Source organism: Oryza brachyantha, chromosome 4 (assembly GCF_000231095.2).
Source record: "Oryza brachyantha chromosome 4, ObraRS2, whole genome shotgun sequence".
Taxonomy (NCBI): Eukaryota; Viridiplantae; Streptophyta; class Magnoliopsida; order Poales; family Poaceae; genus Oryza; species Oryza brachyantha.
This window is the reverse complement of record NC_023166.2, coordinates 15,472,073-15,540,667: the sequence shown is the minus strand read 5'-3', so window position 1 is coordinate 15,540,667 and position 68,595 is coordinate 15,472,073. Positions and strand designations below refer to the sequence as shown.

Genomic DNA, 68,595 nt, shown 5'->3' with positions numbered 1-68,595 from the left:
CTCCTGGCATTGTGACTAGACCAAGTTTATGTCCAACCATATTTATGTACCGAACACTGGGTTACAAAATGAATTCAATAGCAAGTATGACTTTTAGCACTGATGGAATTGCTATTTGATCATTTGGTTCCAGGGTAGGTGATGCACCAATACCAGGATCTTCTGCATATGCTGATGATGAAGTTGGTGCATGTGGAGCAACTGGTGATGGTGATATTATGATGCGCTTCCTTCCATGGTAATGGAAAAATAAAATAATATTACGGAGTACACATTTGGGCACCTCTAAAAGTTTCTTCCTTGAAAGAAGTGTGCTTGCCGTGAGCTTAGAAACTAGACTATAACTTCAGTGATCACTAGCAAATTATTTCATTTTTTTTTGTATGAGATATACCTAACCTTTTTTTGTTCTCTACGATATCAGTGGATTTTTTTGCATCCTAGGGTATGATGATATTATTGTTATTCAACTATCACAATCTTTTCCCATCCTGATCTAAAGATTGGCCCTTGCATCATGGATGTAGTCTGACGATAGTATTTTTATTGATAGACTGAGTTCTGATGGTCTCATGCTCCATTTAATCTTCTTATATAATTTTGGTGCAGTTACCAGGTCATAGAGAGCATGCGACAAGGGATGGAGCCTCGGAATGCTGCCATGGATGCTATCTTAAGAATTGCCCGCAAGTACCCGGATTTTGTTGGTGCTGTATTTGCAATCAACAAGAAAGGAGTGCATGCCGGGGCATGCCATGGATGGACATTCCAGTATTCTCTCAGGAATTCTAGCATGCAGGATGTGGAGGTCATCACTGTAGCACCTTAACGTGGGCTTATTATAAAAGAGATATGGCGCATCGCCAACACAGCATTTTTCGAATTGGGGATACCCCATTTCCATTCACCACCAAGTCATGTTTCTCATAATCCAGAATTTTCTTCATCCACTCCTAACGCAGCAAATGGTCCTTGTATACACAGATTGGATACTCAATTCATTCTTAAATCTTAATGACCTCGTCCGACTCTTGTTTAAGAGAAATTTGAATTACATGTGATCAACTTTTCTTGCAACAATCTGTTCAAGTAATACCATGCACTCGAGTCGCCTTCAAAGTAGGGAAGCCCGTCTATCTGGTATTGCAGGCTTGTAGTTTTCAAAATTCTCTAGAGTTTGTTGCCTCCTTTGTTGCTTTTGCTTGGTCCTCCTACCTCCTGTTTCTCTCGTTTATTTTCATTATCATCATGTCTGCTTAGTACTCTGTACTCCCAATGTCAAATGTTAAGGCTATGTTTAGTTCCTAAAATTTTTTTCTAAAAATATTATATCGAATCTTTGAATACCTAAATAAAGTGTTAAATATATATGAATATTAAAACTAATTACACTGTTACGAGGACTCGTTTATTTTCATTCTGATCGTGTCTGCCTAGTACTCTGTACTCCCAATGTCAAATGTTAAGGCCCTGTTTAGTTTTAAAATCTTTTTCTAAAAACATTCCATCGAATCTTTGAACACTTAAATAAAGCATTAAATATACATGAACATTAAAACTAATTACACAGTTATGAGAAAAATCGTGAGACGAATCTTTTGAGCCTAATTAGTATATGATTAATCATAAGTGCTACAGTACCAACATGTTCTAATGATAGATTAATTAGACTTAAAAGATTCGTCTCACGGTTTCCAGGCGAAATCTGAAATTTATTTTGTAATTAGACTACGTTTAATACTTTAAATGTGTAACCTTACGCGATAATGTGACCTCTCCTTCAAAAATTTTTGACATCTAAACACCCCCTTAGTCATACAAGAGAATGGATTGTAAAGTTAGGATATTCTTTTGATACATTAAATTATTGATGTTTCTAACAATCATCATATCGCTCTTATAATTCTTGCATATTCAAAGCCGACTATAAATTGCAAGCTTAGCAATCTAGCATATTGTCAGCGACTGAGAAAGCCAATTAATTCGGCAAGCTTTGGGTATTACTGAAGATCGTGCGCTCATGTCAGGTTGCAAGAGGATTCGTTGGGATTTTTTTTTTTGTGGTTAACACTCAACCACAAAAGCAAGAGAAGAGAACAGAGTACAATGTTCTTCGAGTAAACATTTTTTTTTGCTAGTTTAAAGAAGTTGAAAATAACTCGTCACGTCCACTCTTAGAAAAAAACACATTAAATAAAAAAACGAATTGTTGGATCGAAATAAGTTACATGGTGATTGTTTGAGCTTTTTACGAAAAAACCAGATGGTGTATTTGCAATCGAAAAATAATTTTTAAATAAAAAATTTATATATGTGTTCCTAGTGATCTAAAAGTCAATGTTGAAAATAAACTTCAGTGAAAAAACCCTTGAAACAACTTTAAATTTAAAGTTGAAATTTAAATTTTGGCTTATAATCATAAGCAGAAGCGAAAATGTATGGATATAAATTATGATGTTAAAAAATGATCAATAAAGTTTATATAAATTATAATTGCATTTATAAATATAAGCAAAAGATATATTTCAAATCTAATTATACTTTTAAATTCTAGCTTCACAATTTTTATAGATAAATTCACATGTTGTGATAAAGATACTTCTCGACAAGGAGAGCTACCCTGTTGGATAAGAATTTCCACGGAAATAAATAAATGCAAAAGGTACTCGTATGACTAGCCTACTACAGGATGCCATCGCACAATCATTGTGATGTGATAAGTCATGACAATGTCAATGGGCCTACGGAAATAATTATAGTAGACGCTACGGAAATAATTAGAGGAAACAGTAAATTAAGTGATTTTTTTTGTCAGAAAAGTTTAGATGCAAGCAACCCTCCTGCTACTTGCTTTGCGAGTTGCGAGGGAAGCAGCAACGCTGCAAAGAAAAGGCGCACTCTAGCAAGCAAATTAACCAGGCCTTGGCCTTGCGGAGGAGAGGCAAGAGAGCAAGGGAATCAAGCAGCCGCCGCTAGCCAGCATGCTGATACTCGAGCTGGGGATCTGGGTCATCCCAATGACGCTCGTCGTCGTGCCGTGCCGGCGGCTGGTCCTCCTGGTCGCCAAGCTGCAGCAGCTGGAGGAATGCATCACGACGCGGCGGGGGCAGCTGCTGTCGCCGGAGAGATGGAGCCGCGTAGCGATGCTGCACACCGTCAGCCTCATGGTGTGAAGGTGGCGCACGCGCGTGCTCCGACCAGCGGCGGCGGCGCGCGTGCCTTCTGTGCTGGAGGCGCGTTAAGGTGAAAATTCGCTAGTCCTTGCTTCCTAGGACAGCATTTCGTCTGTCTCCGCCGGTTTCTGCTTGTACTTTCTGATTCACAGTCGAAGTGTATGAGGTGTAAAACGTACCTCCTCGTCCGTTATAAAATAAGTTTATTTTTTAGTTTTCGATACAACATATGTCTCTTTGTTTTGTTTGGAATTTGTTGTGACTAATATTTTTATTACTGTTAAATAATAAAATACGAATGCTATTTTACACGTGACTAATTTTTTTAAGTTTTTCTAAAAATTTTTAAATAAAACGAATAGTTAAACGTTGTCAAAAATCGAAAAATGAAGTTTTTGTGAGAGAGGTAGTACTACGTAGTTAACTTTTGTCCCACACAAAAAACTCATCAGCACGCCTAGAGTGACGGAGCCCACGAATAAAATTTCAAGAGAAAGGAAGTTTTTATCTGTCTCAAATGATTATATCAAGGTGTCACTCAAAAAGTATATAAAGATGCGTTTAAATTTATTATTATCCATATAAATCTAGCAAATAATAAATAGTCTTACATTTTAAAACAGAGTTAGTACTCGCCTTTGTGATATGGGCCTTTTTACCTTCTTCACCAAGAGGCCTAAATAGTTCATGGCTTGGTTTTTCTGCCCAACCTCAATAATGTGTGTAGTTTTAATTAATTTGTAAGAAGAGATATGCCTGGTATAAATCCATTTTAGGTCCCTCAGCTATAGGGTCAAGTTTTATTCGTGTCTCCTAACCACAAAACTAGATATAGAATATATTTTAAAATAATAAATTGAGCTCTTTGTAGTATCTACAACAGTTTTGATTGATGGGTGCCTATCTGGCTAGGTGACTTGTTCTTAAACCACGTGGCCTTTCATGAATCATGACTCTAGAAAAAGTAAAAATACTAATAGAACCACATATGAGTGGGTGTCTAATTAGTAAAAGTTATAGTGGCACATACAAGTCTCATGAAAAAACTATGGAACTAGGGTCGCGTTCAAGAGGAGTTTGGATGGGGGTTAGTTATCTGGCGTGAAGAACGTAGTAATAGATTATTACATGATTAATTAATTATTAATTATAAAAAATATAAAATAGATTAATATGATTTTTAAAACAACTTTCCTATAGAAAATTTTCACAAAAAATACACCGTTTAGTAGTTCAGGAAACATACACACAGAAAACGAGAGAATCTAGAATAAGTTAACTCTGAGCAGCAGAACGCGGTCTAGATGTCATCCTCTGTCTTCTCCCCTCTTCTCTTCTCCTCTCTTCTCTCCCTCCCCCATCCTCTATCTCTTTTGCACATATCTCCCGACAAAAAGAGAGGCCAATGGCAAGGGATGAGGAACAAGGGTGCTATCAGAGGAGAGGTTGTTGTCATCAAGCTGTCAGCTTCACTAATATCATGGCGAGGCAAGACCTCATCTGGGACACAACCACCTCCCTTGATGACGTTGGCAAGGACTACACATCCTGATGGAGACAAGGTGGGCATTGTTAGCCTCTCAGATTTCCTTCCCACTTGGTCGATGAAGGAGCAATGGCGATGAGCGGAGATGAGAAGGGACACGACAGTACCTAGCTGTGGAGTTTGTGAAGCTGACGACCTAAATAAATCATTGTATTTAGAAGCGATCACCATCTTAGGTCATGTTATAATCTAGGAGCAACTAGACTCTAGCGAAGTGAGGAATAGATCTAGCTATTGGAGGTTATAGACGAGGTCGGCATGCGGTCTAGTTGGCGTCTATGATGACTTGTAATGTGGAATTAGCTCGTAGCACATGCTAGGGAGGGTGGGCGCTGAATCCACCACTCCCCTGGCGCTATGTTGTCCGACATGAGACTATGAGAGAGACCATGGTAAATAGAGCGAACCAATTGACATGTGGGGCCATTAATTTTGTTACTTTTGTCTAATTAGCACGTTGGTTTCTATTGAGGTTTTTTTTAATTATTTTGAGTCCCTAAAAGCTTTAGATAGACACTATATGGAACAAAGACTAAGTTAAAACGCTGTATAGGTGCAACGTAGGAGAAAGGCCGAGGTATATGATTTCACTAGTTTTAATAATTCGAGCATAGCTGACAGACGCAAACTGGAACCATTTTCCTTTGTCTTCTCCTTCGAGAAGGAGAGGCCCAATTTGTTGTTGGATTCGAAAGGCTTTCCGCGGAAGCTGGTCTCGCTAGACTACCGGGTCTCCGTGATAAGGCCGTGACTTGGGCCACTGCTGCCCTCCTCTCATCGATCTGGCATGGTCACTACAAGGCTCGAGTTGCGGCCTTGTTCGCTACGCTCGACAGATTTGGCCGATCCCACACAGCCCACGACACATACCTACAGCAGTCGGCATATGCCGGGGCGGAGCGCGCCCGACGCCGTGCCGGCGCCGCGTACCACCACCACTGCCGCGACACGCTCACGTCAACGAGCTTCCCAACAGTGGCCATGATGTCTCCCCTCCCCGGCCTCAGGTGAGAGGTAGGCACTGCTGCATGGCAGGCAGGCTTGGAACAGCATCATGCCAGTGAAACTTCGTCGCGCGCCAGCCGCCAGGAGGTGGCTCTAGCTCTGCACGCACAGGGCGATCCGAGCGCGTGACTGCGCGCGCGTGAGAGAGCCCCCCCGGAAACGCGCGGCCACCGAGCGAGCGCGCGTGGTCGACGGGGCCGGCACCGCGCACGGGGCGTCTACTCGGAGACGTTCGTCGGCAATGATCATCCACACCGTGCCTGCCATGATGAAGCGGTGGGCAGACGGATGATGGCGGGGCAGGGGGGGCGCTGATATAGGCACACATGTCCGGACGATATGGCTCGCCTCCCGTTCAGGATTATCGACTGATAGGACTCGGTTCTTTCACTTATGGCGAGACAGGTGCTGCTGCTATCTAGCTTATTGCCTGCGAGGTCATCATCCGGTTCCTTGCAAATCAAGCTACTCTGCCCAGCTCTCGGATGCAAATGTTTTTTTCGCCAGGGTATGAATGCCTCAGGTGATGATCATAAGATCTTCCCCTTCACCATCTACTCAGTCCAGACTTCGGTGTTATCCTTGAGTGCGAAATTTATGGCGCTGCGGAAGCCATGCATGATCGATCGAGCTGTAGCATTATTCACTCTTCGTGTAGTCACTAATCAGGCATGCATGACTGGTTATCCACCAGCTGGTTTATATGTGAATGGCTACAAGCTCACGATATGATTCTGACGTTGAAGGGGCGCATCATCTCGATCTGCTGCCGTTCCATCACCGCTATCTGCTTGCCAATAAGGGGTCAAGCCCATCTTGCAGTTTCAGTTCTCTTTCTCTGTCTGTCTCTCTCTCTCTCTTTTCTTTGAAAGATATAAAGCTTCTGTTTTATTTGCGCTTGTGCAGAGCATCGTACGGCAATCCTTGCGCTTACTACAGTTCCGTTCGTGCTTCTTCGCTTCTACGTCACTGAATCGAAGGCGTGGGCTGCAGTTACTCTCCGCCGCGCAGGCACCCGCATTTACCTTTGTCTCGTCACGCGGTGAAAGCGCCTGTCTGGGAGGAGTTAACTTTTCTGTCTCAGGCCTGGCAAATGAATTCCCTGCGCAGTGCAGGTTTGCCGTCCGGGCCCTAGCAGTCAACCTTGCTCCCATCACCATCAGAAATCAGACTGCATGTAACGTTCAATGCGCAGACCTTTCAAAGTCACAGAGAGGATTAACCAAAGGTCACACACCATATTCGTCGGTACAACCGAGCAACTACTTGTTCCGTCCCAAAATAATTATTATCCTAGTTGTTTAGCTGAACAGAAAAAAAAAACTACGGTACTTTCTACTAAATGATGTATGATTGGAAGTGAAAGAGTAAATGAGAGTTAAAATAAGAATAAATTTTAAAAAAATTGATCGATAAACGTGACAACTATTTAGAACAATTTTGAATTCTAAAAGGACAATTATCTTGGGACTAAGGTGCTTAGTAAGAGTACATCATTATCTTTTCGATATTAACATCAGAACCTGAATTTGACAGGATTGGACTGAAAGATTACAGAAAAATTAAAAGCAAGACGGAACCTTTCTTTTACCGGTGTATATGAAGACAGAAAAACCGTTCTCGCCGCTTGCCTACAAACCTAGTATGAGCTGACCGATAAGACTTGAGAAAACAAATTCAAAGACTACGGGATGCAACTGCAAGCAGCAAGGAATGAAGGAATTTTACCCTGTCCCTTTATGTCTGGAGACGGAGACAGATGGGAGCAGTTGGTCTAAGCAGAGATCAATCGGCTGCGTGGGTATGGAAAATCATGGATGATGCGGGCAAGAGAATTTTAAGGAGATCGATCGATGAGGACGACAATGATTGGCGGCGGTGGATGGTCGAGGACGACAGGACGACACGCGTGAGGGCGGATTGTTGGTAGTGGCGGTGTGGGGGGGGGGGGGGGGGGGGGGGGAGGTGGCCGCCGGTGGGCCCCCCCGCGAGTCAGCTTGCGCGGGCCCGGGCGTCACCTGTGTGTGTCTTTCCCGCTTTTTCCGCTTTGGATCAGCAGCGGCAGAAGCAACCGCGATATGGGATCGATCGATCGATCGGCGACGACGACGACGGGCGCTCCGCCCGCCCACGTGCCGGACCACGGGCGTGTCGGCCCCGGGCCACGTGACGAGATCCCGCCGGATTTTGCCCCCCATCTCATCTCCCCCGCGTCCGCGTCGGCCCCAGCCGCGTCCGTCCCATCGATCCCACGGTTCGATTCTTCCGTCGTTGGGCCTCTCTTCCGGTGGTCTTCTCCTCCCTTCCCGATCCCATGGCTAGCTGCTCCGTCCTCTGCTTCCTTTCACCGTGCGGCAGCGCGCGGCTCAGCTGTGCCGGCCGGGGACGCACACCCATGAGGGAGGCCATGATTGATGCAGCGTTTCGATCGGTGCGCGCGCTGCGTGCTTGAGGATCCACCACCCCCGGGCCGGCCCTCTTGTGTAGACGGATTGTCGGGCGAGAAAACGTACGGCTCCAATCAGAGGAACCGCTAGCTTAGCTTAGCTTTCCTTAATTCGCTTGTGAATTACGGCCTCGTGATGGCCTCGTCGATCCTTTCCTTTCTTAGGGCGAGATGTAATAAGGACTTGTTTACTTCTCAAAAAAAATTTTCAAAAATATCATATCGAATTTTTAACACTTAAATAAAGCATTAAATATAGATGAACTAAAAAAACTAATTGCACAATTACGAAAGAAATGTTGAGACGAATCTTTTGAGCCTAATTAGTCCATGATTAGCTATAAGTGCTACAGTAACCAATATGTGCTAATGACAGATTAATTAAGCTCAAAAGATTCGTCTCGTGGTTTCTAGACTAGTATTGAAATTCGTTTTTTCATTCGTGACCGGAAACCCCTTCCGACATTCGGTCAAATATTTGACGTAACACTTCTCCCATAGTTTTTCCCAATCTAAACATCTCATATCCTAAGTTGAGATTTTTGCATGCGAGCGTGTCAGCTTAGGACAAAACACTAGGGTACGTAGTACTGTTTCAGCTGGTCGAGGACGTCGACGCGGTCGACATGGTGTGCAGAGCTGTAGGTTAGCGCGGCCGCGCGAGCGGTACACACCATGACTCCATGACAGTATTTGGACCATTGTTCTTTGATGAAAACAGCCTTGTTAGGATTTTCACTATATCGCAAAGACCACTACTTAATTGGACACCATTTGGCGTGACTTTTATCCGGTGAAAAAAATACTACATGAAGTGTAAATATGGACAAGTAAATATTTGTTAAGATTCATTCATGGCTTTATATTATTGGGGGAAGGGAGTAATTAATTAAAACAACTCTAATGGTTTAGAGAACATTCTTTTCTTCATAGACTAAATATTACACCGAATTATTTTTTTTCAATACTTATTCTAAGAGTGCAATTGGACAAACACAATGCCCACATATCGTACTCACATCACCACGTGCACACACATATTTCTTTACATATGCTTGTGATATTATCAAAGGCATCAAACATCCTTGAGAATGAACACAGCCATACAAACTAAATGCACATGCTATTATACTTTTCTAGACACTAATACCCTTATTTTTTTCGTTTCTGTCTATGTTTATAAGCTAAAATTTAAATTTTTAAGCTAAAATTTATATATTTAACCTTAAAATTTGAGTTAATTTTAAGATTTTTTTTACCATAGTTTATTTTCTAGTATTTACTTTTATATCACTAAAAGTACATATATAAAAGTTTTATTCATAAACTATTTTTTATTTACAAATATCTTATTCATTATTTTTTCTAAAAAGCCAAACAATAATCCCGGGTATTAAATCTACACATAGCATCTAAGCTTTAGTGGACTAAGTCCACAACCACACCATGCACTTAGCCATTTGGCCATACATATGCTAGCTTCTAGTGCTCGTGAATACTTTAACTTTTCCCTTCTCCACACATAGTCACCCCTGTCTGGTTAATCTATGTCTACCAAGTCTCAAATGCCGTTTGTCGTGCCTTTTCTGCCATCATCTCCTATAGCCAGTGATGTCTTGCCATAAAAAATTTTTATTGCTGTAACAACCTCCTCCCAAATCATGAAAAGTAGTGGTCTGCATCGATCAATCCCCACCCTTCTGTTAAGACACACACTCCTTGACCCTAATTATCATTGTACCCAAGAACACAATGAAGAGAGCACACGTACAGAAAGGACGAGGTAACCGGGAAGGGAGAAAAACACAAGATGGACATAACCCTAAATCTTAGGGGAGGGGATGCCTTTTCACTATACTCTGCTAGCAGTAAAAACCATAGATAAGATGTTGGAATACAATTCATTAATATTGTTAAGATTAGCAAAAATAAGGCATTATAATTAATCAGAGATGTTAGGAGTACGACTATAGATGAATAATATATAAATCTTCCGGTATCTAATCTTGTAATCTATTATTGACTAACAAATCTTCACTTATTAATCTCTACCGGTGGAAAAATGGAGTTCCATTCACCCACCCCTCATGAGGGATTTGGCTTTTTAACACTCGTAAGCTTGAGGTTCAATTATTTGACATCATGGTCCACTGTCATTGACTCAGATGGTTCCACATGTCATACTCACGAGTGTTAAAATAAACAATTGGCCAACGAAGAAAGTGTCAAATCATCAAATTTATCCTCCTATCATGGGTGATACTTTGGCAGACCAAAGAATTTGATCTTGGTCTAATTCTTCACCCGAATTTCGATCATTAGAAAATCAAGACTGGTCAGTTCAGAGAAACAATGAAGTCCAAACAATTCAATTTTTCTTTTGGTCTCGGCCATGAACGAAAATAAACGTCAATTTTATAGATGCAAATAAATCATGGAAATTATTAAACAATTTCATAGCGCAATAATCACAAAAGAAAAATAATGAGCGAAGAAGAGTATAGAGGTTGCATGCCTAGGGGCAGTAGGGATCGATGTGAAAATTAGGTATACTATTACTGGGTCTAGTGGGATGGAGGTTGCATTTGAGCAGTAATTTGTTTTTTTGGTTAACCGAGGGAACTAACTGACATCGAACAAGATTCAACCTTTCACTACCTAAGACCACATTCGGTCATAGTCTCGTTATTTTTGGTTCAATCCTTTTCTGTCCACCCCTATCTCCCACCCCTATCTCATATCTTGTCATGTTCACGGGATACCTGCATAGAAACATAATTGTTTCACCATACAGAAAAATCACCCATAGGATAAACCAGAACCAATGTGAATTGGATTAGCTAATTCACCAACTCTTGCATGAAAACAACCCTCCACATTCTCACCAAACCCAATGGGATAACAATAAGATCGAGTAGAAACAATTATATTCTATAGATGTTAACGTATGATATTTCTACTGTACTTCTTATATTTTAACATGAGATATCCTATTACTTTACGTATCCACGAGGAATTAACTAATTAGATAAGACCATAAGGACATTCCCAACCCATAACACTAGATATAGTTTTCATAAACTCCCTATCATCAAGAAACTGAGAAACACCTGGAGGTGTTCTGGCTAGCTCCACAAGATGGTGGGCTAGACAGTCTGGGTTCGAAGCCTCACTTCTACCTATTTAATTGATATTAGGTCCTTCCCTAATATCCAAGTTTTTTTCCTATTATCAAGAAACTAGTACTGAACACTAGTATTCCAATGCAAACATCATTATTCCATACTTCAATTTAATACTACTTATCTCACATGATATCTTGGATGTTGTGTAGAAAACATGAGATATACAAGACATGTTTTCATTCTCTTTTTTCATTTATTTGCTTGCCACATCATCTTTCATCCTAGATGATAACTTATTTAATGCTATGGACACCATCCTAGTCATTGGGTTGAAAATACCCTAAGTGGTAGCTCCATAGTATAGATTCCCACGCAAATATTAACCAGCAGTAATCAATTCTATCCATGCCTTGTCTCCTAAAACCAATCGATCAAAACAAACACGTAATCACCTAGTGTAGTAACCAATCAAATCCAAGGATGCAATTAAGTGTGTAATAGCCCCCCAGCCGCTTTCAGCCCATGAGACTAGAGGTCGGTCGAAGAGAGTCCGTCCGTCCATATTGCCGTGTCACAAAGGTTGGGGATGGACGGCAGGCAATGATGGGATGATGATGGACGCGGAGATGAGCCGGGGGGCGTGGGGCCTCGGCCGGGGGGAGGATAGGTGCGCGCGTGCCGGCGCAAAGCGGGACACGATGATTTGGGCCTGGGGGGAGGAAAGGCCAGCCATGCCGTGCCGTGCCGTGCGTTCGCATGAATGGACACTTGAACTGGCCTTTCCCTGTGGCGCCTACCTAAGCTAAGCTGAGGCTGAGCCCCTCCCTGCTGCTCGCTGCCAATGCGAGCAGAGCACGCCCTCTGCAATCATGCCGTCCATCCCCAGGTCGGGCTGCAGCCTTGCCCCCGGCCCGGCGTTGGTTTTTTGCTGGTTGGTACCAACTCGAAAAGCCAATCATTTCTTCATGCACTGCTCCTACGTGCTGCGATCATTGCTTATTATCCCCAAAGCTAGCATGGCTCTCCCCTAATCTAGTACCACCACTCCTGCAGCTAGCATTTTCAATGTACTGGTACAGTCTCTCTCTCTCTCTCTCCGTTTCTCGTCTCATCTCTTGTGTTAGAATGTGGAAATGAATAAGAAAGCAATTTCTTAGCACACGGGTGTATATATACCCGTTGTTTTGTACATCATCTAAATAGTCATAAAAAATTATAAAAAAATTTAACAAGATAGTTTAGTATAAGTTATATCACTCCACCAACATGCAAATTTAAATTTAACTTCTATAAGTTGTAGCAAAAATAACAAAGCAATTATGAATATGCGTATACTTAGTTTTAGTTTTGTTTGTCTTTTTTGCTACAACTTGTAGTAGTTGATTTAAACTTGCATGTTCGTGGAGTGTTGAGCTATAGTACGTAGCTAGCTATAGCAACCTTAAAACATCCAAAGTTAGCAAGCTCTGTATAGGTATAGCTACTTGTTGACTGGAGGATGGACGGTAGTCGGCTGAGATTACTGAAACTGGTCGCGTCTTTTTTTTTTCTAATTTGTTCTGATTTAGCAACATTAGTTTTCGTGGAATGATCGCCGAAATGTACTAATTGTATCCAATCACTAGTTTATTTTGCAACCACGTACGTACGCTACGCACACTTGTTCACGGGCCATAAATCAAAACGCATGTTGGTTCGCTAGATACTCCATTCCATTCGGTGGACCAGATTATAAAACATTCGTCAAAGCGAAAATGCTCCCCCTTTTTTTTTCTCCCTAAAACAAATCCTAGTTTGAGTGGAGAATAGCTGAAGTTAGCTAAGATAGCAATTTTAAGCCTTTAAGGTGAAGGAGGTGGGGAAGTTATGATTGCACCAATTAAGGAGCCCGCCCCACAAGTTAATCATTGCTGTCCCAAGAACCGAGTGAGATCCAACATTCCTTCTCATCTCTCTTTAAAACCCTCGCTCTCCCCCACTTCTTTATCACTTCCAAGCTAGTCCCAACTCCAGCTGCAAGCTCTACGCAGTTGTGCGTAGAGATACAGAACTGAGTAGCAGTCAGAGAGAGGAGAGAAAGCACCAGGGACGCAGAGAGAGAGAGAGGCAGCAGGGAGCGATGATGGAGAGGGCCGAGGACCTGCGCCTGAGCCTCAGTCTCAGCTCGCCGCTTGCTCCTCGCACTCACCATGTCGCCGCCATGCTGTTCCACTCTCCTCCAGGTACGTTACGTTTTTGCCACTAGCGATATGATCTCTCACTTCAGTTGCTGCAGTGAGATTGAGATCGATTAGTTTGCGAGTTGGTTGCATGCTGACGATAACACTGTACGTACGGCGTTATGTCTGGATTAGAGAAGAGATTTCTGGAGATGCCGCTGCTCCCTGCTGCAAAGCGGAGCGAGGTCGCCGCGGCCGACGAGGAGCGCGCGGGCCTGCGCGGCGGCAGCGACGAGGAGGACGGCGGCTGCGGCATCGACGGGTCGCGCAAGAAGCTCCGGCTTTCCAAGGACCAGTCGGCCGTGCTCGAGGACAGCTTCCGGGAGCACCCCACCCTCAACCCCGTACGTAAACAGCCGGACTAATCTTTCTCCTTGCTCAGCTAGCTAGCTTAGCACTTTCCGGAGACCTACACACTTATAGCTCGCGTGCATTTTTTCTGTACTACTATTGTTTCATCTCTAAATCCCGCGTGCTACGCGCGTGCAGAGGCAGAAGGCAGCTTTGGCGCAGCAGCTCGGCTTGCGGCCTCGGCAGGTCGAGGTGTGGTTTCAGAACAGACGCGCAAGGTACGTACTAAGCACATGCAATACCGTACTGTATATCGTGGGGGTTAATGGAGTGTTTAATCGGTGTGGTATATATTTACTTGGTAGTTTAAGCATCGACAGGAGTCGCTCTAAATCGATCGATCGGGGTTCTGTTCTGAACCATTGTTCTTTTGCGCGCGGTTTGTGCTACTCAGGACGAAGCTGAAGCAGACGGAGGTGGACTGCGAGTTCCTGAAGCGCTGCTGCGAGACGCTCACGGAGGAGAACCGTCGGCTGCAGAAAGAGGTGCAGGAGCTGCGCGCGCTCAAGCTCGTCTCGCCGCACCTCTACATGAACATGTCCCCGCCCACCACGCTCACCATGTGCCCCTCCTGCGAGCGCGTCTCCAACGCCAACAACTCCAGCTCCGCCGCCCCCGACCGCCGCGGCGCGGGCGTCGTCACTGCCGCCGGCGGCAACGACACCGCCGCCGACGGGGGCATCCTCTGCCACCGCCCGATTGCCGTCCGGCCGCAGCAGTCATGACAACCTAGCTAGCTAGCTTTTACTCACTAGCTAGACTACTACACCATGTCACAGGCAGCAAAGCAGTGTGCACATTATATTCGCGCAAGCTGTGTGTTGCGCTCACCGATCGATCGATCGATCCGTTGTTATATTTTCCCTTTCTTGGAAGCAGCTAGAGCTAGCTAGCAGGGTGTTCATGCGTCAGGTGGAGTAGCTAGGCGGCTGGGATAGAACAGCAGGCCGGGCTCGATCGGCAGCTTCCGGCCGGGCCGGCTGGGAGCTGGGAGTAGCGAATATTTAGCTGGTCCTGGGGAAAGTTGGATATGGTGGGATACGGGTGTAGGGGAGGTGGGGCGCAGCGGGATGGCACGGTGGTTTGTTCTGTCCCGGCTGACGATGACGGCGATGATGATGAGAGGTCAGTTTGTTTGTTGGACAGTCGTGTCTCTTAAGCTTGATTCTAGCGATTAATTAACACGGATAGGCATGTGCATTTGGTCTCTAGCTCGCCTCTGCTCAGCTTAATTTAGGTGATTAGTGCCCTTTGGCCGGCCGGGAAAAGCTTGCATGCATGCATGAAAGTTTCCATATGTTTTGATGGATCCACTAATCAATCAACTGAAAGCAAGCAGTTCGGTTGTTCGATTGTGTGAACGGCTAATAAACACTGGCGATCGAGTAGCGAACCATCTGGATAATCGAATTGAATTGCCCTGTCACGGAACATGTACCATTCGATCGGAGGTGGTTATCCATACTGATTGAGTGCTACTTATACCACAATACCAGGTGTTTGTTCTTAGTTGCTCTCATGATCATGACGGCACAATATCATCGTACGCGCGTATAGATGCAGGGGTGCCTAGCTAAAAGATGAACCGAAATGCGGGTTTGCTTCAAAAAAAAAATGCGGGCCAATATAATCGCAAGTTTACGTAAGTCAAACTTGATCTAGTATAAATGTTCGCCACTTCGAGGGCCTATTCATTTCAGGAAAAAACAAATGATTGGATTTCTAAGAATTAAATTCATTTCAAAGTTATTCGTTCGTAGGAATGAAGTTTAGAAAAATTAAAGAAAGAAATTCTTTTTTAGAAGTTGTAAAGTGAAAACAAGAAAATTTTTCATCCACTCAAATCTCTTGTAAAAATTCCTCTGAATTAATATGGGCATGCATTACTACTCATTCACTTTTCCTATTGTGTGAGTTAAAATTCATTCAAACCGAATAGATCCTAAATATTATTTTCCTGTGTACAAGTCAAAATGTGTTACAAGTCACAAATTTACTTCTCGGGCTTTCAGGCTTTGTTCACAAAAACCGTGCTACCGTTATGACACCATAATGGTTTGGTTTGATGCATTTTATCTAAACGCATTTTTTTAAAAAAATTCTAAATAATACAAATAAATTCATATAAGTAGTACTTGATTTCTATTGTCATTTGGTGAACAAAGTTTGTGAAAATAATAATGTTTACTTCGTATTATGGGGCTCCATCAAACTTGGAAGAGAACTTGAAAAAACAAACATGGGTTGGGATGAGAACTAAAAAAAATATAGTAAAAGTTATGTCAACAAAGTCATGTGATGTTACATTATTTTTCTATAGCTATCTATAATTCTTCTGAATTTTGCATGATTTTCTAGGATTTTTAATTACTATGTTTTACAAACTTTTTTTTCGTATTTTCTCTTTTCATTTGCAACACTGCGGCTACCGCTCAAACTACGTGGAGTTAAAAAAAATAAGTCTGAATTTATTGTGGTTTTGAGTAACCATGGTAACGCTAGGGGTGACATCAACACCTGATACGGTTTTCATGAATCCTACTCAGGGCCGCCCAATACCTGGAGACTTGTCTACAGATGGATAGGGAAACTATTTTAAGCATTAAGTACACAAATGCCTTTGTTTATGCATGCACGGTAACCACGTTTGCCTAGGGGTTAGTAAAGATATAACCACCGGTATGGTTTGTTTTATAAAAAAATAAAATTGACATTTAAGAAAAAGATGAGAAGTCTAAAAATATATGAACAACCATTACCTAATTTCTATTACTATATGATGAATAAAGCTTGTGAAAATGATAGTGTGTACTCATGATCAAAGCTCCACCAATGCTAGAAAAAATTGAAAAACAAGATATGGTTTGGGATCGATATGACTTCCGTTTTGTTCAAGTGTTAAGAAATATAACAAAGCATATGCCAAAATTTTTATACGATTGTTTTTAGAAGCATCGATCCACAATTTTCCTAGTTTGTTTTAAAAAAGAATTTTTATTATGTTTTATATTTTTCTTTTTTCAGTTTCAACCTACAACGGTTACTATGGTTTAACGTGTAGTAATTATGTATTACCGACAGTAATACATTAAAACTATTTAGTTTTCTAATTTTTATAATTAATTGGTTTTGTAAAACTATCGTTGCAATAATAAGAAATGAAACATCTACTAACAAAGAATAAAGAAGTCTTGAGCCTTGGAGTTAATATCACGAGACATGTGAGTAGACAAGCACAACCATAACGTTGGTAGCCCTCAATTCATGCATAAGGGCATAGGAACAACTAAGCATATAAGTTGTACAATAAATTATCTTTTTGATTGTATATATATCATATTTATTACATCATTTTTATGTTTTGTATTTGTTGCATGCAACTAATGCATGAAATTGTTCTCTAAAAAGATTACAACTTAGAAACATGTGCTCAAGTAGTAGAAGAGCGAAGAGATAACCATCAAGTTTTCCTTGAGTTGATGATGTCATATAGAATGGTTAATTTGATATTGATGTATATAAACTACCATTATCTCGAGCAAGCACGATCTTATGTGCAACCCGAGAAAATATAACACATCCACACTACTGTAGGATCATGAAGGATATTTTCCACCTCAAAAGCTAGCCATTAAGGTGAGGGGCTCCCCCACTTATATCTTAGGTCTTTTGTCCTTCCATAACCAATGTGAGACTATTCAACAATCTTCCCTTTCACACATTGGTGTTTCTCAACCCTTCACCGCCACTTCACCGTATACGCCCCTCTCCAGGTCCATTAGGTATACGGGCCCCGCAGACACCCACGGTCCATCAGGCTTTTACACACTGTGTCAATTGGGCCTGAGATGTTAAACTAGTCAGGCTCTGATATCAATTGTAGGATCGTAAAGAGTCTTTCCCACCTCAAAAACTAGCTATTGAGGTAAGTGGTTCCCTCACTTATATCTTAGGTCATTTGCACTTCCATAACCAACGTATGACCATTCAACAATCACATCAGTATGAGATGATCAATTTGGAATGCTTTTTATTTTTCTTCTTACACGGTGATCAAACCCAGGAGGAGGGAGTAAACTCTAGCAGATGCAAAGGTAAATGAAAGAGCATCAGCCACATGTCTCGTTCTTGCTCCCTCCGTCTCAGGTTATAGTTCATTTTGACTTTGGTCAAAGTTAAACTATTTTAAGTTTGACTATGTTTATAAAAGATAGTAACATTTACAAACCAAGACACATATTATGAAAATATATTTAATTATAGATTTAATAAAACTAATTTGATGAATAGGCCAAGTCAATGACAAACCAGTACAATAAATTGGCAAACCAATGCCATGTATATAGCAAGTCAATGATCCGGAGACATGAACCCTAAGAACAACGTCATTGATTTGTTCATCTACGATCCAACAAACATGAAGATGGTATGTATTCAGAAACTCGCAAATGAAACAGCCACCGAGAGTCATAGAAAAAGCAAATGGCTCTGACTAAACCTAACTCCACAAACACTATAAAACGCAAATCTAAAAGTTCTAAATCTTGAATTTTGACAGCAACTTATAATTAAGCTATCAGGGGGCCCATCCTTCTACTCCTACCTGAAAGTCCTGAACACAGATCGATCGACAGGTATGCATGCAGATGCAGTTGGAGTGTCAGCTATAGTACTCCTAGATGATAGAGAGGGGTCGCGGTGGCCAAACCTATGGAGATCACGCGGCCGCGCACCATAACTTGGGGAGCAAAAGCTGGGGGCATTCCCGGCCGTGTTGCATGCAATGTCCTAGCATAAGCAGCATTTTAATCGGCCGTGCCGTGTGCTGCTACTCATTGGCTCACCACCGTCCCCGGCTTTTGCGAGATTGGCTAGCACAATGATTCCCATGGGAGAGCGTACTCACATGGTTGGTCGTACTGCTTGTTCTTGCTGGAGCCCAAAAAATCAACGAGTAATCAAGCTGAAAGGACTAAATAAAGAGCCCCTGTCGTGAATTCGAGATTAACAAAGGGGTGACTGTTAAACGAAAAATAATTTCTGAATAAAAATTTTATATACGTATTTTTAGTTATCTAAAATTCAAGGTAAAAAATAAATTTCGGTGAAAATACCTTAAAATCAACTCTAATTTTAAGGTTAGAAATTTAAATTTTAGTTATAAGTAAAAGTGAAATGACGATGGTTAAAGTGGTTTGTGGTGCTTAATTAGAGCATGTCACGTATGAGACCATCTGCAGTAAGTTGTAAACCACTAATTAACCTATTGTGTTTCCTCAGCTTTTTGTCAGTGCGCCCGGCTTCTAATTTGACCATACTGATGCTACCGTCAATACGATTAGACATGAAATACGCTTACGTTGCTGTACGCACGCTTTCTTATTGTGTTTCCTCAGCTTTTGTGCAGCTCGTCAGTTTCAGTAGAGGCCAGATGGCCCAAAACGGTCCAGCTTTCGGCCTATGGGCTGTAGCCCATGTCCTATTAGCACGGTTACAACGTTGGGCTTCTTTTTCGGATAACCTTCTTTTCGCCCTAATGCATAGAGGAATCGCCACTCTCCGGGTAAAGAAAAATGCAAGATTAACGAAGGTATATCATACTAGCATCTGCCAAGAACAGAATATTACTGTCCTCTTCACAAATCTAGCAGCAGATGGTTACTTCGATTTATGTTTTTTCCTCTTCCCTGCTGCAAAGAGGTTTAGTAGCCTGGAGAAGGGAAGAAACGCAATGGGAAACACGCGGAATCTCTCTCCCGAGGGTGGTAAAGAATAGCCGTCGAACTAAGCAACGGATAACCTGCGCGGAAGAAAGCCTGGGTCGACCGTCTTTATCCCTGAAATTTGCTCTCAGCCCTGCAGAAAGTTGGCGTGCGCATCTCAAAAGAAGAATCGCAGCAACAAATCAGCTCACCTGGCTGGCTCTCTCGCCTCCTGGAATAACGCCCGGGATGAATGCGGCCGCACGAAGGGTATATATGACTTGGCCGCGTTTTTTTCGTGGTTAGTATTAATCGATTATACCTACCCAAAAACAGAAATATGATTGGTTATGAATTAAAATTTAAAAATTTGAGAATGATTTTGATTTTTAAATAAACTTTATATGGAAAAATTTTGTACGAAATGTGTCAATTTTAAAAACGTGCTAACGAATCGAGGGAGTAGCTAAGTTTATTGAGCGGTTTAGAACGAACCGTGGGCCTTCTCATATGTTGTTTTGATATTTCTTTCCGGCCGAAAGCACGGTTGCTTTGCTGCTAATTGTTATTGTGATCGGTTTCATTGTCGAGTCCCTACATAGTAAACCGAGACCGACTTCACTAGGGAAGCTAGGCATCTACCAACTGGACATCATGGGAATTTCTACGCGCGAAGATGCGGGACAGCAGATTAGCATCACGCATGTGGTATCATCTTTTTTTATTTGTTTATGCTTATAAGTTAACCTGAAATTTTTTACATTAAATTTAGAATTAATTTTATAGTTTTCTAATCATAATTTTACAACACATACATAAATTATTCATAAATTACCTTTTGTTTTTAAATACAACATTTTGCTTTTTTCTTAAAAAGGCAGATGACCCTGATGGACTCATCAACCTGCACGGGACAAACCAAACAATATGTGTACCACGTACTCTTCTATAAACAGTTGTCTTACAGCGAATATTACAAATGGTTTTTCTTTTTTTTTTTAAATAACACCAAAAGCACGATGGTTAACTAACACCAAAGAACATGTTCTAAAAAATATATTTTATACACATGTTAATTAAACTTTTCAGTTAATGCTCTATTTAATAAAACTAATTTTATGTTATAGAAATTACTATATAAATTTAACCAAACTTTAAGAGATTTGACTGTAGACATCTATATGAAGCGGACTGAGCAGTGGTTTATATAGATGAGCATACTCAGAATTTGGACCTATAAGTGTAGAGATAGAACGTGCTCGAGTACATCTACATGGATTTGTGCAAGGAAAAAGTACGAATTACTCACCTGAACTATCGTGGTCGGCCGAATTACCCTCCTAAACCCGAAAACAAGACATCTTTCACTCTAAACTTTCAATACTGGGCAAATTACCCTCCTCAACCCAATCCAAGGCGGTTTTGTCCTACGTGACGTGACGTACACGTGGCAGTCCAGTCAGCATTTTCTTTTTTTAACCATGGGGCCCACATGTCATACCCTCCCTCTCCCTCTCCCTCTCTCCTTCTTCTCCTTCTCCCTCTCTCTCAGGCGAACAGGCGAGGGCGCCACACGGGGACGACCGGATGGCGGGCGGGCGCTCGGTGCCGCATGGGGACGGCCGGACGGCGGGCGGATGACTACGCGCATGGGGACGACCGGATGGCGGGCGGATGCCCGCGTCACAACGAGCAGCAAGATGGGGTGGCGGCAAAACGGAGGAAGGCGGTCACGGCAGGCGGGGATGGCCAGAGGGCGGGAGGACGCGGGCGAGCGGGCGGCGAGAGGGCACGGGCGAGCGGACGGCGAGAGGGCACGGGCGAGCGGACGGCGGGCGAAGGATGCCGACGGCGACAAAGCAGAGGACTCGCCGGCGGCGGGACGAAGCGGAGGATGGCAGCGGCGGGTGGCGCCATCGATCTCGGCGTGCGGGGACGAGGGCGAGGGCAGGTGGGGGCGAGGACGGTAGACGGCGGCGCGCGGGAGGGAGGACGGCGGACGGCGGCACCGCTGACACCGGAGCCGACCCTCTGCCCCCGTGTGACGCCGACCGCCCGCCCCCCTGCCGCTCACCTTCTTTCCTCCGCTTTGTCGTCGCTGCTCTACCTCGTCGTCGTGGCACGGCGCGGCCGTCCTCCCGCCGCCCGCTCGCCCGTGCCCACCCGCCATCCGACTGTCCCCGGGCGGCGCCGAGCGTCCGCCGCCGTCGCCCTATTCGCCCGAGAGAGAGAGGAGGAGGGAGGAGAGGGCCGAAGAGGGAGGGTATGACATGTGGGCCCCACGGTTAAAAAAAATGCTGACTGAGCTGCCACGTATACGCTACGTAGGACAAAACCGCCTTGGATTGGGTTGAGAGGGGTAATTTGCCCAGTATTGAACGTTTAGGGTGAAGGATGTCTGGTTTTCGGGTTTAGGGGGATAATTCGGCCGACTGCGATAGTTCAGGGGGTAATTCGTACTTTTTCCTTTGTGCAAATGCATAATGTTGACTTGTTGACGCGTATCTCGAGCTCCCCTGAAACTATCAACAGGAAACTGAAGTGGGACCCATTTGACGTTTTAGCATTATCCCAGACTAAACTGTCTAACTATAACGATAAGAACAGGTATAATAACAGGCTATAAGCCAACTGTAAATATATTTTAAAGATGTAAGAAAGAAGAGAGAAGAGTAGTGGGCTACTAATTTATACTGAGCTGCAGCACAGGCTCCAAGACACACACGTGGAACCATGTATTAAGGCTTTGTAGGTAACTGTTGTATGAATTGGTTATTAGATGACTATAGCTGATTTAGAGTTAGTATTTGTACTATTGAACTTCCTCTAAGCCAACTTGTTATAGCTGATTTAGAGTAGCTCACATCAGCAATCAAGCATGTCACGTAAACTTGTTTTAGCCGGTCCTAGAAACGTCTACAAAAAAATTTCCCCTAATATCGAGGCTGGGACCTATCCATGGCCACGTCGGTGACACCGCCAAATCGACCAACGCGTATGTACCGGCAACCGTTGGCTGATCTCTGACTGGACTATTCATGATTTCATCCGTGCATGCAGTTCAAGTTCTGGAGGCTACCATGCAAAGAGGTCCTTTTCGCCCAAATATTTTTCTCATCTAGCACATTCCCGCGGTTTCCATCAGCAGTGTGTTGAGATGGATTAAGCCGTTAGATTAACCGCCATGTTTAAATGACAGCGGAATTGCTTCGCCTCGATCTGCTTGCTTAGCAGTTTTGCACCGCTCAAATTCTTTTCCCTCCATTCCCGTTGCTTCCCGACCACGCCTACTCCCGCTTCGATCCTCTCCTCGACCAAAAGCAAACGATTCTATGTTTCCACTTCGCAGCCATAGCCATAGCTAGCTGACGACAAACAATCAATCTACGCGAAGACCTTTGCTTCTGCAATGGCGGACGCGGCTCCGGTGGAAGCTAGAGTTGGCGGTGGCGATGTTCCGGCGAGGTTGCAGCAGGCTCTCGCCCTGCTGTTCCCTACCAACCTCGCCGCGAAGGCCGTGCTGTTCGCCGTCGTCGTGGCGCTGCTGCCGCTTCTGCCGACGAACCAGGCGCCCAGGATCTGGGAGCTGCCTCACATCCTCCTGCTCGGCCTCATCATCTCCTATGGCGTCTTCGGCCAGAGGAACGCCGACGCCGAGGTGGCGGCAGTGTCTGCCAAGACCGTCGACGACGAGTCGGTGGAGTCTTACGTCTCCCAGATGATGCAAGGGCCGCTGGTCTTTGACCAGGAGAACGACGGCGGTGAAGCCGACGGCGCCGGCAAGGAGGGCATCCAGGCGTGGAGCTCGAAGTACTTCCCAGATGACCCGCTCGTCGTCGTTGCCGATGCCGACACGGGGAGCAACACCGTCAAGGGCGACGTGAACGACAAGCCGCTCCTCCTGCCGGTGAGGAAGCTGAAGCCGGCGACCGAAGAATCCGCAACAGTAATGGAGGACTTCAGCGACGGCATTGAAGAAGAAGAAGAAAGTGGGTTCCTCGTCCCCAAGGCAAGATACGGCGGCGTGCGTGAGCATGCCATCCCTTCGCCGTCCTCAGTCCTCGACGCCGACCTGACCCTCTCCCCGTGCTCTCCGCCTCTGCTTCCGCCGCCCCCACCGCCACCTCCGCCCCCTTCTCTTGGCAGCGGGCGCGGGCTACAGCGGGCCAAAGCAAGAAGCTTCAACGACTACGGCAGGGTGGGCTCGCAGAGCGGCAGCGACGGCGGCCACAATTTCCGGTCCAGATCAGCGATCCAAGCGTCGAGGAGTACATTCTCTACACTGCCATTCGACTTCGACGAGCAGGTTTCCGCTGACGAACTGGAGAAGAAGGTTGCAGCGTCAGACATCAGTTCGTTCAGCAGCGATGGTATGGTCACCGACGGCGAAGATGACAACGACAAGGAGATAGTCAACTCCGAGGAAGAGGAAGATGACGTGGACGACGACGACGAAGACGGAGAGCTCTTCGAGTTGGCCACGAGGCCGGCGCCGGAGGAGTTGGAGGCGGTGGAGGACGAGGTGGACAGGAAAGCCGACGAGTTCATAGCCAAATTCAGGGAGCAGATTAGGATGCAGAGGGTCGTTGAACCGGGCAGGAGATGAGCAGAACACGGCGGCATGCACGCGGTGCGCCACGGCCTCATCGCTCGATACGTAGCCACACGAGTACGCACTATCGGAGTTCCTCATGTGTACAGTGGTTTTTTTATCTACGTTTTTCTTCTTTCTTTTTATTTTTGGGGTGTTCTAAACTGGGTCATGAACAGATGGTGTCAATGTGGAGAGGCAGGGAGTATCACTGTTCGTGCAATGCGTGTACCATCTGATTCCTCCTGTTCTTACTTTTCCGCGAGAAATCTGGCCGTAGAAAGTAGAAACAAGTGTCGAACAACTAGAAGTTTCGTTCTTGGGGGAGGTGGTTGCCCGTTAACGCTTCAGCCCACCTGACCGTGATAAAACGGCACGATGTTGTCGGCCCAAGGGACCTATTATCTGCAGATTTTGCTTCTCCAGCCCATGTAAACTCACCGAGATGTGTTCGTGGCCCAAGACATCCGCTTCCCGAACGCACGGGCACGGCTCATCATTATTTCCACTTTCCGGGCTCGCGCCCTCACCGCTGATTCCGCCGTGCGACAGAGGCCGGTGTCCTACTCGCCTTTCTTTCACGAGAATCCGCGAAAACCGCGTTGCACGGCGCGAGGAGGCCGTGTTCTACACGCCGTGAACAGTGCGTGCGCCCGCATACGGGTGGGCGGCTGCGCGGTGCGCACGCTGCTGCGCCTGCCTGCGTCGTCGCGTGCGAGCAAGCGATCGAGAGCTATGCGGATTCTTGCGTTCCCTCCCCGATGGAGAGAGTCTTCGCCGCCTCACGGGCCGTCCCGCGGAGCGCTGATCGGTCGGGGCTATTTGATTTGATGCCGTGATGCCGTCGGTGTCAGGGGCGAAATACTCCCGGGATCGCTGGGCATCTTCCGTCTCACAACGACGGGCCATTGCGCGTGCGTACCCGTCCCGTGCGCTTGCTTTGTTTCGCGGGCGTACGTGCGCGGTAAAACCCATTCTACGTGGTGCCTGACTTGACTTGGCCGTCGGTGACACTCATAGTATCGCAGAATTATTTACCGTGCGATCTTCAGGGACCTAAAGATTTTCACCCAAAAACATCACATCGAATCTTTGGACACTTAAATCGAGTATTAAACATAGGTAAAATAAAAAAACTAATTACACAGTTATAAACTGTCAGAAATCATGAGACGAATCTTTTGAGCATAATTAGAACATAATTAACCATAAATACTACAGTAACCAACATATGCTAATGACGGATTAATTAGACTCAAAAGATTCGTCTCGTGACTTATAGGCGGAATCTAAAATTTGTTTTGTAATTAATCTACGTTTAATACTTCAAATATATATTTAAAAACTTGATGTGATGTTTTTAAAAAAAATTTTCAATCTAATCAAGGCCTTATTCCACCGAGGAATGACGAGCAGTCATGCACCAACAAAACGAGGGGTTCTATCACGGAAAAGAAAATCTTGGGCAACTACTCAACCGCAGCCGCGAAATCAGAAGTTTCCTAAGTCTATGGCTTAAATGATAGAGTATAAATTATTCGAAAAAATCTTAGCTAAAATTTAATACACTCTTAATGCAATTTTTAGTCGGGCATAGGGCTTAAGCCCAAGTCACCCTATGCCTGGTTCCGCCGCTGCTCAACCGCAAAATCATGAAGATATGTTTTCTCAACAGAAGCTCTCTTGTACTACAAGACTATGACTTTGTCTAGGCCATATAATTAAGGAGGTGAGGAGCAATAATTATTTGGGGGTAGACCAAGGATTTCTTTGTCTAAAGCTTTTCTGCGTTCATCATTTGGAGCAGTACTGGTTCACACATCATAAAAAACAAGGGAACATACGAAGCCAATGCCATTTCTAATCGTTCGACGACCTGTGTGGGATGGCAGATGCAGGGCCGGCATCATATGGTGCGGAGAAAAAGCAACGGAAATGGCCAATGGGTCATTGTCCCCAACCGAAAACGGGAAGAAAAGAAAGTTGCCCATAGGAAATGGCAACGCATTGTTGCAGACTTGCAGTAGCTCACTGCAATTGCAGGTAACATAAAAGAGCTGTACCTGGTTGGTTAGAAGTATACAGATACACACATATTACACTATGACGTAGCAACTATCGTGCAATTATTATCGTATCATCAACGAAAAAGTTTTTGCTATCAGAAATGGAATGAATCAAATCTCAACCCAAAAAAGAAATATGAGCTACGTGCAGGCGGTTTCAACTACTACCTTTCTCCACCTAAAATATTACAGGATTGCATAATATATTCACAAAATTTGCCTGCTATTTCAAACAAAAGGTAGAGCATCGAAATGTTTTCACCTTCTGCTCCTAATCACACATTAATCTTATTTTATCTTAAATGCCCCTACATTTTACTCCCTCCATTTTATTTTGTAACACTTTCTATCCATGACTGATCGATACATATAATTTATATATGTGTATATCCATTAGCATATATATAATGGCTCTGTTGGAACAAAGAATTTTTGGAGAACTTTGAAGGTTTAGTTTTATACGAAAAAAAAACCTATATGGTCCTTTGGAGCAAAGGAAGGTCTCTTTCAAGGTCCCTTTAAGGATTTTCAACAGGAGTATTAACCTCTTGCAAAAATTCTTCTGTGCTAATATCTTTCTTCTTATTTCTGTATTTTCCCTGTACTCAATCCAAAATGTTATTTCTATTGTTTTCTTGTGTTTTTCCAATTAATAAGATTTAGTTTGATAGAACATTCTACTACTATTTGTTACTATTACTGTGTTTTCAGAATCCTTCTTTCTGAAAAGCCACATTTTTTAAAAAAATATTATATTGAAAAAAAGAAAGAAATAATAGCATATGCACACACTTTCAGGGTTTAAAAGCCCAGACAAGCCAACCCCAGCCTAAAAGAAAAAAGCTCCATCACTGTCACCACAAACTTTCCTCTCAAAAAATGAATGGAATCTGGAGGTAGCCTCCAGTGTCCTCAAGCTCACGCACAGAACAAACGAGGCGGTCACTCACGCCAAAACCAAAAAACCAAGCCTCTCCTGTCCTCTCCCTCTCCTCTCTCCTCGCAGGCAAGCAAGAGAAAAAGGCAAAACCAAGCCAGAGCGCAGCGCAGAGGGAAGGAAGCGTCCCCCACCCCCCAAAAACCACCAAACCCTACCACCGCCACCATTGGATCCCCTTGCAGCCTTGCTCCCCTAGAACCGAGCACGCATCGGGCGTCTTCGTGCCCGGTCCAAAGCTGGGGGAGCGAGCAATGCACACCAGAGTCATCAATGCCGTCCTCTTCACGGTCCTCGCCGTCCTCGTCGCGCTGATCCTGTGCTACTTCGCGGTGCGCTGTCGCCGGCGGCAGCGGCGGAGGGGGCGGCGCGGCGCCGTGCTGCCGTCGCACGGCGCGAGGGTGGACCGGTTCCAGTCGGGCGGCGGCGGCGGGTCCAGCGCGTACGGCGGCGGCGGCGGGGCGGAGGAGGCGCTCGTGAGGTTCCCCGGGGGCGAGGGGCTCACGGTGGCGGCGATCCTCGAGGCGCCCGGGGAGGTAGTGGCCAAGTCGGGCCACAGCACGCTGTACCGCGCCGGGCTGAGCGCCGGCGAGGCGGTGGCGCTGCTCCGGTTCGTCCGGCCGGTCTGCGCCGCGGGCGCCGAGGAGGCCGTGGCGGCGGCGCGGATCCTCGGCGTCGTGCAGCACCCAAACCTCGTGCCGATCCGCGCGCTCTACGTCGGCCCGCGTGGAGAGATGCTGCTTGTGCACCCGTTCTACGCCGCCGGCTCGCTCCGGCGGTTCTTGCAAGGTGAGTCCGTGTGCTCTCGTCTCATGCGTGCGCCTCGTATAATCTCCTTTGCTTTGCTTTCGAACCAAGGGAGCTTTGAGTAAGACTAATCATGTGAGAAAAATGCTTTTCTTGGAGTAATAATTAGTCGAACTTTATCAAGTTTTGCTAGCATGTAGCAGCCAACTTACAATAAAAAGAATGTGAAATTTAGCCGCTTCTTATTATCTAAAAGTTTAGATGCTTCATTATGTTGCTCATTGAGTTCGGTACTAAAAGCGTCGCAGGAAATAATGCTGTAAGGATTGAGCAATTTTTGTGGTGGGTAATATGTAACAGCCTTGCAGGGTGGATTTTTTTTTCTTACTTTTAGCCATGTGTCTTCACTGTTACACTTCGTGCTCTTGTCGTTAATCAGAGAAAATGACACCTCATAAAGCTTTTTCATAACTTTTACTGCTTGGTTGTTAGCTCTGTCACTTTACAGAACTTGATCTTTATTTTTCTTAGTATGCTTGGTTCACCTAGTTATACTTTCTCATATGTCAATTTGCGTGGTATGGTCCTCTGTCAAATTAACGTTTTGGTAGGAAACAAACTCTGTTTTTTCTCTCTTATTAAAGATCAATGCATCCTTAGGAGGTGTTTTTGGCATTGAAACTTCTCTGTGGCATTATGCTGGTGGTGCGCCTTAGCATCTCTGTCATCTTTCAGCTCTCTTTTTCAGGAAGTTGTTGATTCATATTCTGCGATTTGAACATGATCTATGCGGTGATCAGTCAGTTGGCTACATAGTGAAAGACCCGCATTGATGATGAGTCTCTTACAGTAAGATTTAGGCATGTTTTATTGCCAACAACTTTTCGATCTTATGGTGCTCAGTATTCGAAAAGGACAGTTTCAAAAATCTCTTTTGGTTGATCCATTCGAGCTGGTTACCTAGCCACAAATTTCTCATTTGAATTTTGGTTAGAAATTTTTGTTCCCAAGCTTGACCTGAAGGTTCTGAACTTAGTCAGTAGCCGTTTTGTTTACTTTCTTCAATTTTGAATTTGTACACAGCTCAGTCCAAAGCAAGTGATTCTTTGTGCTGGTAATACCATGAGATTTAGCCATTACTGATGACGTAGTGCTGGTGGATCAGTAGATTGGTCAGTTAGTGCCAATTCTTGAATGATGAATGTCTCTAAATCATGTTTGCATTTTCTGCACTTTCTGATCATCTGTTATTTCTGCCTGCAGAGGGAATCAATGTTTCACAGAGATGGGACATAGTTTGCAAGTTATCTGTTGGCATTGTCAAGGGATTGGACCACCTTCATACAGGATCACAGAAGCCAATAATCCATGGCAACCTTAAGACAAACAACATTATGCTTGATGCTGATTTTCAGCCGAGGATATCAGACTTTGGTCTCTACCTTCTGCTGAATCCTGCTGCTGCGCAACAGATGCTTGAATCTTCTGCAATGCAGGGCTATAAGGCTCCGGAGCTGATCAAGATGAGGGAAGCCACGAGGGAGAGTGATATCTACAGCTTGGGAGTAATTCTTCTCGAGATGCTTGCTCAAAAGGAGGCAGCAAACAGTAGCTCACCCAATGCCCGTGACATCCACCTGCCTTCTTCTTTCAAAGATCTAGTTCTGGAGAGGAAGATATCGGATGCATTCAGTTCTGAGCTAATCAAGCAAAGTAAGAACTCAGGCAAGGAGCAAAACCTAAATGGGTTCTTTGAATTGGCAACTGCTTGCTGTAACCCATCACCATCCTTGAGACCAGATACCAAGCATATACTCAAAACGCTTGAAGAAATTTCAAGATGATAAGTGGTGCAAATGGTCACCAGCATCCTATTTAGAAAGTGTTTCGTTATAGCAAGATAGCATTAGTATTTATGAGCGTATTATCCGTTTGTTATCTCGTGTGCTCAAGCATACAGCAGAGTTTGTACTGGGGAAATCCAGAAATGTGGAGAATGATGTACAATTCAGGAGAACCAGACATGTATAGTTTCCACCCAACCTTAAGGAACTCATATGAACAGTACAATGATGGTGCTTTAGATGAATGAGGCCATCCTAAAGAATTTTCTTCGTTGTTTTCTGCATGTCCTGAACCAATGATTATTCAAAGGTGTCTCCTGTCCTTGGTTATCGCACTGTCTATGGTCCGTCCTTGATTCGTTGTCATCAACGTTAGTTCAGTCTTTCCACAGACACTAGTGACCAAACACTGAAGTACGTCTTCTCTTTTGGGATCACTGAAGTAGTGACATCTTGTCAACTTCTCTTTATTGTTGGGGTGCAAGCCTCAAACATTCATTTCATCGCGGACCCGAGTGCGTCGACATCAGTAGCGATGTTGAAGTTACCGGTCACCTTGTCCTTGAAAGCTTTATACGCAATTCCTACAGTCAAATTTACATGCTAATGAAGATAGAATTACTATAGGAGCCACGATTTCGCTACTAATTCTAACAATATTTTTTTAACTATGTATGAGACTTTTTTAGAAGTACTACAAATAGCACATTAAAATGATAAAAATTCGATGTACGTCATCTCAAAACCATTTGATCAGGTTAGAACTTAAGAAGTAAAACTAACGGAATTTTGCCTATGAAGTGCAAGATGACAGCTGGCATTTTTTTTACTTGTTACCAAAATTTTACTACCTCTCCCTCGGGGCCAAAATCTGTTCAGTGCGTGAGAGAGACATGTAGTTGTTGTCTTATCACCACCATGTGGCCTCTGATACACCTAGAAATAGATTCCAATCATTCCGCGTGGCGTGTCCGATATATAGCGACGTAAACAGTTCATGCACATATCAGTACATAGCCAGAAAAGATAGCGCGAAATACAAACCTTCCCCCTAGAATTACAAGCGAACAAAAAAACTAAATTTCAAAATCTTCAAACTTCTCCATGTGCTATTGTTCCTGGCACGTGGTCACATCGTGCATTGCGCAAATCCCCAAAAGTCAGTCTGCAGTACGGCCTACAAATTTGACATCCTAATCCTATTCCTAATTGGTGTTCACAACTCAATTTAGTTTACATATACATGCCCTTCAGTTAACACATGTGATATTCCTAACACGGTCAAAAGAAAATGCCATACACCATGAATATGGTCACCATACACAGCAAAAAAATTATATATTCCAAAATGTTTCGGCTACAGTTATCTTTTGCATGAAAATGCTTGAAGCGATTCACCCGGATGTGCATAAATATACTTCATTGTCGCAAGGTTTCTTCTACAGAGCAGAGACGCCAAGTCGCAAACAGCCTCATAGGTATTGACGGAGGTTTTCACCGCTGACGGTCTCCATCTCTTTCACAATCTCCTGGGCCAGAGTCTTAACAGGGAGCTCCACATCCTCGAGTAACTCAGCAAGGAATGGGATGGTTTCCGGGAGGAGAACCACGTACTCCTCCTTCAGATGTTGGACCATGTACCTCACAACCTTCAGGCCGAGCATCTTGGGGCGAACTTTATCACTCCTTGTCCTCATCAGCACCTGCAGATTTGTGAAAACCCTAAGCCGAATGGACGTAACAAGCATTGAACTACCCTTAAGTACTGTAAGGATGGACAATTTTTTATGAAATGTGTTGGTCGATTTTGATGGGTACGAGTATTATTATTATAGACAGTTAAGTTAATGCATGTCTGATTCTCATTACTAAAAAAAATGAAACGCGAGTATATATTGCTTAGACCTCACCTCATGGTTAAGAGGCTTCCACAAAACATCTGACCGTGCAGTAACTGCCATTTGTCCCAAGCACAAAACAAGAGTTTCATCTACTTCATCAACGGATGGAGCTTCTGGAACTGATTCAAAATGTTCAGGTGGCTCCATAACAAACTGAGCAACAATAGGTTTCAAAAGACCCTGCAAACAACCAAAAAGCTATGTTATGATTGCATGGATTAGTTTACCACTGCTGCATGCTTCTTGGTCAAACCATGATGGTACTACAATGCAGAAACAGGAGCCATTTGATGAATATAGGTAGGGGCAAAACCAAAGAAAGACAATGCAATGACAGTATAAAATTTAAAATAAGTTGAACCTGAAGAATTGCCCATGCAACAAACTTTCTGGTGACTTGCAAAACCATTGCTAACTACGATAAGTGAACAACTAACAGCATGTAAACCTCATAAGTTATAAAGGATCTAACCTGGAAATTGGAGGAATCAAGGATCTTCTGGTCATTGTCATACATGAAACATTTGTATAAGGATTTCAACACCAGGGTCCTTAAATTCCACAGTTTTGGTCCTGATAAGTTATCTTTCTGTCCCACTTGAGCATATTCAAGTTTGGCTTTCTTCTTTTGCTTGGAACTGATCAAACCATCATCTTCTGATAGATATTGTACAGATCCCTCAAGCAGGTACTTGAAGTAAGGTACAAACAAGGACCTTTGGAGAAAAATGATATCAATATAAGGGAAAAAGGGAAACACATGCACAGAAGGTAGATGACAATATCATGCTTAAGTGGCAAGTAGTTAATACTTAATACTCCCTCCATCCCAAAATAATTTCATTTTCACTCCTCACACACCTACCAATAAAAAACTAAAAGACTAAAATACCCTCCACTTTATCAAATCCCAACACAATTATCCCTTACTTTATCTATTTCCAATGCATTTGTTCCTTACTTTCACAAACTTTAATACAATGCTTACTCAAAAATGAACTTAGTTTTGGGCAACCTACAATGGCAAAAAATGACATTATTGTGGGACGGAGGGAGTAACAGAATGCTGCCTTTGAAGACAAAAAATGAAGCAATAAGCAAATATAGGTGATTAGCTCAAGACCAGCAAGCTACCAAATCATGATCATGACCAATAGCAAAACTCAAATGAGATTGGAGCGTACTCAATTGGTCATAGTTCGATTTGGATCTAATCAAGTTCAAGTCAACACAAAATCATGACTACTGCTGCACTTATAGATGGGCGGATTTCTGGTACTAGGTCAGTTACTAATGGTGTACAAACGATGGTCATGAACCCACAACCAATATAAGATATTGGCATTGAAGTAAGGACGAAGCCAATCAGTTTTACAACTCAAAGAAGTTTCATCAGAATAGCAATATACAGTAAGCAGTAAGCAATAAGCAAATCTAGTAAGAAACGTGGTTTGCAATTCGAAACATATACCTATGTTTTTCAGCGAGGCTGTTCACCAACTTGTAGAAAACAATTGCACGGTCCAAACTTCTCTTTGATGTGGACTGATCAACTTCAGACTCTGCCCATTCAAGAGTACGAAGGAAAAGAGGCCTAAAAGTAGCCTCAGTAAGCTTCATTGTGAGAGTGGTTATGGCATGGATAATACTTTTCTCTACTGTAGCTATGTTCTTCAAGGAATCCAGATGTTGACGGCGGAGATCAAGAGCTACCAAGCAATGTTCATATACTTTTGTATGATAGGTTCCTACAGCCATCCGATCCATAGTACCAACTAGAGTAGAAAGCATTTCAAAAGCCAAGGACAAACTTGCTTCTCCACATTTAGTAGCACCATTGTACAGATTAAGTAAAGGTGAAAGCATAAGTCGAACCTGCAATACCAAAATTTTGATTAGATGCAAGTAGGAATCCAGTTCACTGTAATAATTCAAGATATGCTAAGATATAACATACTGGAACTTTCTCAGCCAGTAACTGCCGAACATCTGCTGCTTTTGCATCCAATTTTTCATCTATTTGAGAAGCACACTCTGGATGCAATACCACCAAATCCAGAATTTCTTCGAGATATGGATTAACAAAATCACCAAGCTTTTTGACAATCACCTCGACAGTTGTCAATACAGACAATAATACAGGTATAGCTTGATTAGAAAGTTTAGCATCAGTTTTACTGGAACTGTGTGCATATTTTCCACTAGGACAAAATGATACTTTGTGTGATATTTGCAGCATATTTTTCATGATTGATGGAAGCTGAGGTAATGCTTTTGATCCTAGCACATTTATAAGAGAACCCACGGTATGAATTGACCTACAGGAAGTAACAGCATCACTGGAGCTGATGTGATTTGTGATTTTCACAATGCACTTGCTATATGCAGGATTATCAGAGGGGTATTCTTTAGCCAGTGTTTCAAGTGAAGAAATAGCAGAAATTTTCACTGAACTGTCTGAATCAATCTCTCTGTCAACCAACTCTAGAATCTTAAAGCACAAGTCACTGAAAAAAGGCGCAGAGCTCTTGTCCACTTGAGGTGCAGTAGCAGGAGAGCTATCATTAACTTTTCTTGCTTTCTTTTGTTTTTTCTGGATCAAGCTATTTCCCTTTGCAGTTTCGCACAATATTCCAAGTGCCTGTTTGATAAATATACACGTCATTTCAATCGCATGGAGCCAAAGTTGCCTGAAGTGATTTAATAATTGAAAAGTATTACATAACACATAGAACCAAGGTGCATTTTAGTCTTTAACAGAAGTTACCTTTCTTTTGACAACACTTCTTGAATGTTCTAACATCCGGCTAATCCCTTTGAAATACGTTGAAGCACTCATCCAGCCTGTGATCACTTTTAGAACTGTATTTGCAGAATCTCTAAGTTCTTTTATAGCATCACCAGAAATGTCATTTTTTTTCTCTCTGACAGCCACAGTGCACAGGACAACTTCCTCCATAAGCTCTCCAAGAGAACCCTAGAACAGACAGACGAATATGCAGAAAATATAAATATCAAGCAAAAAACAGTGAGAAAAATCCATGATTAAATAAAACAATCATGATATTTAACCAAGTAAAATACCTGGATAGAGCTAGCAGCTTCCTCAGAATCAAGGTCAAAAATCAACTCTGTATCTTGCAGCTTAAATAAGATAACTTGCATCCCCAAATGGAGCATAGGAAGCAAATTTTGTTTCTCGTGCACCCTGATTTCTTGTAATAGCTTAGAAAGACAATGTATCCATAATTTATATGAGTATTGGTTGGTTATATTGACTGCCAAACCATACTCCCACTCTAGTGGCATGGCTCTCAAGGATAGGACATAATTGCAGCCCTGGTGTTTGGGAGAATGAGAAATCCGGCCAGTCAATGAGTGCAACAGATACATGATAACGGTGCTCAGACATTTTTTTTCTCCTAGCGTCCTTTAAACAGTACAAGTAAATGTAGTTAGGCACTAACTACCAAGAATGAAAATGTGAATGTCTATGAAACCCAAGATAGATGATACCTCAAAAGGTAAAGCATGAGGGTAAGACGCCTGTGTTCAGCAACATCAGCCAAAGCTTTAATGAATATCTACAACAATATTAACACATAATCTATCACCCATTGTTTTATTCACAGTGAAATGTAAAAAAACAGGGAACTTCAAGGAAAATTACAGAACCTCGAGAAGTTTTTCTATACTTGTGATCCTTGCTAACCAACATGGGACTAAAACAGATAGTAAATCCTCCAAAATGCGTTGCGAGTGGCTATCATCCTTCAACACAGAAAAGAAGAAAAATGTGCAATAAATAAACCATACAAGGCACTGAGAATATGAAACGAAACATTTAGGGCACCTTTGGAACATATGACTAAAAAGCACAGGAACATGAAAAACATGGAAATTGGGCTGGCATGCCAATACAATCCCCAAGAATCTAAAAATACAGGAATGGCAAAGTTGTGTTGTTTGAGTGCTTCACAGTCACTAGGATCAAAATAGTACAGGAATTTGGAGAGAGTGACACAAGAGTTTTTTTTTTTCCAAGAGCTTAGTTCCTCCAAAGTCCAAATGCCATTACATAGGAATTTCAAAGAGTATTCCTTTGTTCCAAAGGAGCACATAGGGAAATCTTCCAAAGGATTCACATCCTACAAAACTCCTCTAAGAAACATTTGTTGCAAAGGAGCCCTTAAATATAAGTTTTATAGACAGAGAAATTCCTGAAATGAAGTTCTATAGACAACAAACTGCACTAGGATCAAATAATCCTAACAAATTGCACAAACCTGTTTCACTGCATCCCCAATAGTGACAAACAAATCGTCAATACTTTCTGAAAGAAGTTCTGGGGAAACCCTTGCTAATGAAGCAATCAATGAGAACCCACGATTACGGATTCCCAGATCTTTAGTGGATTGTATACAATTAATAAGGAGATTTATATCTCCACAGCTGAATGGTGCATCCTGCACAAACATATGTAACCCATGAAAATCAAAAGCAGAAATATGAGAAGGCATACAATAGTTTTTTTTTCATGAAAGATGACAAGAGTAAGCAGTGAAATACTTGGTGACCAGCTTGTAGTGTATCCGTAATATCTTTGAGAATAAGTAGTACCAATTGCTGGGCTTCTATCATGAGATTTGATAAATCATCGGTTACAGAAGAGGCATCATGGCTTTTGTTATACTGGCAAACTATCCCTGAGACCCATTGAACAGAGAGAAGTTTCGATAACAACTGGAAAAGTGGTGGTAGTAAACATGGCCTGCAAGGTGGCAAAACATTAAGTCATCCAAAATATAAAATACGGGAGTCACCCCCCCCCCCCCCCCAACACACACACACACTCTCCAAAGAAAAAATGTTTTCGTTGTAACAGACCTTTGAACTACATCCTTCTTAAGAAATAAAATATCTAGAAGAGATACAAGAACAAGAGCTGTAGGTTTTGCTCCAAATAAATCATTAAAGTTCTTGAATATGTCACAATTCAGATCCACTTCTCTCTTTATTCTTTTTGAATTCGATTTTTTATCACCTTGCGCTGCAATAGATTCAATAAATTTCACTGCTGTGGAGGCGTGAACCTGCCATAAGTAGAAACAGGTGAGGTAAGTATTAATAGAAGCCATATAAAGAAGCTGATATCCAATACCTATGCATTAATGTATATACAAGCTTAGGGAAAACACTGTTTCGTTTTACTATTGTTTTGGCTTTTCAGCCAGTAGTAACCCTGAAAACAGCTTAGGGAAAACACCATTTCCTTTTTTACTATTGTTTTTTGCTTGTAATAAAAAATTATTGATATATTCCCTCTAGTCACAATAACATGTTCTTTTGCACGTCAGCAGTCTCCAAAATACAACTTTGATGAATAATTTCCATTGCAATATATTTGTAAAATCAAATAAAACTGTAATATCATGAAGAAACTTTTCAAGGTATTGATACTTACAATTTTTAAAATTTTTAACAAGTGTGCCCAGAAACGAACAGTTTTGGGGACAAAGTAGGGGGGATGGATGTGCACTATTTGTATATATATATTTTTCTAGTGACAGCCAGTTAATGAGTTAATACTGTTTTTCAATAAAGGAACCACATTCAAAATATGATTTGCAGGGGAGTATATTGTCCATTAATGTTAGAAATGTAGAAAAGGAAAATTGAGGGACAGAAATACTAACATTAATTCGCAGCAGAGCATCTCGTGCTGCATTTCGTATTTCAGTGTTTTCCGTTCGAAACATAGAGACAAGGTGCGCAAATACTTTTTCCTGCAATTTTTTTAAAAAAAAACTAGATTAGTTGATCTACTAGTACATGAAAGATAAGTCACATAAGGTAAAAAGGGTAATATGTAGAGATACAATTCAAAATCAAACATATGGTGAAGGAGATATACATTTTTAAGAACGAGTGCATGTCAAAGAAGATAGCTAAACTAGTTAAGGATGCTCTATGGCACAGAAAATGGTGAAGTATAATTAGGACAATTGAATGTAGAGAATTTGGTGACTACGAGTAGAGGATAACACAAGGTAATGGTAGTTTCTCACTACAAAATACAAACAACTTGATAAGGTAGTTAGGAATGAAGGTCGTACATCACAGCTAGAGATCCATCTAATGCAAATTCAAGTTCATTAACAGCTTTCCTTTAGAATGTAGGATGGCAATACAATGTCAAATTATAAAGTGAAAAAGGAACCTTGGTATCATTCTTCAAAAAATCAAAGAATACTGGTTGAAGAGCTTGCAGTGCAGTAACACATGGCATAACAACAACAGGATCTTCTCTAGTTGAAACATCAATCTGCAGTTTTATACTGTCAGAGCTAACCACAGTAGTCAGTATATAAACTTAAGTTTGTACAGAATTGATGGTTTCCTCACCATTAAAACTTTCAACAGAGCTTCAGATGTTTCAGAACTAATGTTTGCACAATCAGAAACCAAGAAAAATACCTACATAAAAACCGTAAATCATCAGCAACAAAGATGTGCCATGGTACATGTTATGTTGCTGGATAGCCATGAGAACTGCACATGGAGTGATGGACACAGCCTAGGCAAGGGGTGGTGGCACACTTACCTGCAACAGCAAGCACAAGATTTGTATTTCATGGGTGGACATGACCTGCCTAGACTCATGCCCACTCTGATACTGATTGCGTCGATCCAGAAGATCATAGAATAAAGACTTCACATCTTCTACATCAAACAAGATGCTTCCTATTCCTTTCAGCATTGACAAAACCATGAACTGCAACATATATTTATTTCAAAAAAAATCAACTGCCATCCAAGCCAATATAATCACTTTGGGACTCAACATGTGTTATATATCAACTTGCATCTACATACTCCACATTGCAGAACAACTGACCTTTCCACGAGAAGAGAGCTTCATACCAGAGCGCAAGATGAAATGAAGGATAGCACCTTTTGTTGACTGGTCAAATCTGTAATAGATAAAAGAATTAGCCTATGCTCCCATTAACAAAGCAACTAGAGATCAGGTAATTGAGAATTAATCAAATTAACAGTAGGAAAAATATGCACGAAATATGAGAAGATTTGACACTTGACAGATCAATCTGAAAAGAATCAAGTTACCAACATAAGCATTCGCCATTTGCCTGGTTAAGCAGAAGGGTGTGTCTGCTTGGACATGATTATGACTGTGCATACGGGGTTGCAAAACCCAACAAACATGTAATGGACATGATTTGTTACAACCAGGGAAGTACAAAATACACTAATATAGTTGTGTTCTACAAAACGAGAGAATCAATTGAACATGCAAGCACACTATTAAAATATACAAAGTTCAACAGGAAAGAGCCTTTTTTTGTTCTGAGGATACTAATGTGATGTATTAGTGTATTACCATACGTGTATTTAACTTAAACAGCTAAGATGGCAATGACCTGCCCATTCGCCTTTAAATAACCCACTCTACTGCAAGCTAGCGAGCTTTAGCTCAAACTGATTTTAAGAGCATAAGTGACCAACGTTAGTTAAAGAGATATCATGTAATATCAACACAAACTCAAGTGTGATCAATAAAAATGAACCGATTGAATTTTGGAGGAGAAAGGAACCAGGATAACCTCTCATGAAGATTTTCAGGGACCATTAAATCTTGACGTGGGCTCAACATAGACGAAATATAGGCAGGTAGAAATGTCGCATCTGAGGATATCATGGTCTTTTGGTTAACCAGTGACCCAACGAAAACACCGAATGTTGGGGACAACATGCATTTAGGCAATTTGCTGTTGTTTCCTGTTCATATGTTAATTACAGATAACAAAGGCTGGTGTCAAATTCCTCAAGATGAAAATAAATATGACAGGTAAGCAGGTGACCAGACCATTTCTTGAAAGTGATGAGCTCCACCGCTGCCACACCATAAATAGCCCCTCAATGCATTTGAGAGCAGAGGACCTTACATTCTACAAAAACACAAAACGAACACATTCAGTACACTAAGCAGATGTACAGCCAGCAAAAGGAAAAAACAGCTTATAGTTACAACAGAAATGACATTTTCTACATAACGTTAGGAATACCTTGTTTTCATGAGCAAGTGGGAGCATAACAAGAGGAAAGCCAAGTAGAAGCTGCATACATAAGCTTTCATCCAAACTACTAGTTTCAGACAAAGCACATGAAGAACAAATAGAAGCAAGCATAAGAAGACTCTCTACTTGAACTTCAGCTGAAAACCCTACATAAAAGTCCATAAAGAGTGAACCGCTTGATGGAATAAATGATATGAATAAAAAGAATAGAAGAGCAATCAAACAACATACTAATTGCTAGTCAGTAGCCACCAATGAATTATAAAATACTAATAGAGAACAATATCATAGTTTGTCAATCTATTTCAACAAGATATGGAGGTGAAATGGTTGTAAAATGGGACAGAAAACAGACACACCAAACTGAAGGCAAAACACAAAGGTCAGACAAAAGCATGACCCCAGAAGTCAAAAGTTGTCAAAGTTTTTCACCTATCAATTAACTGCAATATAAAAACAAGATGAGTTTAGGTAAGACAATAATTGTAACAAACCTTCATCTACAAAGTATTTGGAGATAAAATGAAAAGGTGCCCTGGTGCAGTTAACCATTAAATACTGTAGATGCTTCTGGAAGTTGTTTTTCCCAGTTGATGTGATGAAGAAGAGAAACCAATCATCAAGCAATGTATTTCCAACATCATTAATCTGCATAAAAGATATATATATTGAAGCTGGAGTTTGAAATAATCAGCATTCAAAAGAAAAAAGATGAAGATATTTTTGGTTAGTAGTTGTATACCATAGTACTCTGCTTGGTATAGAATGACAGTACTCTTAGAATACCCCAAAATATGCATACAAGAATTCTGGTATTCAATGCCTCTGGGTCGTTATTGGAAATATGCTTCACCAGTTCTGTAATGCACTTCTCAAGCTTGTCAATGCTTATCTGCGTAAGCAAACACAAAAGGTCTGAGGCCTGAGGCCTACATGCTAGGCCAATCTTCCAAGTTGCAACACAAAATAGTAAATTAAATCAGAAGTACCTCATCACCAACACAATCATCTTTTGGTGTTATTTGACACCATTCGTTCTTGAGAACAGGCAGACAAGCTTGGCACAGACTCATTTGCATGTCCAAAACTGCCCAGAAGAAACAACACATTAATTCTTCATTTCGTCTGTGTTGCTAGCATGGCTTAATAGATGGTAGGAAAAAGTTTCGCATTAGCCGTACGCTAACTATAGTTTGTGAGATCTTTTGACCTGACGCATGCCAAGGCAAACAGATTCTAGCATCAAATCTACTTTAACATAAAGTCAGAATCTTTCTTTACGCTAATTGGAGGTTTCCTCCGAAGCACCAGTATTAATTTGAGAAGGCCAGAAGGCTAGAAATTCACATGTTAACAAAACAAATTTAAATGTCTGTTTATAATATCTATGGCTGAGGTCAGATATAGCAGAATACATGTACTACTGACAAGCAAAGTCTTCTGTGATATGCATATGACTATTATGGATTCAACTTGAACTGATAATTGCAAGCAATAAGTAGCAAAATCCTTCCGTCAGAAAAAAGTAGTAAAGTCCTTTTTGTAGCACATTAAGCACACTATATATAAATTTAGTTTGGAACTATATAGCCCATACATAGCCTGCTAGACAGCTAATCATACTCGCTAACTGCAAGGGCAAGACAATCATATCTGTTAGGACTTAAAGAGTGACTTATAACTGCATCCATTACAGGGTTATTAGAAATGGTACAGCATAGCTGTAGATGCAAAGATGGGCATACCTCCAGTAGGAGCAAGCAGTGCCTGCAATATTATGAGTAGAAACGAAGTTCTAGAAAATGCACTTCTTTTTCCAGCATCAGCCAACCATTCCACATGCTTATTTGGGTTCGCAAGGAGAGTTTCAGAAAGTGCTTTGATATTCTTCATATTAATGGAAGCTACAGACTCTGAACTGATGCTCTGTGACAATATAATAAGAAATGTAACTACTAAATGATTAAATAGAAGGGGAAAATTCACATGTTTTGATAGCAATAGATATGGAAACAAAAGATTTTTTTTATCAAAGAAACAAAAGAATTTTCCATTCATAAAAGTAATTATTGCCACATCTAGCCAAATGTTTACAAGAGTTCAATGGATAAGATGGACACAAATCAATCTTGCCAGACTTCACCTTCATTCTATCATTTGTGATCGCATTGCATACAAGTGAATTACTTGTATAAAATTCCCATTGTATACTCTTTGCTAGCTCCAGGGCCTTCAAATTTACCCTGACGGTCTGCATTTCCAATTCAACATTGAAGTGAGAAAAGGTGCAGGAAAGTTGTTAAAAAAAAAAAGCAAAGCAGATAGTGATGGAAGAGGCCTAGTTAACCTTTGGGTGAACAATGATGAGATGAAATACTACTACCGCGATGTCCTTTGCATGTTCAATATAATGCAATGGATATTCTGTAATTATCTTTTCCAGGCATGTAACAGCAACATCACAAGCCTTTGATGCTTTTGGACCACCTAGATTAGCAAAAACAGGTATGTGGTATTGTCAGAAAAATAATAAAGGTAATGCATGTGCAGGATATCTCACATTACATTTTCCAAAAAACAGATCACACCAAGGTTAAACATAGGAGAATAAACCAATACGCAAGAAGGGAAACTTAATGGGAAGAAATCTCAATTAATCTGTACTGAAGAATAAGTGCTGTAAAATAACAACATTGATTCACTTAATATTTTATTTTGCTTTTCTAAGTGGGTCAGGGGCACAAAACATAGTCATTATACTTTATTGAAGCTTTGATCTCCTCCAACAGTTTGACATCTTACAGACACATAGGTATAGCCTAGTATTATCGTAAAACTTTTCATGAAAAGTAGACCACACTAGCTATGAACATGACCCACCTTTGTGAATGATGTTGATGCATTTGGTTAGCAGATCATCATACACTTTCAAAAGCCTATTGGGACTGGCAACAGCAGCCAGTCCTTCTATGGATAAGGCAGCTTGAACAACACTTAGATCATCGTCATACATATTGTGTACTATTGCATCTTGCATGTTGATTAAGTTCTGCAGTAACCCATAAAAAACAACAGAGCCAGTAGGTCAACATTTGAACAATGAAAGCTCTAAACACAATATACAGTACGTGGACACAATATAGTCCAAGATTACCTGTGGATTTAGATTATGGTTCTTAAAGATGTTGGATGTAGCAATTTTTGAGAGAGCAGATGTACGGACCTCAGCCTGCATCATGAACAGAACAGTTTGAACTGTAGCAAATACCAGAACATATAACGAGCAACCTAACTTGGCCAAATGACTGCAGATAGCTAATTATTCATGTCTTTCAGACATGCATGAACGCTCAGCCGGGGGAGCAAATTATTCATCATTAATGAATCATGACTCGAGTAGGCACAAGAAAAGTATTTGAGAAAATAGATGTAAACACGACATTTCAATTGAAGATTAAAAAAATTCCACCAAATTAACTGTATCAGAACATACCTTTGGGTGATCCAGACTGAACCAAATGTTAGAATCAGATATTTCAATTGGCACACCCTTGCTTTCATCAAACACTAGGCCCAACAAGTTGGAAGCAAAATCCTCTCCAATTGTGTTAACTTCAGAGTTCTAATGAATCAATATTTTGTATCAGCATCAGAAGATAGAAAAAAGGAAGTAAAAACCAGAACATAGAAACAAGAAGCTACATAGGTGACAAGTTTGCCAGCTTGTACCTCAAGAAATTTATGGATAGCATCGCGTAGTTCCTTTGGATATTTTTTTCCAATTGCATTCAAGGTTTTCTTTGCCCATAGACCTGATGAGGAATAGCAAGATAGTTGCAGTTAGGATAAAATTGACTTCTATATGATCGTTTACTAATGAGATAGATGGTATATAAAAAGCAGAAAGCATATACATATGATGGGCATTGAAGTGTGCACAAAGAGGACAACAAAAAAAAAACACTTGATCAATTTAACAGAATGAAGCAGATTTAATAACCACCTGTGCGGTTCATATCAATGTTTTCTGCTGCCTGAGGTGCCTTGACACAGTGGCATAGAACCTTGGACACAATCCTTTCAACAAAATTCTCTATATGTAGAGTCTCAACAATTTCAATCAGGTGTGAGTGGCATGAACCATTGGAAAAACTGTTCACATGTTATACAGTCATAAGTAATGCAATGCCAATATGAAAGAAATTTACAAAAAGAATCCATAAAAGAATCACCTGTAACCAACCAATGATTCAACATAAAGCCTAATAAACCTTTCAATGTTGAACTCACTGCATAACACAGAAAGGATACCAGAAATATCCCTGGAAAACAAATAAAAACAAATGAACCACTGCTGAGTGCTAGCAAAAAAGGAGAAAAATAAGAGACAAAATATACATGTAATGTGTGCATAGCAAAAACAAAACCAAAAGATAACCTTACCTGATGTCTTTCAGAATCAACAATGTCTTCTTCGGGAAATCACTGACTGATTGTGACTGCAAAAATAAAGGATGGGTGTCAAACTTTCTAGATAACATTTATATTGGCATATTAAGCACAAAGAACAGAGGATCCAGTACTCAGTTTAAGTGTTCTTATGAGAAAAAAAAGTACTATGATGAAACCTGAACAAGACTTATAATAGCCATCACTGTAACACGGATCCATGGTAAATCAATCGAGTCCAGTGCATCATGCTGTGCAGCCCTTGCAACAAAGAAGATCAAATTCTGAACAAGTTTTGGGGCTAGTGTTGCTCGTGTTGCCAGTACTCCAATAATCATCAGCGCGCCAGCCTGATCATAAAGCAATTGTCACAATGAAATAGTTCATTTAGAAAGAAACAATAACATCAGAGTAAGAAATCAATCTTAGTAAAAAGGATTAAGTGAGTCATCATAACTCCACTGAGTTATGCATGTTCCAACCTAACCTTATAATCCTGGTCTCCCTTCATTGCAGGATTAAGTGAGTCAAACACAAATCCCAACACCCTCTGCACTATATCCGTGTCAAGCTTGGGGATAGCACCCAAGCACTCCACAATCACTGCAGTGCAAAAGCAGACAACTGTTCTCGAGTGATGGAATTCCTTTGTTGGTGCAGCCTGGGAATGAACACAAACATGAACTACTGAGCCCCAAAAGCAAGGCATAAGTCACTAATAGAACAAGTAAAAAAATCACAACATACATAGTTGCAAAGGGTCTCCAGCACAGCCTGATCACGGATGCACTGTTGCACCATTACACTCCTGGGTGGGGGTGCACCAGAAGACTTGATGGCATCGAGAAATGCCCACTTACTATTCCTATAAATCAACTCATCAAGAAGACATAAGCGAATATAACATATGGATCAAAAAAAAGCTTCGAATAAAGTCTAGAGCTTTCACACTTACCCCAAGTTAATCAACTGAACAATCCGAACAAATGCATGTGTATCATGATACGGCAATGCACATAGCAGCAACTCATCCAAGTTGTATACGTGCACACTACATCAACATTTCCACCAGGACAACAGAATAAGCTAGAGATCATATCAAATCATTAGAAAGTAACTCAGTTCAGTTCATACAGGTATCGCCGGATAAGGTACTCGACGGTCCATAGAGCAGCTGGGAGCTGCAAATAGCCAGCCAGAAGACGAAGGTAGGAGGAGATTGACTTGTTGAGCTTGCCATTCTCTTTGGAAGTTAGCTGCTCGCGGTTCACCTCAAGGCTAGTCTCGCTGAATAATGTGTCACGGTACCTCCGGAATCTCTCGTCCACACTACCAAGGTGATCCAACCCTAAAAATATTACATGATTCAGGTATTGAAACGTTGCAAGGGAAGAGAGGCGTTCGATACAAGTGATGTCCAAGCGAACTGGAGACTGAGCTAGACAAGCTGAAGCAAATCAAGGAACAGTAAGAAGCTTGGGTCGAACAGGCTGGTGGTTAGGTTTTTACCAGAGAGGGCGTTCGGGAGGATGGAGCGGAGGTCGATGTCGGCAGCCTCCTTGGGGTCGAGGAGCACGGACGGCCGGGTGATGGGCCGGCGAGCAGGCTCGGGCGCCGCGCCGGCCGCCGACTTGATGGCCTTCAGCTGCGACTCGATCGAAGCCATCGCCGCTGCGTCCGTGTGGGGAGGCACAGGAAGCGGTTGGGGTAGCGCCGCTGCGGGGGTCGCCGCCGCTAAACCCTAAACCCTGCGCGGCGTGGCGGCGGAGGCGGAGGCGGCGGCGGCGGCGGCGGGAGATGATGGTAGTCGTCGGTAGCGTGGTGGTGTTGTAAGGTTTGGGGATTAATGGGCCTAAGAGAGCCCAGTTTGCAGGCAAGTAAAGGCCCAAATGACTCGCTCTGTGTGAATGCGGTGCCCCTCGTTTTCGCACCCTTGACCATGAGTGGCCCACGTTGAACGAACGAACGCACCTGCCGTCGGTTCACGTTGACAAGCTTGACGCCTCGACGGTGACACGGACCGCTATTCTCCAGCTCCGGCGCCGTCCGAAGCCCACCTGTTCTCGAAACGTTGACTTTTTTACTTCGGCGGCGGGGTTTGCGCTGACGGCTCGCCTACCGGCTCCAGAAGCTGCCCAGTTCCGCAGTCCCGCCCGCACAGGCAACACACCCACCATGGCGGAGATGATCGCCGTCACCCTCTTGGCAAAGTTCGCCGCTGCGCTGTCCAGCCCGGCGGCCGTCGGGCTCTCCTCTCTCGCCGGCGTCCGCTCGGGAATGGAAGCGGCGGCGAAAGACCTGGAGCTGCTCCTCGCCTTCCTCCGCTCCGTCGACTCCCTCCGCGGCAGCGACGCGCTCGCCGACGCTTGGGTCGGCCAGGTGCGCGACGTCGCCTTCGACCTCGAGGACGCCGCGGACGAGTACGCCTTCCTCTCCAGGCACAGCTTCTTCCGCCACGGCGGTAACTTGGGTGCCTGGTTCGCGCTCTCCAGGCGCCTGTGGAGGGCGCGGGAGAGGCTCCGGGAGCTCTCGGCCGCGAAGGAGCAGTTAGGAATCCGGCCGGCGGAGGTCTCCGCGCCGAGCTCGGCTGCTGGTGGCAGATCCGCGTCGACAGTCGGACGGACGCTAGCGGAGGCGTCGCACTTCGTGGAGGAGGACGAAATCGTTGGTTTTGAGATGCACAAAAGGTTACTGATGAAATGGCTGACTGGGGATGCTGACCCCCGGCGGATGTTGATCGCAGTCTGCGGGATGGGCGGCGTTGGCAAGACAACTCTTGTCACTAACGTGTACAAGAAAGTCACCGCAAGCGGCCACTTTGATTGTGCTGCTTGGGTGGCTGTCTCGAAGAGCTTCACAACGGAAGACCTCCTCAGGAGAATCGCTAAGGAATTTCATCGGGATGCCCGCGCCGGCGTGCCGTGGGACGTGGACAATATGGACTACCGGTCGCTGGTTGAGGCTTTGCGTGGCCATCTCTCCAAGAAGAGGTATGTGCTTTTGCTGGATGATGTCTGGGATGCCCATGCATGGTACGAGATCCGTCAGGCTTTTGTTGATGATGGAACTGAGAGCCGGATAATCATCACTACCCGCAGTCAAGACATTGCTTCTCTGGCATCATCTAATAGGATCGTCAGGTTGGAGCCACTTTCAGAGCTGGAATCATGGTCTTTATTTTGTAACACTGCATTTAGGGATGATGCAGACCGAGAATGCCCATATCGCCTCAGGCATTGGGCTTCAAAGATTGTGGAGGGATGTTGTGGCCTGCCATTGGCAATTGTTTCTGTTGCTAATCTGCTTGTTTTGAAGGATAGAACAGAGTTTGCCTGGAAAAATGTATATGACAACCTTGCGTGGTATGAAAGCAGTGATTATGGAATTGGGCAAGTGTCAAGCATACTGAATCTGAGCTTTGATGATATGCCGTACCACCTGAAGAAATTATTTCTATATTGCAGTATATACCCTGAGGATTTTATGATCAAGAGGAAGACTCTAATCAGAACGTGGGTTGCAGAGGGCTTAATCGAGGAAAAGGGGAATAGTACAATGGAGGAGGTTGCTGATGATTACCTGAACCAGTTAGTGCAACGTTCGCTGTTGCAGGTTCCTGTCCAGAATGAGTTTGGACGTGCCAAGCGCTGCTGCATACATGACCTGATCAGGGAAATGATTGTGCACAGATCAGCAAAGGAAAGATTTTTTGTGTTCTCCAAATGCACCGCAACATTGGGGTCAAGCAAAAAAGCCCGTCATCTTGTATTTGACCGATGCAGAAGTGATCGTGTGTCAGCTCCTAAAATGAACTCACTTCGCTCCTTCCATGTATTTAAGGCGGATTTGGACGCCTCACTCTTCTCTAGCTTTAGGTTGTTGACTGTGTTGAACTTATGGTTCATTCCGATAGTTAAACTGCCTATTGTGGTGACTGACCTTCTTAATCTGCGGTATCTTGGCATCCGTTCCACTCTCATAGATGAGCTTCCAGAGGAATTGGGACAATTACATAACTTACAAACTTTAGATGCTAAGTGGTCCATGGTACAAAGATTACCGCGAAGCATAATAAAGCTCAAGAACCTGCGCCACCTGGTTTTGTATAGACGACGATCTGCAGATTTCACCTATCCAGGCCCTGGTATGGCAATTGCACTTCCAGATGGGGTAAAAAATCTGACCTGCCTGCAGACTCTTAAATACATTGAAGCTGATGAGAAGATGATTAGATCCTTAGGAAGCTTGAAGCAGATGAGAAGTCTAGAGCTATGTGGTGTGCATGAGAGCAATCTTATTCATTTGCCCTCATCCATCTCCAAAATGAGTTGCCTACTGCGCTTGGGAATTATCAGTCAGGATGCTAAGGTCAAATTAGACCTTGAACCATTCTATCCTCCACCAATAAAGCTACAAAAACTTACCTTAGAGGGGATATTAGTAAGAGGCAAGTTACCTTCATGGTTTGGCTCCCTTAATAACCTCATGCAGTTGCGATTGCATTCATCTAACCTCATGGAAGATTCAGTTGTATTGCTTTCGTCGCTTCCCCGGTTATTGCATCTTAGCCTTGTCAATGCATATAGTGGAAAGAGCTTGACCTTTGCAAATGGTTATTTTCCAGCCCTGAAGAAACTAAGCTTGCAGGACTTGCCTAACCTTTCTCACTTGGAGTTTCAGAAGGGATCTCTTGTAGATCTACATGTGTTGATGCTTGGCCGATGTGATCAGCTAACGAAAATACCCCAAGACATCAGGAACCTGGTACATCTTGAAACCCTGGATCTTTTCGAAATGCCAAGTGAGATGATACATCATATACGGAACGATGAGGTATTACAGGAGCATAATCATAACTCTGAGCACACAATAAAAATCAAGAGCATCCGTTGGCATTATGGAAAATTGTTAGAGGAAAAAATTTATATCAACCTATCACTGTTGGAAAGTTGGCCCTTCATAGATAGAGGCAGCATCATGTAAAGTCACCTATTGAAATTAATGCAGGTACAATATATAATGAATAATCTGGTGTTCTATATATATTTTTCTGAAATCTAATGTTCTACATATATGATCAACACTGACCCTTCAGTTGTAAACGGTTTTTTACTTTGCTTCAGTTGTAAGCGGCTTTGTACTTTGTAAGTGTAGAGCTTGGTGATCACTGTGCACACTGGCTCAGAATTCAAGCGGCTGGTAGATGGCAAGGTAATTGTTCGTCCGTTCCATACTTCTGTATTATGTATATAGCTGTCTCTGGTCCGACCTTTTGCTGGGCGTCCTCTATTGCAGCTGCGACAACGTTCTCTCTAGCGGCTATGACGTCCAATTCCGCTTTGCCTGCCTGCCTGCCCCTGGACTGCCGGCTTGATGTTTGACATCTTCAATGAGCTACCGGAAACTGAATCAAGTTGGAGTTAATGTTTGCTCATGGTTGCTTTTGTTTTGTTGCTTCCATGGAAGTGGCGCATATGTCTAATTTATCGTCTGAAACTCTGAATTACCTGTTTGTTTGTTGAATCGTGAACCTACTAAATATCTTGAACCTATTATTAATTGGTTTATACGTCGAACTGGTTGTTCAGCTACTATAAATATCTTGGTTCCCATTGTTTTGCTTTTTTAAAAATAAAGAAAAAAAGTGAAACGGCTTAGTAGCAACTGAAAAGTATGTTGGTAGAAATTTTATATAGCCTCACCATGCTACAACTCAAGTTGGTCAAATTTGATAAGATTCTTTCATTATTACAAAATTCCCGCATGTCATTGACTCGTAAAAGTGTTGCAAGTTTATAATATTCTGGCTAAAGTATAACTTTAATTTTGTTGGTAACAATTTAGCCATGTTAGCTTAGACAATTTGAGTATGTTTCCAAACAGCCCCGTAGTCTCACCACTGGTCATACTGGTTCTTGGCTTACGGGGACTAATTTTCCTTCTCTAACTTGTTGTCGCTGAAATAGAGAATGCAGAGAAGAACAGAGAAAACAAACGAGCAAAGAACGCGAGAGATTTTGTGCTGCGATCCGGCTGCAACCTTTTCATTTTTCTCTTCACTTATTTGTACTGAATACATAACACAAACGTGGGCAAACAAATATGCATGGAAATCAAGCCACCTCGCTCGCGCCATCCCACGATGCGCCTACTGTAGCTCGTCCGATAACAGAAAAACTGAAATTACAGTCTGAGGCGTGCACGTGCAAGGAAATTGAACAGAGGGGGAAAAAGAATGAATGAACAGGTTTACAACTTGTACGTAGTGAAGAGTATATCGTTGATTAATTATTCTGTTATTACTTACTGGTATATCTGCTTTTTTGTTTATATGTCCTCTCCTTCCATCGTTGCTCGTCGTTTCATCTGTCCGATGCAATTGCTTGGGATGTTTCTTCTTGCTCTTTTGTATCGTGGTTCACACATGAAAACATTACATCGTTTTTATTTTCATTGAGAATTGGAAGTGGGCACCACTGTGTTCTGTGCACAAGTATAATGCGCAGCGATGTTCATGAAGCTTGATGCTGACAAGTACTCGGCTAGTAGTTAGGAGTAGGTATACATGGATATTGTTGTAAGGATCGCCATGGTACGTTTGGCAAATAATGGAATAAATGTGTTTTTTTAAGAGTGAAGTGCATCAGCGGTACCTAAACTTGAATGCATGTGTCATCTAGGTCCCTAAACTCTCAAAATGCATTTTTGGGTCTCCGAACTTGTCCGAGGGTGTCATATAGGTCCAAACAACCACTGACCCGCTCCATCCGCTGACGTGGCATGCCATAGTGGCGACTATGTGTTGGTAGTGCCTTGTGAGTTTCACATGTCAGTATCTCTCCTCCTTATTCTTCTCTCCCTTCTCGTAGGCGCCACCATGGCATGCCACATCAGCGGATGGAGCGAGTCGGAGGTCGTTTGGACCAATATGACACCCTCGGACAAGTTCGGGGACCCAAAAATACATTTTGAGAGTTCAGGAACCTAGATGACATATGCATACAAGTTTAGAGACTGCTGATGCACTTCACTCTTTCTTTCGTTAACATGTTTGAAAAGTACCTTGAGATACCAAAAATTTTAGTAAAAAATTATAGTACCTTAAGATACTTTTACACTGAAAAATATGGTATCTCAAAGTATTTTTTTTAACGATGGTAAAAAAAGCTCAATAAATATGGGCATAACATATTGACACTCTAGAATAGAAACTCTTTAATGACATATAACTGGAGACAATATAATCACCAATTCCAAAAAAATACAACACAAAGAATCAAATTTCACGTGATATTATGATCATTGTATATATGGTAGTACTAGTTTGTTACAACATGCTGTAGCCGCCTCAGCATTGCCCTAGTTCGTAGATATAATTTCCATAATAGCATGAGCTATAAGGACTAAGGATATATGGCTCTCAGTGCCAATTCCGTCTCTGCTAGAACACCACGGATGGCAGCATTGCCAGGAGTTTGCACTTTGCAGCAAAACTCGAGCACAAGGGAAGCGCTTCATTGCTAGCTCCAGGAATTGGAGTCTTAAACTTGCGCTGCTGCAGGGAACATAAAGAGTTGCTGAATTCAGATATCATCTTTGGCTAGCTTTGTTGTTCTATAGAATGAAGCTCAATGGGCGCTGCTGATAGCAGGTGTTGGTCCAGCTCATCCACATCACTGTCCCCACTAATAGAACAAGATCTTGAATCCATATCATCATCTGCGAGTGCATTTGAAGAGGGAAAATTAATAACTGAATGTCAACAATACGAACAACAGATATAAAACAGAATAAAGTGAAGCTGTGAAGGTATCCATCTAGGAATCATGTTGTTCCAGATATTCCTTGTAAATCCGGAATTACCTAAAGAGGCCAGTTACTCATGAAAGTGAGCTACAGCGACAAAATTTGTAATGATGTCGCCTTGGTTTTGAAACAGAGGAACCTGGTTCTTTTTTACTTAAGAATAATAATAAAATGATATGCAAACCATTTGCATATTCACATCAACAAGAAAAAGATGACTGAGTAGATACTCAGTAATAGCTCTTTTTTCACAGCTGGTATGAACATATGCAGCATAAATTTGCTCGCATACAAGTAAAAATGATATATTAGGAAGATTAAGTATATCCTAAACTTTTCGATCAAAAGAAAGTATCACCTAAGCCAAATGGAGAAAATAAGAAGTGTAACACATAGCATATCAGATTTTTTGGATGGATTTTTCCACACGACCAAAAGGTTTCTGGCTGTTTGTTAGTACAAGATTTGACACATGGACATCATTTTAAACGCACACCTTACATTACACTCATTCTCAAAAACACACACACATGTATGGCTGTTAACATTTCAAAGCACAAATGGCCATCTAGAATGTGAACTAGCATACCATACAGGCTGTACCTAGCAACTGAGTGCAATTAAAGAGGATAATACCAACTAGCTAACTACATAAATCATAACTAAAGTACAGGACTAGGAAGAAACTCACCAGAAAATGCAGGATGAGTCGGGACATGTGTAACTGCAGAAACTTGAATGCTTTTTGGTAGAATGTAGTTAAAGAAGGCACCTAAGAATTTCACAAAATTAATCAGGGAATGGTTTTCCAGTTAAGCCAGGAAAAATTACATAAAACTAGTGAAACGCTGATACTGACCCACTCTGGCTAGTCGATTCACCCATCCAGGGATTTGCTTTCCAGTTAAGTTCTTACACACATCATCTGTAAAATGGTTGCAATTTTTCGAAATTAAATGATATGAATTGCCATTGTACTTTCCAGCGAGATTTTCAATGAATGAGCGGAACTCTGCCCGGGACATCCCAGTTGTGCCCATCCGAACAGACCTTCTATAGACAAAGCCAGGGCAGCTCTTTGGTTCCACCTCAAACACCCCACTCGTTGGGAACTCATGTGCTCCAAATCCATACTCCATGCCATGAACTGTTCATTTGAATTACCAGTGAGACAACATTTTAAGTTATGCTCATTCCAATCAGTTAGCACAGTACAGGAAGCAACCAAAAGCAGGTTGAGAAAATATTGAAGTATTGATATACAATTTAAGTTAGGCATGTGAATTATTAAAAGCCTGAATCCATGATTTGTACAATGAGCAGATCATATAAGAGGTAGTAAACAATTTCAATCAGCTTTTAATGCCTAACAATTGGCGTACCAAACTTCACCGGTCTTTTTTCCAAATGAGTCTCGACACATGACTCTAGGGCATAACCACTAATATCACACTCATAAATGCTTTGCTAAAAACAGCAAAGCAGACAAACCTCAATTCTTCTTCCTTTTTATCTTTGCAAGTTACTTCTGATCCAGACATTTGTCACTGACCCTAGTAAAATGGAAACATAAAGAGATACGTGCTATAGAGCAAGTACAAGAAATTGTCTATGTGTGTATACATATATGTTGACATTTTACCTTTTTTTGGATATGCACCTATTACAAGATGCCCTATATGTATGGGTCTTTCAGATTTTTTTTTAAAGAATGTAGAACTGTAAGTCTAAGGTAGCTATAGCTAAACCCAAGTTTACTTGGAACTTTAAATTCTTTCCATCATACTTTCCCCTGTTTTTGCATGTTTTCTGAGTGAATTGTGCATATTGTTGTCCAAGTAGCATTGCATAGTCTTATTTCCTTGGTTTGCTAGACAGAATCACTAGATCGAATCACGCACGTAAGGCAATCAAACCTCGCCCAAAATGCTCTCTCTTCTTTTACCCAAATATTTTCTTTCTTCCAAATTCACAAAAGAAAAAAAAAACAACTTGTACACACATTCAATGGCAACACAAACCTATCAAGACGCCCAAAACAAGCATACGAATCTGTAAAACGCTAGCCCGCATCAAGCCATCAACCATGCAAAAAAAAAAAAAAACAGTAACCTCTAAGAGAGAGCTCAAAGCATCACAAACCTTCGATTCCGGAGTGGAATATGCCGAGGCCGAACCAGTAGAGGTAGTTGTTCATGGGCGTCAGGTCGTACACGTTGACGACCACCGACGCAGCGCCGTTTCCGCCGCCGCCGCCGCCGCCGTCGTTCTGGACCGCCATGCTACGGCCTACGGCGAGGCGCGCCTGCGGCTACAGATCTCCCTACTCTACGGCCGCAGCATTCGCTGCCAGATTAGCTCTCGAGGAAATCGGAGCAGACGAAAAAGTAGGGGGGATTAGAAGAGGGATTCCGATTTCTTCCGTTTCGATTTGATTTTTTTGTTTTGTTGAGAGCGAAGAAGGGAAAGGTTCTCAGGTGGAACGTACGCTTCTTGAACTTGTTACCCACTGGCGCTGGCGCTGGCGCTGGCGCCTTCATCTAAATAGTCACTGGCTGATAGGGCCAACCGAAATGTGGGCCCCACGTGTCATTGGCGTTTGAGGTTTCGCGGTGGGTGGGTAAAACCCTAACCTTGATTAAGGGTGGAGAAAGCTGTCTGGTTTGAGTAGGTGGATGATTTTTAGTGGGCCGTCACAAAGAGGCGCGAAACGCGTACTGGCGGCCTGACGTGCGGGCCCCCGGCGACAGTGACACGATGACTTCTCCGGTCAACGATGAGAGAGTTGAGAAATGGCAGCATTCCTTCGTGGTATTGCTGCATGCCAGATTGTCAGTTCAATGGGGATGCTGCAAGCCCCATATCTGCCGCCCCCACAGCAATCATAGCTCGATGCTCATGTCAGTTCGTTGCGAGATCGAAAGGTTAAACTAAAATTGTCCCCAAAATTGCTCAACCCGTCGTCTTTCATTTCCTAATCTTGAAAACTGATTGAACAAAGCATTTCCCAGGGGTCGAAGACTCTCAAGACAAACAAGACAGTCATGTGTGTCAGGTGGCTGCAAAATCACAGCTACAAAATCGTAATGAGGCATTCAGCCATTCAGGAATCAGGACAGTTCTTCAATTATACTCTGCACGCGTAAGAGAAAAGTTTGCATACACATTTGGGACTTGCAATGTTGCATGGGAGCAGAACTCGTAGGCCAATCACATTCTAGTATCCCGGTTCTTGGTGCGTGTTCTTTGCTTTCGCCATAGCAGAGCAGTATAGCACTAGATACACTTTAAGCAGCTGTTTAGCGTGAGCGAGTGCATGCACCAAAACGAAAAAAGTTCTGAGAGTCTTCAGTTTCTTCTTCAGTTCAGCTGCAATCTACACGAAACTGCAACCGCCGGTCAGAGCTACCCGGCCTGTGATAATTCCTATATTCTATCATTTTTCATATTTACATCGCATGATCTCTGCAACAGCAGCGCCGGCGTCAGGCAGCGTCGCAGTTCACATCCTCGGGTTCAGAGACGTTGTAGTAGAGCGTCGACCTCCTGCCGTCGAACCTGGAGATGACATTGTGCGCGGTCAGGCCGCAGTAGCACTTCCTGAGCCTCTGGATGCAGATGTCCATGATCTTCTGGAACATGTGGTCCTCCTGGATGAATGGCTGCTTGACGAACTCCTCGAGTGGCATCCACTGAAAAAAAGACCAAGACCAGGGCAGAAGGAATGTTTTTTCAGGAGATCTGTTGTTCCACCAATGGCGCTCTCTGAATATTATACTGTGAAAATGTAATGTTCCAGCAAGTTTAATGAGGATGTACCCTCGCTGCTTGGATCTCAGTTTCATCAATTTTGATCTCGTTCGATGTAGGCCTTAGCATGCAGATGAAAAACAAGTCGGACTTCTGAAATGCCACGTTGTGCGCGTGCCTATCATTGTAAGCGATGGAAAGTGATGAGACAAAATTCAGACTTACTGGGTAACGGTTTCAGTTGAACTAATCAACATGACTATATGCTGCGATGAAAGATAATTACCTAAAAGCAACAACGTCCACAAATTCAGTGTCAACCTGCATAGTTGATAACAGCAGAGTAGTTGAACTGAGAATTGATCCTTACGACTTACGAGGAATACAAAGAAGTGAATTGCAAAGCGTTCCATTTCTTACCCCAGTTTCCTCCTTGACCTCTCTAGTGGCTCCTGAAAATATTTCTTCTGACTGCAAACAAACAGTGTTCAGACTTTGATACAGGCTCGATGCTTGATGGTTTTCAATATGTTCTTACCGCAAGAATAAACCCTGTGGGGAGTTTCCAAGCACCATCCAACGAAGAACCACAATACTTCTCTTGCACCACTAAGACCTGTTCATTTGTCCAGGATGCCGTCAGAAACAGAAACACTCAGCTAACTGTTCTAACCAAAAACAACAGAAAAGGCACATGAAACAAACCTCCATTTGATCGTTGATCACAAACCCACCAACTCCAACCTGGTGAGAAGCATTTGCAGGGAGCATACATGGCTCTTCAGGGATCCAGTATGTCATCATCACGTATGCTTCCTCAGCATGGTGGTACTTGAAACCCTCCTGCAGACAGAGTTAAGCAACATCATTAGAAATCTCTTGAGTCATTTTCCAACGTAAATATCATCATTGCATGTAGGTCTAAAACCATACCTTAATATTTTTTCCTTTCATTTTTTCTTTCAGATTCAAATCTAAGGTAAGCTTCAGGAATTCTGGATTCACAAAGGGGAAGAAAACAATACCTTCACTGCTATAGGAACAAACTCCGAGCGATCCACTGGTAACTTTAGCCAAACCCCTTTCTTCCCCTGAAACATCAAAATTATTTGAGGATTACAGTAAGAGCCAGTGTCTGATCAGTGATGTATGCAGTTTTGAGAGTTAACAATTTCCACCATCAGGTATCTACATTGAAGTGAACTCATATCTTTTACTGTACACTCGATCTGAGAGATCAATGTGTTGGCCGTACGTACCACGGACTTCCAGTAGGAGAGCGACGCCGCGAGCGACCGCGCGAAGGCGGCCTTGTCGGACGGCAGCCTCTCGGCGGCCACGACGACCCCGCCGTACTCGTCCTCCGAGGCCTCGAGGACGAAGTTGTTCTCGAGAGCCGTCCACCAATGGTGGTGCCGGCCGTCGTCGGCGCCGCCCGACGGCGAGTCCGGCGACCAGTTGGTGCCCAGCAGGTCGGCCGGCTCGCTCCTGAACAGCTTCTTCCGCGCCGCCGACCTCACCCCGCTCAGCATCCGCCCAATGGAGTAGGACGCGCTCACCCTGTACTCTGCGCCACCGAAAACCACAAGCTCGATCGGTCAGGTCTCCAGATCGCCCGACGAGCGACAAGAACGTGCAAAAGCTAGCATCTTCCCGGTGGCCATACCTTTGGAGGAGCACGAGCAGTTCAAGAAGCTCCCGGCGCCGCGGCGGCGCCCTCCTGCCGCCGCCGCGGGACACAGGGTGGCGCCGGCCGTGTCGACCAAGCTGCTCTCCATCGCTGATCACTCCGCTATCCAGTAGCAAGCGGAGTATCGCTAGTGTAGTGAGTGCGTCGTACAATACGAGGCTCAAGGCTGTGCTGCTGCGACGGTGCTCGCTGCTCCAGCTTGCGAGTGGGCCGATCCCCTGAGCTCCACACGATGACTCAGAGGCGCTTATAAAAATCGCGTCGGGGAGGGCAGGGACGTCACCCTCACGAGGACAGGGGACACGCCAAATGCGTGGGCGTTGTCGCGTACCCGCGCGCTCGCGGAGCGGGCAAAGATCCCGCGCCACCGGCTCAGATTACTAGAGATACTACTGCATACGACACGCGCGCCTCGAGTGTAAACAACGCCTGACAAGGCAAGAGCTGCTGCTGCTACTACTACTACCGGCTAGAGAACCAGTTGATGAAGAAAAGAAATCGTAACTTAATAGAGTATCGTCGGTACTAACAAGCCGAGCCCCTTATCCTGAAGGCCACGCTAGCGATCTGCTAAATCCAAACGCATGTGGCTACCAACACGATGCACTGTCAGAGGGTGGCCGGTGGTGGGTGACAAGGACCGGCAAGGCGGGACGCATCAACTAACGCAGAGTTAACACGCTTGAACACGGCGTGATGACTGATCATCCCCATCACTGCTTCGCTTGCATGCATGGGTGGGTTGCTTTATTGAGCGATGGTTTCGGTGGGCGTAATTAGGTCGATCCGGTACTCTTGCTGCTCTTGCTCCCACCTTTCTGCGCCCGGGTGATTGTGCTCCGCGTAGGATTGCTACCAAAAACTGATAGACTAAACATGATGCCGTGACGGTGGTGGTGGTGGCCACCTCCCTGGCCCCCGGAACGCAACTGTGCTAGCGACAGGAAGATTTTTCTTTTTCTTTTCCCTTTGCACCATCCATAAACGGTGTGCGTGATATTGTACAGGAGATTTTTTCTGGGTTAACCAGCAGAGTTAACTGCGAGTCTGTTGCTGCACGTGATTGATGGCGCCCTGCCCCTGCATGGATAGGGCAGTGGAAACAGGTGGTGCCGCGCGGCCTGCGGGACCGCGCGAAAGTTACGGAGCCGGACTGTTCCAGGAGGAGCTAGCGACGGTCCCGACCGTGACGGGCGCGCCTCGCAGCGCCAACGCGGCAACACGTGGGAACTGCGAACGGCCGGAGCGGCGCTCCGGGAACGGAGGAGCAAAGCCGCCGTGAGACGCGTGCGAGGGAGGAAGGTGCCGCCGTGGCGTGCCATGGACGTGCCGCGTGCGCGCGACGGGCGCGTTCTCCCTCCGGCCGCCGGTTGCCGAGGCCCGACCGCCCGATCGAAGAAGAAGGGTGGGGGAGCCACAGGTGTTTGCTTCATTGTTCATCCTATGACACGAGCGTGCAGCCATGTTGTCCGCATGGATCACGAGGTTCCGCGAGCGACGACGGCTTTGCTGCCACGAGCGAAACAGTCGGAGACATGGCGAGACCCAGGGAACATGTGCATAAGCGCTAGTAGAGCAAACTACTGCCTGTAACATTATATTTTTAAGGTTGTATCTAATATTTTTTCCGGTTTATCTTTTATTTATGTAGTTAATGCATCTAACCAGAAACACGTATAAAGATAACTCTTACAAAAGATACAACACCTTTTATTTTTAAGTTTCTCTTCTCTATCTAGTCTAGAAACCAACACTGTCCAGCACAAAATCACAAGATCAACTCCAACGGTCCTTTTAAATCTCATTTTTCATCTATCCATTTGGTAAGCTTGGTAAAAAGATTTTTCTTAACATTTCTTATATATCCTATGTCACCAGAGGATCACAAGGGTAGCTGAGGGGAAAGAGATGTTGGAATATTTGGCAAGCCTGAACGACTTGTTTTTGCCTTGCTAAGTCTAACAAGTGAGGACAGAAGTTTGATAAGGTTGGTAGCGATACAATCCGTTTGATAAATTTATTGAGACCAATATTTTCTTTTTAAATTTGCAAACTTTTAGTATGGAGAGACATACGGTAAGATGGTTAGAGTTGCTCTAAGCATACACATCCAAGAGAGCATAATTGTGGGCCAGCTCTAATATTGAAATCATGGGCCTCAACAGGCAACAGCAGGAGGCCTACCTAATTGGGCCGCTTTTTTGTCAGATTGAACCCTACAATCTGAAATGCGGCCGAACCAGATAGAGGCAAGGAGCACCGGCCAAGCCCATCCGCAACCGGGGCCCGGTGAAACCTAGGCCCGAAAGGAGTGTTCTGTGTTCTTCTGCCATTCATGGCACTGCAAACCGCCTTTATTTTGTATTTAGTAGCCATGCTAGTATGGTCACATCGTCGAAAGGAGTGTTCTGTGTTCTAATACTTGAGTTTGGTTTCGGAAGTACTCCGTATCAGTGGTACCGAGGCCCAGTTAACACTACCCCCCTCCCCCCCTTTTGTATTTAGTAGCCATGCTAGTATGGTCACATCGTCAAAAGACCGCGAGATGGTTTAGGGTGATTGTCTAGTTGTTTTACGAAAAAGATAAATGATATATTTATAAATAAAATATAATTTATGAATAATAGTTTTATATATGTATTCTTAGAGATCTAAAAGCTAGGGCTAAAAAATAAGCTTCGGTAAAAAACCTCAAAATCAACTTTATTTTTAAGACTGAAAATTTAAATTTTGACTAATAAGTATAAGCGAAAAGACGAGGGTGTCGGACTTCCGAAGTAGTGAAGTTTCCTATTCCAAGGATCTCACATTCTTACTACCCATATCCGAACTTTTCTACATCCATGGGCGCAGTTGGGTGGCGATTCACTCTCTCCCTTTCTGGCATGCAACTATTAGAGCTAGTCTGTCGAAATCCTTCGAATATGATCTGTCAAACATCACGTTACTGGACATGGTCGCCGACAACAAAAACCGGGCAGCTAGCATTGCTTCAGTTCCACTGCGCCGGAACGAGGTAGCTTGCTGCATGTAACGCTGTCGGCACCGGGTTGGGTTGATCAGTCCAACCGAGAAGCAACGGTGCTGTGTTTTCTTCAGGGATAACACCGATCGAGCAAACTACACCACCTTTTTCCTTTCTCCGGATTCAGAAGCACGAGTCTCTCCAAGTCTCCATTGTGGGCGCGAGATGACGGACAGCCCCATGCTGGATGCCGTAACGCATAAGATCGCAATTCGCAAACTCGTCACATATTGTTCAGCGGCGTCCCGTGAGTGAACGCGCCTGAGACGGCATCAACCGATCAGAGCACGAAAATTTCAGAGTTTCTTCGTCCTCATTTTTTCACACCTACTTATAAATCAAAATTTAAATTTTCAATCTTAAATTTAGAGTAAGATTTTTTTACCGAAGTTTATTTTCATGAAGTCTTTAAACTTTAGAACACTAAAAATACGCATATAAAAATTTTATTCAGAAACTATTCCTCGTTTGCAAATATACTTATATTCCCCAAACAAACAGCGACGGCGGAATGGAGAGTTTGGTCGTACTTTGCAAGAAAAGCTAAGCTAGCTTGTCTGTCGTAGCCCCGTCTCCGGTCTTGGCCGTTTTCTACTTTGATAGTTTGATGGCGTCCAACTATGCCGCCTGATCCGGGACGATTGGTCGATCGGTTAGCGACATGAAATTAAAGTCAGCCGATGGACTGTTCATGGCGATATTCTCCCTGATTCAGACGTCAGGGATGTGTAGAAAAGTGAAAACTGATGCTCCGATCGCATGCCATTGTCGCGGCTCTTGTTCTTATTTGTAATCACATTCTGTAATCTGTATCTGTATTTTATCAGCAAGAGATCAGGCTGAGGAAGCGACAGTCCACTCCGTCCCCGGTGTCATCTTCTGAACACTTCAGAAGCAAAGAGCTTGTTCTCAAAAAAAAAAAAAAGCAAAGAGCTTGACTTGTCAGTTGTAGCAACGATGTCTGACTTTGTGAAGGTGAACTGGCAATCCATCATGTGTATGGCTTGCACACAAACAGAGGAGTGATTAATTAAAGATGATAAGGAAGTTGGAATGCGGCTGGACCGATAAAATTAGGCCACCGCTTACCACCTCTCGTCTAGAAATAAATCATTTTTTAATTTCTGTGTCTAAAGTTTGACCATTCGTCTTATTTGAAAAAAATCGTACAAAAAATTAAAAAAATTAGTCACACATAAAATACTATTTATGTTTTTTATATAGTAACAATATAAATATTAATCACAAAAAATTTTTAAATAAGACGAAGAGTCAAAGCTAGTACTTAGCTAGATGGATGATTTGTGCCTATTATACTCGTAGTAAACAAGAAAATATGGGAATATGAGATTTTATTAAGGTACATTAAAAGTATTTTACGCCATTCATTGGCCATTAATCCAAGGGCAAGTATTATCCTTATCTCGTGGATGATAAAACATCATTTATCGTAATTTAAATGCTATTGAAGATAATTGTTGTAGACAGACAATAAATGCGTGGATGTTTCCTTAATTGGATGTTAAAATTCGTAATTCTATAAAATAAAAATAAACATACCCATTTTGAATTAAGATTTCATATATTTAAATACTATAAATCTGAATTATATTTAATTTTAAAAAATGATTACCTTCCTTTTCAAATTAGTATTGTTGTGTGCAAAAGGTAATTTCAAAATTATATGCATGTACATTTTAAATGAGAGTTATTTAAAATATCATGTTTTGACAACAAAGATTCAAATATTTTGAAATTCAAAGTAAATTTTATTTGTGTATCTCATGTACAATTTTCTGTATTTAAAACCACCATTTATTGGTTTTATAAAGTTCAATAATTGTTATACATTTCTTGATTCATGGTTTAATTTTAAAAAAAACATGATTATGCACATTAATGCTTTCCATGGATGCCATGACTTATTAATTAGGATGTCATAATAAATAAAATAAATCAATGGTCAAGATTGATGGTTAGTTGTTATCTCCCTAAAAGATGGACCACTCTAAAAGCGCTAAAAAAATTATACTTTCCATTCAAAAATAATTTATTATTTCTGTTTAAATTGTCAACTAAAAAGATTAAGTTATTTTGACACGGAGAGAGAGTACACAGTAACTAATGGAATGACCATATGACCGCTTATTTCTAGCTATAGGATTGTTTCTACTGGACCACTGGTCCCTTTTGCACTGAAATGCCTGTTCTGTAGTAATTTCTACTGGAAAGTAATAAGTAGCCGTATGCTTTTTAGAAAAAAATAATTAAGAGGCAATATGCATGCTAGTAGCATTATGGTCAATACAATTCGGTAGGCCTGTATTTGTACGCTAGCTAAGAACTAGCCCAACAAATTAAGCTGCCTTCCTCACACGAGAAACAAATAAATATAGTGATGAGATCTCATACGACCTAACTGAATAAATGATTGACCAACATACCGTACTATCTATACCGTTTCAACAAGTTTTCTTGTGGACAAGCGCTGGGAACACTTTACGCTAGCGTTTTTACTGTCTTTTCTCATAATAAGTGTATTACTGTAATTTAAAGTTATCTCACAAAAATAGTATATTCGTAGAGTATTAGTTGTCCTATTAATTAACTCGTATTTAAATATCTATCCATTTTGCCTCTACATATCTCTAACTCCGTACCATCTTCTTATATAACTAGCTAAATACCTATGCTTTATGACAGATAAATATGAGCTGTACTTATATTAGTATTGTTTGGTACAAATCACTTGTAAAGGTCTTTAAAACAATTAGACCTTATATATATATAAAGTGTTTGTATAATAAACTTATATAATGAAATAAGATAAAACTAATATGTAAGACTATTTTGTAATACTAAAATACATAAAGTAGTCAGTGAAAAAAGTACAATTGAACTGGTTGGTGACAGATTTGCAACCACCGCTTCTTTTAAAAGAGTATATAGATATGGATAAGGAGCAGATTAGTTATATTTTTACAACTAATTTAGAGGTTGTTTAGATAGGGCTAAACTTTTTAGCTCCATGTCACATCGGATGTTAATTTGAAGTATTAAACATAGACTAATAAAAAAACTAATTTCATAAATGAGTGGTAATCTGCGAGACGAATTTTTTAAGCCTAATTAATCCATAATTAGAGCATGTCTACTGTAGCATCACATAGGCTAATCATGGATTAATTAGGCTCAATAGATTCGTCTCGCGAATTAGTCCAAGATTATAGATGAGTTTTATTAATAGTCTACGTTTACTATTTATAATAAGCGGTCAAACTTTCGATGGGATAAGAAACTAAAAATAAGTCCCTTGTCCCAAACACCACCTTGTATCGTTATAACGGTAGAAATACATTTATACTGGGAACAAGGGAGTACTGCACATTCACTCCACCCAATCTGTCAAATTACTATACGTACATATCAACAGCACTGTCAAACATGGAGGAGTAAAATGTCAAAGTAAGCAGTGTTAGATCGATAAATTAACAGCGCCGTCAAACATGGACGAGTAAAAGTGTCAAAGTAAGCAGTGACCGAAAACTTAACAGCAATGCATGCCAGTAGTGTGCCACGCGGTGATTTGACGTGCCTATGGTCTGACTCCTAATCATTCAATCAATTAATCAAGCTAGTAGGCTGAATAATCGTAAACTCTCGTAACACTGTTCAGCATATGCATTGCTGATATTCAACCAGGAACCCGTCCCTCCTAGCCAGCGCAATTGCATATTGCCTCTCCGACCTCGCCAAGAAAGTACGGCGACGGAGATAGCGCATCACTACAATCGATGCGGATAGCCGCAACGTTCGAAAGACTCAACACTCTTGACGCGAGGATTAGATCAAAGGTTATGCTGTTCCTCTGCATCGTCAACCTTTGCCGCGGACAAGCTCACTCTGTTTCGCACTGCATGCTTTTATTTTTCCTTTTTTTTGGTTTCTGAAAAGATTTTCGTTTCGTTAGCTAGATTGGTCATTGTGTGTGTATATATATATATATATATAGTTGTATATGCAGTATCAATCCGCTACTGAGGAAAAAGAGGAAAAGTCAGACTGTTAGTCTTCATGGAAAAAAGAAAGAAAACATAGTGTCAATCACAACAGTGTGTAGAAACTCAGAGGGATTTTTTGTTTTCTGAAGAAACAATTCGGAACCAATTTCGCAGTAGCAAGCTTAATTAAGGCGAATGTAATATCCCGTCAGTCGCTGGAAGAAACAAATATGCAACAGAAATTACGAAGGATATAACATGCATATATGGTTCATGGACAGGCGATTGAAATCGAATTAATCAAAAGGAATATATTCTATCTCTGCAGAATTATCGGTGCATATCAAGGGTGATTTAAAATACTCAACTGATCGTCTGATCCAGTAGCAAACAAGCATGCCCAGGCGCCATCCGTTGACAGTTGACCTGGAATCCGTTGATGTCGACAGTAGAGATCTAATAACATTTTAAGCTACCTGTACAATCCCAAACACTTTCTTTACTTCCCTTTGAACGAAGACTGTTGAATCAGACAGCTTATCACTTCCTCTAATTATTGATAATCAAGCTTATGCTGTTTAATAAGCAACTCTCTCGTACGTCAGCATCGTGCTTTTGGTGTCTTATTAATCAATCATGCCTGACCATATCCGAGTTAACTCAGCTGATCGCTTGACGACCCATCATTTAGCTAGACTGAGCCACGGAGTAAATTAAACAAATCTGCAACGTCTGATGCCTCTGACGGACTGCTTCGTTTTGGATTGGCTGGGGATCTGACCGGGAAGATGCAATATCAAAGAGAATTAATTACGTCCTGTGGTAACTCTCTTATTGACCTGTGACGTTAACCCTTCCGTGCTTGACATGCTCACCTGCCTGGCTTTAACTAGTCCACAGTGACATCAGCTCGAGCTTAATTTTCTAATGACGATTTTGGTGCGTAGAGCAATATCAGGTCAGGGTGAACGTACAGTCGTACATTCGCACCAATTGGTTTTTTCCTTCCCTGTCAACGGCAGAGAAACCGCTACGTTTGGATGTCCCCATGATGAGTCAAATGCAATGCAGTGTATTAGAGCATTTTAAGAGATTTCCAAAAAATGATTCTCAAAATTGCTATATTGGGAGTTATCCTTAAATAATTATCCTCCTAAATGCAATGCCAGGGGCGGAGGAAGAGCACGGGAAAGGAAAAAGTATACACCGAGAAAGAACAAGGACGTGCAAAGACCATTTTTTTACCAGTTGGAATAATTGGGAGCTCCAAAAACATATTCAAATCTAGCTTATTTTTAGGTTAGTATAAGGAGCAATGTAAAATCAAGAGTACGCATTAGGGACTGTTAAAGATAAATTTTTAGACTAACTTTCCAAAAATAAATTTTGGGAACCAAGTTAAGCATTGTTGGAGATGCTCCCTACATGCATGATATACTGTTGTGTGGTGTGCAGGGTCCCTTGTTGCCTTGAAACGGGAAATTAGCTTATCAAATATACCCAAATTTTGAATTTTTTGATTTATTTTGATTTTAGACCATTTTCTACTCTACTGTATATTTTTAACACGAGATTTGCTCTGGTCCAACAAAAAGTACCTCGAGGTATCAAATCATTTCTTAATATAGCTGAGTAGGATGTGTGATTTTAGATCCAACGATGAACAATCAGAAACGATTTGATACTGCGAAGTACCGGTACCTCGAGGTATCTTTTGTTGCACTGTAAAATTGATCTTGTTTTTAAACCGCTGATATAATACATATAAATATTTTCAAAGTTATTTTTTATTATTTGATATATTTCTCAGCCATATCTCATTAGCAGCGCCTGCTGGCTGAATTTGAATTCAATATTTAAGTATGTCGTGGCTGGATCGGTCTTGCATGACTCCAGTTCCTCATGTTCGTTTTGAAGCAAGATTTTGATAGTACAATCGAATTCCTGAAAAGATTGAGAGTGCCTTTTGCTTGCGAAATGGTGTATGGTACATGTTCATACCTCAAGGAATGGATGAAAGAATGAAGGAAATGCACAAGGGAACATATAATTAGTGCAGGGTTATCTTCGTAATTAAACAATCAACACGTAACAATTTACAATGTCATATCCCCGCAAAACAAAAATCACAATCTGATATCATATATATGCGCAATGACACCCTTTGTTTGTTCCTTACAATCATTGATTGACCTAAACCACTGCACTACATAATGATACTTGAAATATACCACTTAGGCACTTTATCTACCTTGCTCTATACGGTGTGATACCTTTCTGGTATTTATATTTCAAGAAGAAACCGTAAAAATACTCATGAGCCATGACTTGTACTGATGGAGTGATGGACACTGTACTCCCTTCTCCTTGTGTGTTTGTCCAGACGCTTCTGCTATTAAGCTAAAAAAAACTGTCCAGTGTAACCTGACGCTGTTGTTAACAACAAAAAACACATTTTAGTGACCCCACCTCAGCTAATAGTTGTTTAACTTCTTAGTTAACGGTGAGCTGCGGGAACCCCATCGCCGGGTGCGGTGACAGTGGCGACAGCGGCGGCAGGCCACCGAGCAGCCCTTCCCAGTACTGCTCCCAGCTCCAGCTCGACGGCGTCGCCGGGAAGCTCTCGGCAGCCGAGCCAGCGGGATCCGAACCAGTCGACGTCCCCGTCGATGATGACGACGTCGCCGCCGCTGTGTCCCGCGACAGGGAGGATGACAGTGACGATGAGCCTGAGGACGTCATCAGCGCTTCGGCCTTGCTGTTTACCACTCCGATCACCTCGACGTTGTCGTTGGGTTCCTCCGACGACTGTCGCTTCCGCTTGTTCGTCGCGGTGGCAGCTGGCGGCGCCTCCGCTGCCGTCCGCGACGTCGGCGGCGGCGGGGCCCATGGATCGGCGCCGGCGCGGGAGCCGACCTCGTTGGGGAAGTTGAGGATGGCCTTGGCCCCGCGCATGCGGAAGGCGGCGCGGTCGTAGGCGCGCGCGGCCTCCACGGGCGTGTCGTACGTCCCGAGCCACACGCGCGACCCGCGCCGCTTCGGGTCGCGGATCTCCGCCGCGAACTTCCCCCACGGCCGCTGCCGCACGCCGCGGTACTTGCGGAAGTCCTCCACGGCGCCGGGGGCGGCGGCGGCCGGCGCGGCAGCAGACGCCCAGCCGAACGAGCTCGGGGGCAGGGTGATGGTCAGCGAAGACGACGGCCTCACGGGGGAGGGCTCGCCTCCGAACTTGAGCATCACCACCTCAGCGGCCGCCGGAGCGGCGGATTCCACATACTCGCGCGTTCGGTCTACGTGGTGGCAATCTTGCTGCTGCAGCTCATGCTGTGGCAAGAACATAGACGGGAACGCCGCCACCGGTCCGGCCGCGGGGGGCGACGGTTCGGGGAAGGCGGCAATGGCATCGTCGAGGACAGTGCCGTCGCCGCCGAGCAGGTGCTCGCGGATGAACTCGAGGGCGAAGCCAACGGCGTCTCCGTGGAAGTCCATGTATGCTGCGGCGTTGCACGGTGAGATCGAGAACGACACGACACGGTGCCTGAGTGCCTCAACTCAGTGGAAGAGCAAGGAGGTGCACTGGTGCGTTTGATATTTGCTTGCGTTGAGTAGCTGTGCTGCGCCTGTGCGGCTGTGCCTTTGGGGACAAAACCACCGCGGTCCGGTGTATATATAAGGCCGGACGAGAGGGGGCCTAAAGGCTTGGGGCTGCCGGTTACGGTCTCTCCGGCGATCTTATTTGACCGCGTCTTGGGGCCCACTTTAGGTCTGCACAATCCATTTATTCTTGGAAAAATGGGTGATGATGAATCAAAAGATCACCGTGCTGGGAGCTTGGATGTTTGGATCCTCCCTAAGATTCAACAGTTTGTAATCAGGATCATCCTAATCCCGCGTTTTATATTATAAGATATTTGTTTTGTGTTAATAGTGGTGTTATTTCTACGAAGTTACTTCTATTTAAAGAAGTTTGGCTTAGTATCAAAATAAAATGTTTTAAAAATACCAGCTATTTTCGGTAAGAAGTGGTTCTGAGAAAACTATTTTGACCAAAATTTTAAAAAACGTAAAATACAAACAGATATATAAGTTTTAAATTAATTTTCCACATTATCAGTATATTTT

The 68,595-nt window shown here is 42.8% G+C and overlaps 9 protein-coding genes across 10 annotated transcripts in view; 5 read left to right on the top strand and 4 right to left on the bottom strand.

The window, feature by feature from the left end:
• The window catches only part of LOC102701445 (probable isoaspartyl peptidase/L-asparaginase 3), a 3,591-nt gene extending 2,309 nt beyond the window's left edge, over window positions 1–1,282 (top strand). Inside the window, exons 6-7 of the mRNA XM_015836713.2 lie at window positions 134–238; window positions 610–1,282. Of these exons, the coding sequence (XP_015692199.1) occupies window positions 134–238; window positions 610–829 (325 nt within the window). The 3' untranslated portion in view covers window positions 830–1,282. The remainder of the gene's footprint in view (window positions 1–133; window positions 239–609) is intronic.
• A 12,007-nt stretch (window positions 1,283–13,289) lies between these two features.
• LOC102710866 (homeobox-leucine zipper protein HOX17) lies at window positions 13,290–15,423 on the top strand. The gene is made up of 4 exons (XM_006652543.3): window positions 13,290–13,517; window positions 13,650–13,858; window positions 14,004–14,083; window positions 14,260–15,423. The coding sequence occupies exons 1-4, from the start codon at window positions 13,415–13,417 to the stop codon at window positions 14,588–14,590; spliced, it is 723 nt and encodes a 240-aa protein (XP_006652606.2). The 5' UTR covers window positions 13,290–13,414; the 3' UTR covers window positions 14,591–15,423.
• A 7,553-nt stretch (window positions 15,424–22,976) lies between these two features.
• Window positions 22,977–24,353, top strand: LOC102701168. Its single transcript, XM_015836488.1, has one exon. The coding sequence runs from the start codon at window positions 22,977–22,979 to the stop codon at window positions 24,171–24,173; it is 1,197 nt and encodes a 398-aa protein (XP_015691974.1). The 3' UTR covers window positions 24,174–24,353.
• Window positions 24,354–27,128: 2,775 nt separating this feature from the next.
• LOC102700894 (putative kinase-like protein TMKL1) lies at window positions 27,129–30,081 on the top strand. The gene is made up of 2 exons (XM_040522918.1): window positions 27,129–27,950; window positions 29,172–30,081. The coding sequence occupies exons 1-2, from the start codon at window positions 27,416–27,418 to the stop codon at window positions 29,750–29,752; spliced, it is 1,116 nt and encodes a 371-aa protein (XP_040378852.1). The 5' UTR covers window positions 27,129–27,415; the 3' UTR covers window positions 29,753–30,081.
• A 760-nt stretch (window positions 30,082–30,841) lies between these two features.
• On the bottom strand, window positions 30,842–46,024 carry LOC102700619 (uncharacterized protein At3g06530). Its single transcript, XM_006653581.3, has 39 exons — window positions 45,711–46,024; window positions 45,336–45,549; window positions 45,157–45,252; window positions 44,949–45,066; window positions 44,689–44,862; window positions 44,381–44,551; window positions 44,196–44,251; window positions 43,985–44,074; window positions 43,756–43,904; window positions 43,482–43,564; window positions 43,246–43,374; window positions 42,907–42,981; window positions 42,633–42,801; window positions 42,100–42,239; window positions 41,896–42,003; window positions 41,498–41,678; window positions 40,742–40,839; window positions 40,495–40,644; window positions 40,247–40,400; window positions 39,741–39,898; window positions 39,542–39,623; window positions 39,279–39,453; window positions 38,552–38,627; window positions 38,258–38,428; window positions 38,059–38,130; window positions 37,874–37,978; window positions 37,350–37,439; window positions 36,541–36,746; window positions 36,223–36,424; window positions 35,940–36,119; window positions 35,329–35,424; window positions 35,170–35,237; window positions 34,738–35,083; window positions 34,421–34,630; window positions 33,611–34,294; window positions 33,125–33,528; window positions 32,126–32,369; window positions 31,663–31,833; window positions 30,842–31,455 (listed from the first exon to the last, which is right to left on the bottom strand). The coding sequence occupies exons 1-39, from the start codon at window positions 45,865–45,867 to the stop codon at window positions 31,225–31,227; spliced, it is 6,483 nt and encodes a 2,160-aa protein (XP_006653644.1). The 5' UTR covers window positions 45,868–46,024; the 3' UTR covers window positions 30,842–31,224.
• A 347-nt stretch (window positions 46,025–46,371) lies between these two features.
• LOC102700335 (disease resistance protein RPM1-like) lies at window positions 46,372–49,782 on the top strand. Of its 2 annotated transcripts, none has more exons than XM_040522927.1 (3): window positions 46,372–49,208; window positions 49,356–49,412; window positions 49,497–49,782. In XM_040522927.1, the coding sequence occupies exon 1, from the start codon at window positions 46,377–46,379 to the stop codon at window positions 49,182–49,184; it is 2,808 nt and encodes a 935-aa protein (XP_040378861.1). In that variant the 5' UTR covers window positions 46,372–46,376; the 3' UTR covers window positions 49,185–49,208; window positions 49,356–49,412; window positions 49,497–49,782. The 2 variants fall into 2 exon arrangements, with proteins under 2 accessions (XP_040378861.1, XP_006653643.1); XM_006653580.3 differs by having other exon boundaries at window positions 49,325–49,412.
• Window positions 49,783–51,401: 1,619 nt separating this feature from the next.
• Window positions 51,402–54,503, bottom strand: LOC102710581 (deSI-like protein At4g17486). Its single transcript, XM_006652542.2, has 4 exons — window positions 54,150–54,503; window positions 52,867–53,154; window positions 52,699–52,779; window positions 51,402–51,920 (listed from the first exon to the last, which is right to left on the bottom strand). Exons 1-4 carry the CDS (start codon window positions 54,286–54,288, stop codon window positions 51,802–51,804), a joined length of 627 nt encoding a protein of 208 aa, XP_006652605.1. The 5' UTR covers window positions 54,289–54,503; the 3' UTR covers window positions 51,402–51,801.
• Window positions 54,504–55,110: 607 nt separating this feature from the next.
• On the bottom strand, window positions 55,111–57,679 carry LOC102710295 (nudix hydrolase 8-like). Its single transcript, XM_006652541.3, has 9 exons — window positions 57,424–57,679; window positions 57,017–57,324; window positions 56,783–56,848; window positions 56,463–56,600; window positions 56,296–56,373; window positions 56,178–56,228; window positions 56,044–56,078; window positions 55,827–55,935; window positions 55,111–55,699 (listed from the first exon to the last, which is right to left on the bottom strand). Exons 1-9 carry the CDS (start codon window positions 57,533–57,535, stop codon window positions 55,493–55,495), a joined length of 1,104 nt encoding a protein of 367 aa, XP_006652604.1. The 5' UTR covers window positions 57,536–57,679; the 3' UTR covers window positions 55,111–55,492.
• Window positions 57,680–66,966: 9,287 nt separating this feature from the next.
• LOC102700053 (ethylene-responsive transcription factor 6-like) lies at window positions 66,967–67,962 on the bottom strand. Its single transcript, XM_040522926.1, has one exon. The coding sequence runs from the start codon at window positions 67,960–67,962 to the stop codon at window positions 66,967–66,969; it is 996 nt and encodes a 331-aa protein (XP_040378860.1).
• Window positions 67,963–68,595: the final 633 nt, after the last annotated feature.

Bases quoted from the DNA above. Each gene is read 5' to 3' on its own strand.
- LOC102710295 (XM_006652541.3), bottom strand. From the start codon at position 57,535: ATGGAGAGCAGCTTGGTCGACACGGCCGGCGCCACCCTGTGTCCCGCG. The intron at 57,325-57,423 runs GTATGGCCACCG...TCGGTGGCGCAG, and splicing joins CTGCTCGTGCTCCTCCAAAG to AGTACAGGGTGAGCGCGTCC. The intron at 56,229-56,295 runs GTAAGAACATAT...GTTTGTTTGCAG, and splicing joins CCACAGGGTTTATTCTTGCG to TCAGAAGAAATATTTTCAGG.
- LOC102700053 (XM_040522926.1), bottom strand. From the start codon at position 67,962: ATGGACTTCCACGGAGACGCCGTTGGCTTCGCCCTCGAGTTCATCCGC.
- LOC102700894 (XM_040522918.1), top strand. From the start codon at position 27,416: ATGCACACCAGAGTCATCAATGCCGTCCTCTTCACGGTCCTCGCCGTC. The intron at 27,951-29,171 runs GTGAGTCCGTGT...TTCTGCCTGCAG, and splicing joins GCTCCGGCGGTTCTTGCAAG to AGGGAATCAATGTTTCACAG.
- LOC102701168 (XM_015836488.1), top strand. From the start codon at position 22,977: ATGGCGGACGCGGCTCCGGTGGAAGCTAGAGTTGGCGGTGGCGATGTT.
- LOC102710581 (XM_006652542.2), bottom strand. From the start codon at position 54,288: ATGGCGGTCCAGAACGACGGCGGCGGCGGCGGCGGCGGAAACGGCGCT. The intron at 52,780-52,866 runs GTCAGTATCAGC...TGAAATTCTTAG, and splicing joins GAATCGACTAGCCAGAGTGG to GTGCCTTCTTTAACTACATT. The intron at 51,921-52,698 runs GTGAGTTTCTTC...ATGCACTCGCAG, and splicing joins GACTCATCCTGCATTTTCTG to ATGATGATATGGATTCAAGA.
- LOC102700619 (XM_006653581.3), bottom strand. From the start codon at position 45,867: ATGGCTTCGATCGAGTCGCAGCTGAAGGCCATCAAGTCGGCGGCCGGC. The intron at 42,982-43,245 runs GTATGTTCTGAT...TTCATGATGCAG, and splicing joins TCAGTCTGGATCACCCAAAG to GCTGAGGTCCGTACATCTGC. The intron at 37,979-38,058 runs GTGAGGAAACCA...ATAAAACTGCAG, and splicing joins CTCTGTTGAAAGTTTTAATG to ATTGATGTTTCAACTAGAGA.
- LOC102710866 (XM_006652543.3), top strand. From the start codon at position 13,415: ATGATGGAGAGGGCCGAGGACCTGCGCCTGAGCCTCAGTCTCAGCTCG. The intron at 13,859-14,003 runs GTACGTAAACAG...ACGCGCGTGCAG, and splicing joins AGCACCCCACCCTCAACCCC to AGGCAGAAGGCAGCTTTGGC. The intron at 14,084-14,259 runs GTACGTACTAAG...TGTGCTACTCAG, and splicing joins TTTCAGAACAGACGCGCAAG to GACGAAGCTGAAGCAGACGG.
- LOC102700335 (XM_040522927.1), top strand. From the start codon at position 46,377: ATGGCGGAGATGATCGCCGTCACCCTCTTGGCAAAGTTCGCCGCTGCG.